Source organism: Podarcis filfolensis (assembly GCF_964270895.1).
Source record: "Podarcis filfolensis genome assembly, chromosome: 8".
In the NCBI taxonomy this organism is placed as follows: Eukaryota; Metazoa; Chordata; class Lepidosauria; order Squamata; family Lacertidae; genus Podarcis; species Podarcis filfolensis.
Genome location: NC_139611.1, coordinates 81909942 through 81970889, shown reverse-complemented (window position 1 = coordinate 81970889; position 60948 = coordinate 81909942). Strand labels below are relative to the sequence as shown.

The 60948-nt window shown below is 52.0% G+C and overlaps 2 protein-coding genes and 1 long non-coding RNA gene across 4 annotated transcripts; 1 reads left to right on the top strand and 2 right to left on the bottom strand.

Annotated features, from left to right (window-relative positions):
- The first annotated feature begins 1201 nt into the window (after positions 1-1201).
- NOP53 (NOP53 ribosome biogenesis factor) lies at positions 1202-24017 on the top strand. Its single transcript, XM_083627524.1, has 13 exons — positions 1202-1477; positions 4662-4726; positions 4910-4994; positions 6123-6325; positions 9005-9075; positions 9160-9255; positions 10296-10400; positions 13449-13646; positions 16480-16655; positions 17491-17557; positions 20857-20933; positions 22560-22616; positions 23938-24017. The coding sequence occupies exons 1-13, from the start codon at positions 1248-1250 to the stop codon at positions 23942-23944; spliced, it is 1437 nt and encodes a 478-aa protein (XP_083483650.1). The 5' UTR covers positions 1202-1247; the 3' UTR covers positions 23945-24017.
- Positions 6092-8998, bottom strand: LOC310769160. The gene is made up of 2 exons (XR_014551463.1): positions 7864-8998; positions 6092-6369 (listed from the first exon to the last, which is right to left on the bottom strand). It is a non-coding gene; the product is annotated as an uncharacterized lncRNA (long non-coding RNA).
- Positions 24018-34660: 10643 nt separating the features above from the next.
- On the bottom strand, positions 34661-50263 carry LOC310768919 (gap junction delta-2 protein-like). Of its 2 annotated transcripts, none has more exons than XM_083627844.1 (3): positions 49800-50263; positions 41275-41731; positions 34661-35660 (listed from the first exon to the last, which is right to left on the bottom strand). In XM_083627844.1, exons 1-3 carry the CDS (start codon positions 49868-49870, stop codon positions 35298-35300), a joined length of 891 nt encoding a protein of 296 aa, XP_083483970.1. In that variant the 5' UTR covers positions 49871-50263; the 3' UTR covers positions 34661-35297. The 2 variants fall into 2 exon arrangements, with proteins under 2 accessions (XP_083483970.1, XP_083483971.1); XM_083627845.1 differs by having other exon boundaries at positions 49804-50251.
- Positions 50264-60948: the final 10685 nt, after the last annotated feature.

Here is a 60948-nt window from a genome sequence, read left to right as displayed (position 1 = left end):
TCAGGGGGAAAGGGCAAGCCCCACTCCCCATCCCAAGTATCTCAGCGCCCTCCCCGCTCAGCCTGCATACATTCCCCGAGTCCAGCGGGGGTAATAAATAAAGAGATGATACGGCAACTCCTATTGCTTAATGGCGGCTGCTGGGATAGCTCATTCAGCAGAACACGAGAGTCTTCTATGTCAGCGTTGTGGGTTCGAGTTCTGCTTTGGGCAAAAGGTTCCTGCATTGGAATCATAGAAGAGTGGGAAGGGACCCGAGGGTCATCTAGTTCACCCCACCCCCGCCATGCAAGGGGTTGGGCTGGATAATAATAATAATAATAATAATAATAATAATTTATTATTTATACCCCGCCCATCTGGCTGGGCCTCCCCAGCCACTCTGGGCGGCTTCCATAGAAACCAAAAATACAGTAAAATATCACACGTTAAAAACTTCCCTGAACAGGGCTGCCTTAAGATGTCTTCTGAATGTCAGGTAGTTGTTTATCGCTTTGACATCTGCTGGAAGGGCGTTCCACAGGGCGGGCGCCACTACCAAGAAGGCCCCCTGCCTGGTTCCCTGTAGCTTTGCTTCTCGCAATGAGGGAACCGCCAGAAGGCCCTCAGCGCTGGACCTCAGCGTCTGGGCTGGATGATGGGGGTGGAGACGCTCCTTCAGGTATACTGGGCCGAGGCCGTTTAGGGCTTTAAAGGTCAACACCAGCACTTTGAATTGTGCTCGGAAACGTCCTGGGAGCCAATGTAGGTCTTTCAAGACTGGTGTTATATGGTCTTGGCGGCTGCTCCCAGTCACCAGTCTAGCTGCCACATTCTGGATTAGTTGCAGTTTCCAGGTCACCTTCAAAGGTAGCCCCACACAGAGCGCATTGCAGTAGTCCAAGCGGGAGATAACCAGAGCATGCACCACTCTGGTGAGACAGGCTGCGGGCAGGGAGGGTCTCAGCCTGCGTACCAGATGGAGCTGGTAAACACCTGCCCTGGACACGGACCCCCGTGGCTCCGTACAACTCTGCAATTCATTGATGATGATGATGATGATGATGATGGCAGGACGGCGCCTTTAAAATTAACACCGGAAGTTGACCTCACCTGTCCCTCTCCACTCCCCGCCCTCTCTCTCCCTATGGCGGGTGCCTCTCCCAAAATGGCCACCGGAAGTTGACTGCTCTCACTTCCTGTTTCGCGCAGAAGGAAAGCGACGCCGGCGCCCTGCCCACTCGACTCGCTCTTTCTCGTGGCGCAAGATGGCGGCGGCGGCTCCTCTTGGTGCTGCTTCTCCGCCTGCCGCGGCGGCCTTCCTGGGCTTCGGCCCCAACTCGCGCGACCCGGGCCGGCTCCCTTCGCGGCGGGCGGGGGGCCTGGGCGCCAGGAACCGCAAGAAGGGCTGGAAGCGGTGGCGGGGGCCGGAAGCCAAGCTCGGCCGGGACCTGGGAGACTGGCTGGAGGAGAAGGCGGCCGACCTGAGGCAGCTGGGGTGAGCCTGGCACCGGACACCCTCGGCGGGGGCGCGGGGGGCCGTCGAAGCGTGGAGCCTCCAGGTTCAGGGGCAGCCTATATCATCCCCCAGGAGGGGGGGCTCACCATACCCGGCGGGGGCGAGCCTGGTTTGCCTCTGAGGGGGCCTCTGGCCATGATCCAGCAGGGCTGGAATGGGATGACAAACAGCTCCCTGCTGGGTCAGGACCCAAACAGCCCCCTGCTAGGTCAGGACCCAGAGGCCCAGGACCCAAACAGCCCCCTGCTGGGTCAGGACCCAAAGGCCCAGGACCCAAACAGCCCCCTGCTGGGTCAGGACCCAAACAGCCCCCTGCTGGGTCAGGACCCAAAGGCCCAGGACCCAAACAGCCCCCTGCTGGGTCAGGACCCAAAGGCCCAGGACCCAAACAGCCCCCTGCTGGGTCAGGACCCAAAGGCCCAGGACCCAAACAGCCCCCTGCTGGGTCAGGACCCAGAGGCCCAGGACCCAAACAGCCCCCTGCTGGGTCAGGACCCAAAGGCCCAGGACCCAAATAGCCCCCTGCTGGGTCAGGACCCAAAGGCCCAGGACCCAAACAGCTCCCTGCTGGGTCAGGACCCAAACAGCCCCCTGCTAGGTCAGGACCCAGAGGCCCAGGACCCAAACAGCCCCCTGCTGGCTCAGGACCCAAAGGCCCAGGACCCAAACAGTCCCCTGCTGGCTCAGGACCCAGAGGCCCAGGACCCAAACAGCCCCCTGCTGGGTCAGGACCCAAAGGCCCAGGACCCAAACAGTCCCCTGCTGGCTCAGGACCCAGAGGCCCAGGACCCAAACAGCCCCCTGCTGGCTCAGGACCCAGAGGCCCAGGACCCAAACAGTCCCCTGCTGGGTCAGGACCCAAAGGCCCAGGACCCAAACAGCCCCCTGCTGGCTCAGGACCCAGAGGCCCAGGACCCAAACAGTCCCCTGCTGGCTCAGGACCCAGAGGCCCAGGACCCAAACAGCCCCCTGCTGGCTCAGGACCCAAAGGCCCAGGACCCAAACAGCCCCCTGCTAGGTCAGGACCCAGAGGCCCAGGACCCAAACAGCCCCCTGCTGGCTCAGGACCCAAAGGCCCAGGACCCAAACAGTCCCCTGCTGGCTCAGGACCCAGAGGCCCAGGACCCAAACAGCCCCCTGCTGGGTCAGGACCCAAAGGCCCAGGACCCAAACAGCCCCCTGCTGGGTCAGGACCCAAACAGCCCCCTGCTGGGTCAGGACCCAAAGGCCCAGGACCCAAACAGCCCCCTGCTGGGTCAGGACCCAAAGGCCCAGGACCCAAACAGCCCCCTGCTGGGTCAGGACCCAAAGGCCCAGGACCCAAACAGCCCCCTGCTGGGTCAGGACCCAGAGGCCCAGGACCCAAACAGCCCCCTGCTGGGTCAGGACCCAAAGGCCCAGGACCCAAACAGCCCCCTGCTGGGTCAGGACCCAAAGGCCCAGGACCCAAACAGCCCCCTGCTGGGTCAGGACCCAGAGGCCCAGGACCCAAACAGCCCCCTGCTGGGTCAGGACCCTTGCCCAGCAGCAGCCTGTTCTCACGGGGGACAGCCAGATAGATAGATGCCCACAAGCTCTTCTTCTCTGGCGATCCCTTGTAGCCGAGTAAGATTGTCTTCCATGAACATGGTCTTAACAGTGAGTCTGTAATTGACTGTGGAGGCCAATTCTGGATCCAGACGTCATTCCATAGTGGGGATATAGGTTTCCGGATAGGAGTCGATCAAGCATGCCTTCCTTCCTCTTAGCACGTTTCTCCCTTGCATCCTGAGTCCGCGTGTCTTCAAAGAAGTGTGCATGCACATGAAAGCTCATACCAATAACTAACTTAGTTGGTCTCTAAGGTGCTACTGGAAGGAATTTTTTATATATATATTTTGTTTCAAAGCCCACAACACCTTTGGTAAAGGCTGTTCTCCAACTGGAGCGCTCGCAGGCCAGTGTTTCCCAGCTGTCGGTCTTTATACTACATTTTTTAGATTTGCCTTGAGACAGTCTCTAAACCTCTTTTGTTGACCGCCAAGAAAATTCCGAATGTAAAAATGGAAAGCACAATGCTGGTGGAACCCTTCCCACTGGTGATTCCCAGGCTTTGGTATTCAGCGGATCAATGGAGGGAAGACTTGGTTGTCAGAGCTACTGATAGCCTTGTGCTCCTTAGTTTCCAGCCAAGTTGGCTTTTGCATTGCTCTCCTATACTATTTTAGATGTGTGGTTTATATACTTATGAATGTGTGTTTACCTTGTGCAATTATCAACATTTATTCTATGTTTGAGACCTTAGAATTCCTATAACTGCCCATTCCTCCGTCTTATGGCAGTGAATTCTGCTGATTAGCTTTTTTAAAAATCAGTTTTATATACTGCCTTATCATGAAATCTCAGCTATGTGTTGTGTGATGCCACCTATCAGGCTTCATTGGATCGACCCCATTAGGGTTCTAGTATTACAAGAGTTAGCGGAAACAACCTCTCTATCCACATTTCCCATGTGTGGTTTCATGCACCTTTCTTGTGCCTGCTTGCCTTTCTTTGTAGAGAAATGGAGAGGTTGAAGTTGAAATAAGCAGAGGGGTGCTGAAGGACCGATAGTTCTGGGAGGAGTCAGTTGCAGAAGTGCGGGGAGATAATTACTAGGGAGTACACAATGATGCACCCACAGTTATGGGGCACTGGTGTGCAGCAGACATTATGGGCTGGACCCCTCAAGGAAGCCAAACCTTTGAAAGGAGATGTTTTGATGGTGCAAATAGCCAGTGTGGGTGCAGATCTTGAGGTCATTGTGGAGTGGCCTGAGATTTGGATTGGCAGTGTTTATTATTGCATTGTTTTAATATATATGCCACCTAAGAAGCTCAATGTAATGTATGTGGTTCTCCTCCTCCTCCTCCCCCCCATATTTTATACTCACAGCAACAACCCTGTGACGTAGGTTAGGATGAGAGATGGTGACTGACCCAAGGTTACCCATTGGTCTTCATGACTTGAGTGGAGATTCAAACCCTGACCTCCCAGGTCCTAGTCCATCACTAAACACTATACCACACTGTCTCTCAGTGTTGTTACAGTGCAGGAGCAGAACGGTAGCTGTTGGCTGGATATCTGAGGCCTGGAGAATAGTCCTGCCGTAGTGGTCCAAATTTATTTTTTCCCTTCTCCCCAGGGGACCTGTGTCAGAGAAACCCAATGAAACCCTCTTCTTCGTAGACACTGGCGTTCAAGAAAAAGGTAAGAGGCTGCAGCAAACAAGAAGAGTCAATACCAGAGAAATTGGAGCCTGGATCAAAAGTGTTCCCATTGAGTGCAGTATAAGCCGCCTCCTGGACTTGCGACTCCTGCTCTCAGCTTGCTTCACTGTGCTGTTTGTTGATTGTGCCTGTGATGAATCCTTGGCTTGCATTTTCCTTCCAGGCCGAAAACAGAAGTGTGGCAAAGAGAAGCCATTGAGGATCGACTTGATCCTGCAGCCGGATTCCAAAGTGCCTCCACCCAAAGAGTAAGTCTTCTTCTGGGTTGTGCAGAAGAGACTGTAGGAAACCCGTTGCCTGTCTGGTGCTCTTGATACCCCCCATCTGAGCCTTTGAGCTTTAGGGAGACAATTAGAGGCAAGAGAGGGAGGGTGCAGCCAGGCAGGCTAAGTTGTAAGTTTGGGAACGCCAGCGCTAACTTGCGTAACACCCAGCAGGCTGCCCTTCTCACAGTCTCTTTACACAACTTGGTTCACTGAACTACATTGGAGCCTTTTTCTTACTCTACATATGACCACATTGCAAGCACTCCTCCAGGAGACTCTAGAAATAGAAATTCACAGTAATAATTTCCTTCCATTTTGTTGCCTGTCAGATTCTCAGGGAAGTGTGAGTGTTTCTCTCCTACTTTTTCACCTTTTCAGTATGGGGAAATTTTCAGTATTTCTCCTTCCCACAAAGTTTAGTTCAGCCACTCTTTCATCATATGACTTAGACTCTCTAGGATGCACACCTTGCAGCTTTGTGGCTTCCTTTCTAGCTGGTCAATGTCCTCCTTTGAACTGCCATTCTCTTTAGGTAGCTTGCCTCCCCAACATCCCATGGGCTTCAGAGGAGGCGGCCCTGTTCTTGCTGCCCTGAGATTAAAGGTGCTGCTGCTACAGTATCGGGAAGTAAAGTGAGGGAGCGACCAGAGGGTTTTTCCGAGTTGCTATGTATGATTCAGGAAGTGGGGAAAAGGACTGGTTCAGGTCCTCTCAATAAGAAGCTGCCTTGTGCAGTATCAGACAGTATTTATCCATTTACCTCATAATTGTCAGCATTGGCTGACGGATGCTCGGCTGACGACAGTCCTGCTTGACCAGGGGTAGGCAACCTAAGGCCCGGGGGCCGGATGCGGCCCAATCGCCTTCTCAATCCTGCCTGCGGACGGTCCGGGAATCAGCGTGTTTTTACATGAGTAGAATGTGTGCTTTTATTTAAAATGCATCTCTGGGTTATTTGCGGGGCATAGGAATTCCTTCTCCACCCCCCCCCCCAAAAAAAAAATTATAGTCTGGCCCACCACATGGTTTGAGGGACGGTGGACCGGCCCACGGCTGGAAAAGGTTGCTGACCCCTGTGCTTGACCAAGAACTTGTCTTTATTCTCCTTAGCATCCTCACCCACCAGGTTCCCAACGGCAAGAAACTAAAGAGGAAGCAGCGGCTTTGGGAGAAGTTGACTGAGAAAGGGGTGGTGCCACGGAAAGAGCGCCTCCTTCAGGAGAGGTTGCAGAAGCCCCCGGCGGTGAAAGCTGCAGAAGCAGGCAGCGGCATCGATCCTTCCAGGACGTTCTATGACATGTGGTCAGACTCAAGTAAGTCGAGACGGCAGTCAGGTGCAATAATTCTATCCCTAGCTCTAGAAAGAGAGAGGAGTCTTGTGTGTTACAGTTAGGTGGGTGGGACTTGAGAGTTTCACTGCTGCCACCCCATCCCCCCTTTATAAACAGGTGTGGTGGAGTAGAGGTTACATCCTTTTGGAAGGTCCAGCAGGTGAGCATAAGCTCATGCTTTGGTTATAAGCCAGCAGTTAGCAAGCCAGTTTTCATGGGGTATTGGGCCTGAATGGGGTTCCAGGTCTTCTGAAGGGTAAAAGGTAAATAACCCCAGGACAGTTAAGTCCAGTCAAAGGCGACTGTGGGGTTGCAGCGCTCATCTCACTTCAAGCCGAGGGAGCTGGCGTTTGTCCACAGGCAGCTTTCCGGGTTATGTGGCCAGCAGGACTAAACCGCTTCTGGTGCAACAGGACACCATGAGTGCACGGAAATACTGTTTACCTTCCTGCCGCAGCGGTACCTATTTATCTACTTGCACTGGTGTGCTTTTGAACTGCTATGTTGGCAGAAACCGGGACAGAACAATGGGAGCTCACTCCATCACATGAATTTGTATTGCCAACCTTCTGATTAGCAAGCTCAAGAAGCTCAGTGGTTTAGATCACGGTACCACCCATATTTTGAAGGTCATTCTATGTGGCCCAGCTTCTCACGTAAAACATCACCTAAGCTATTGGCCAGTTCCTTTGCGTGCAGCATTTGCATGAGTATGGAGGGAAGCTCTAATGGCATGTGAGGGTGTTGGTGCCCAGCTAATTCAATAGGATGTTGGTCTGTGTGGACCCCTATATGAATGCAGGCTACTTTCGCCCTCCAGCATCTCAAATACATTTACCCTAGAGACGAAGGACAAAGTTGTGTCACCCTTCCACATATCTAGTTGCGTTGCCATAGCTGACGGGGGCTGAGAACACCCCACAGTAGTTGCTTTTCCTGGAAACATCTGAGAGTCGTGCAAGGAACGGCTGGTGCATTTTGCAGCAGGTTGTCCTCTCACCCGTAGCTCCTTGCTCTTCCGGTCATGTTTTCTGTGGCTCTTCTTCCCTTCTCCGCTTCATGCCTTGCTGTGCCGTGAATGGCATGGGTGAAACCTTCTCGAGGAACCCAGCCACCTAATCTGACACTTCTTGAACCCAACTCCACTTTTCAACAATGCCGTTTTTCAAAAACAAAACAAAACCCACCCTGCCTGCCCTCTCGAGACTTTTGCAACCTGGTTGCTTGTTCAAAGTTATGTTTTGCGGGTAGAAAGTGCCTGGTTTGCAAGGACTGAACAGAAGCTTAAAGGCAGCAATTTGAAATGTCATTTTGTGCTTGATGTGATGCAGACGTGATACCACCTGCTGTGCCATTTATTCACTTCTTACTTGCGCAGGTTGATGTAGGTGTGCCTGTTACCTAGATGGCCATCCTTTGTGGTCTTGGGGTGTGTGTGTGTGAAGTTTGTGTCTCTTCTGCACTGTACATTCCCCGCTCCCCAACACGTGGTTGAATCTCTTTATCTCTAGTAGACGTACCTGTAATCACATGCGTGTATCGGCTTCCTGGTTTTGTCTTCATCCCCTCCGCCTTTTCTACGGTACAAGATGTGTACCTGTTCCAGCTTTTAATCTCTTCAGCTGGGAGGGGAAGGAAGTCAGCGTGGCCTCCAGATTCTATCTAGGTCATGGTCCAGTGTCATGCTAGCTTTCTCCAGGAGAGGTCAGCACTCACACAGCGACATGCTGAAAATGATCATTTTTAGGAACCCAGGGGTGGAATCTCTGCTGCGTCTCTTTTTTCCTTTGCCCCCCCCCCAAATTAAAATAAATCCTGGCTGTTTTAAGAATTTGTGATATCTTAAAAGTTATGAGGGCTTCCGGTAGTTAGAGGAGAGATGCTGAGAGCTATTCGTCTTGAGTTCTCTTTCCAGCTTTGGCTGGGAAGGGCGGGGAGACGGAAGAGAGCACAAGCTGGCCTCTGGGACTCTCTTCTGTGACCCGGAGACTGCAAAGGGCAGCCCGATGGCAGAGAGAATCATCTGCTGGGTTGGCTCCCTAAGCAGACGTACCCAGTTGGCCAGGCTGGCCCTGTGGGATTTCCCCTTGCGGGGAATCCCTCCCACATGCTCTGCATGTTGCTTCCAGCGGGAGTTGCCTGGCGCTTCTGGCTCAGCGAACAAGGTGGTGGGCGGTGATTGGCATTTCTCTCCATCCCGGCTGACACTCATTCAAGCAGGTTGGAGCAGCTACAGTCCTCCCTCGCTCCCCCTCCCCTTTTCTCCCCTGCCTTCAGGTGCCTGTTGTGTTTATCCTTCCCAGCTGCTACTGCCGCTGCCGCCTCCTCTCTTCCTGCCCCCCCTCCACCCCCCCATCTGCTTGCGGTCAAAGGTTCAGGGCTAATCTAAGTGCTTCAGAGGACAAAATGACCTCCCTCCAGGCCACTGTCCGGTTCCCGTGGGTGGCTGGAACGTGACTGCCCGCCCACACTCTCCAGCCAGGTTGGCAACTGTTGCCAAAGCAGAGCAGGCCGGTATGTGTGCTGATGGGGGGAGAATTGAGTGGCTGCAGCCCCAGAGGCTGCATCTCACACCTTGTTCAGAAGAAGCAGAAGCTCAGGCTTTTGCTGGCCTTGTGACATGGCTTTCTTTCTCCTCCCCTCCCTTTTTTGTCTTCACAGACCCGCTGGACAAAGCCCTGGCTGGGAAGGATACCTGGTTCCTAGAGCAGACCAAAAAACAGCCCGTGAAGGTATGTGGGAGCTTCGCTTTTGAGCAGGGGGGGGGTTGCGTGGGGAGCCGGGGGCCACTTCAGCCTCTCTTTCTCTCTCCTTAGCGCCCGGAGCGTCTGCAGAAGCCTCGATCTCAGCTGCCGGCCGTGGAGGTCATTCCCCCAGGAGGGTCGTACAACCCCAGTTTCGAAGCTCACCAGGTATCTGCAAGCCTTTCCATCTGTGGGGATGTGGTTGTGGCACTGCTAGGGATTGGGGAAGGAGCCATGGTTAATGGGAGGAGGCATAGGCAACGGAGGCGCCAGGGGAAAACATCACACTTTTTTGAAGTGGGGGTGGGGTACCGTTTTCAATTCAAGGGCCACATTTCCTCATCAGCAAGCCCCCAGGGGCCACATGCCAGTGGCAGGCGGGACTAGAGTCAGATTTGGACAGCGCAGAAGTTGTGACTCTCAGCTATGTGTAGCAGGCTAGATTCAGGTAGAGGTGTCTATGCATGTACACACGTTATTTTTTATCTGTTGTATTACATTGATAAACCACCTTCACCTTCCAAGGAGCTCGAGGTGGGTTAGGCTAAGGCAGGGGTCAGCAAACTTTTTCAGCAGGGGGCCGGTCCACTGTCCCTCGGACCTTGTGGGGGGCCAGACTATATTCTGAAAAAAAAAATATGAACGAATTTCTGTGGCCTACAAATAGCCCAGAGATGCATTTTAAATAAAAGCACACATTCTACTCATGTAAAAACACACTGGTTCCCTGACCATCCGCAGGCAGGATTGAGAAGGCGATTGGGCCACATCCAGCCCCTGGACCTTAGTTTGCCTACCCATGGGCTAAGAGGTGGTAACTGACACCATGGTCACCCAGCATTAGCTTCATGGCTGAGTGGGGGATTCGAACCCTGGCCTCTCCCAGGTCATAGTCTCAGCACTCTAACCTTTATGCCACACTGGCTCAGCCAGCCAGCCAGGCAAATGAGTGATATCACAGTTTAATAAAACATTGCAGCCAGGAAACAGCACCCAGGGAGGGTGTGGAGCAGGGCTGGCAAGGGACGTGGCTTGAGAAGGATCCTGAGGGCCAGATGGAGAGGGCTGAAGGGCCACATTTGGGCCTGACTTGGAAGAGAGCGTTCCAGGATGAGTGAAGCAGTCCCTTACGCATCACAGCAGAGGTCCAATGAGGGATGGCTAGCCCTGTTCCTCGGCTGTTCACGCCGCTCCCTCCCTCTTTGCAGGCCCTCCTCCTCCAAGCCCACGAAGTCGAGCTGAAGAAGCAGAAGGCAGCGGAGCGATTGGAGCGTCAGCTGAAGTTCCCCACAGTGGATGAAGCCCCGACTGAGGTGAGCGTTTGCCCCTGCAGAAGGGAGTTCCACCGCTGAGGCTGTTGGGGAATTGACCTGCGCCTTTGCTGGCATTCTGACCTTGTTCTTGGGAGGACAAAAACAATAGCAGAAGGGGCAGAGGTGCCACCATTGGACCAGAGGATTGTATCAAGTGAAGACTTGGTCAGGATATCCTGGGGCAAGCTTCCCCAACCTGGTGCCCTCCAGATGTTGGACATGGACTCCAGACCATTGGTTAGGGATTATGGGAATTGGAGTCTGAACAGTGACGTCTAGAAGTTGCCAAGTTGTGGAGAGGCTGTCTTGGTTTTTTTCTTGGCTCTCAAGAAAGCAGCAGTGTGTCCTGTTTGTGCAAAGAGTGCAGAGGGCCTTGTCTTGGATAGAGTCAGTCAAGCTCTCCTGTCCATTACCTTCTCCTAAGTCAATCTTTTCCATGTTTGCCAGGGGTGATGGTTACTAAAGCTCATAAAATGACAATGGCTCATCTAGGCCGGGGCTTTTCAAGCTTTCAGTCTCAAGGAAAACTCTTCCCACATTTTCATCCCTGCTCAGTTGCATCTGTGCATTACAGGAGGAGATTTCTGGGATTGGTAGAGGGAGGAGTTTTCAGCACCTGCAGCTGCCCAGTGTGAAAGGAGAGTTTGCAAAAGCTCGCAGAAGCTGTCTTTTCACGGACGCTTACCTGCTGCTGCTATCGATCTTCCAGAGAAGCCCCGGCTAAACTTCCTAGGGACGCAGCGTGAGAATTACAGGTTTAGGTAAACACGTTGACAGTTCAGGTGCTGAATGACAAGGCCACAATTTGTCACTTCCTGGCTTTTTAGTGCTTTTTAGTAGGTGTGATCTGGAGGGGTGAGCTGTGGTGTCACAGCCTGGCAGCAATAAGTCATTGTGCTTATGTAGATGAAAAGTTGCCACTTGGTGGCTCTCAGCCCCTCCTCGCTGAATCCTCTTTTGCTGAGGACCAGGAAAGGGCAATATGGCCGCTTCGCCCGTGGTCAGCAACCCTCTCCCGCTAGAAGCAAGCCAGTTTCCTCACTTGGCCTGAGGAGAGCGTATATTTAGCCTCCTAATAGGCCTTAACCCTACAGCACTGTATCAGTTTAAAGGGATGTGCCGGCCTCTGAGAAGATGTAAATAATCCTGCCCAGAGGTGCCAGGGCCTGGCCCTGAGCAGCAGCAGCAGCCTCCCACCAAACAGCAAAAGCCCCCAAGTCTAGGGAAGGAGCCAGGAACCAGCCTAAGGCTTGGAAGAGCCATGCAAGATCCTGTGTCCTGAGTCTTCCTGTACGTTGAATTTAAATGCAGCTGAGGGCTTTTAAGTGTTACTTTTTGGAGTCAGAGACTCAATATGAATGCATTGGTATGAGGTACGTGCTTTTCCCGTTTTGGGCGCCATGCCATGGCAGTGATCAGCCTTCAACTTAAGCATTGCCAGTGGGGTTTGGGCAAGACTTGCTGGAGAAACCAAGCCAGATCCAAGGTTCTTGTGTTGAAATACAAAGCCCTGGTCAGCGTGGGTCCAGGATAAGGGCCCCAGAGCCCTTATATCCCTGCTCAGTCACTGAAATCCGGAGGAGCATTGTGACTGTATTAACTGCTTAGATAATGGCAATTCTGCTGCAGGGAGGTCAGAGGGACCTTCAGCATCCCAGTAGCCTGGGTTGTATCCAGTGTTAGTCATACTCAAAGTAAACCCATTGAAAGTGGGGGGGGGTTTACTGGATTGTTTTGGTTTTACCATGTATTTCATATTCTCCTTTTGTGTTTTTCTGTTGTGAACTGCCCTGGGATCTTCGGATGAAGGGCGGCATTTAATAAATAATAGAGCAATAATAATTGTTAGCTGTCCTTCCACGTACAGTGGTGCCTCGCAAGACGAAATTAATTCGTTCCGCAAGTTTTTTCTTCTTGTGAGTTTTTCGTCTTGCAAAGCACGGTTCCCCATAGGAATGCATTGAAAATCAATTAATGCGTTCCTATGGAGACCGCTTGCCAGGCTGGCGGTGCGGAGAAGGGCTTTTCTCCCCACCGCAAGCCTTCAGGACAGGTACGGGAACAGAGGGGAAGGCGCGCAGCGCTTCTCCTCTGTTCCCGGGGCTTGCGGTGGGAGGAGGGTTTTTCCTCCCCACCGCCAACATTCAGAACAGCATTCTGAATGTTGGCGGTGGGAAGGAAAACCCTCCTCCCACCGAAAGTCTTCAGGACAGCCATCCGAAGGCTGGCGCGGGGAGAAGGTCTCTCCGCCCCACCGCCAGCCTTCGGAGGAGCCTTCCGAAGGCTGGCGGCGGGAGGAGGTCTCTCCACCCCACTGCCAGCCTTCGGAGGAGGTCCGAGGACAGTGGGGAAGACGCACTGTGCTTCCCCGCTGTCCTGGAGATTTCCCTATGGGCTTTCGTCTTGCGACGGAAGCCCATAGGGAAATTCGTCTTGCGAAGCGCATTGAAAAACGGAAAACCCTTTCGTCTAGCGGGTTTTTCGTCTTGCGAGGCGTTCGTCTTGCAGGGCACCACTGTACAGAGGCCCGATTGGCCTCCACTAGAAGTCAGCCATATAGCATCGCCAGGCCCCTGCAAAGGAACACTCTTCCAGCAAAGATTTTGCTCTCTTTTTGACCTTTAGGTATCTGTTACGAGACATGTTCATGCCAACAGGCCTTTTGTAGCTGCTCAATTTAAATTTTTTAAAATGATTACCTGCCTTGTTCTTTATTTTGTGTTTCAGTGTCGGACACTGATATTTTATGATATGGCTTATGCTTCTATAGGTAAATGAAATAAAACCACACAGGGTGTGCTGAACCCTGTCTGGCTCCTTTCAAATATATCAATGTGCCGGCAGAAGCTATCATGCAGAATGAAATGGGAAAGAGCTTTTTGCCTTTGCAACAGCCTTCTTCTCCCTAAGAGAGTTGGCACATCCTTTGAGGACAATTGATCGAGCGCTATCAGCCGTTGTGAGAACACGCAGCCCAGGCAGGGTGTGCGATGTTTCTCTCCATCCCCAACCCATTCCTAATGATGCAGCTTACCTCCTTGCTTGCAGGAGACGGTGTTCCAGGAGCAGTGCGAGGGCCTCTTGGAGGAGGAGTCGGACGGCGAAGGGCAGCAGGAGAGCCCGCCAGAACCTCAGGAGGGAGAGTCGCAGGCGGACGCCGCTCCCATACCTCATCTGCCCCGAGTGGCGGCAGGAGAAAAGAAAACAGAGCGCCAGCGGAAAAAGGAGAAGGAGGCCAAGCGGAAGGTGGGTTTGCCTTCGGTCTAGTGCAAAACTTACACACAGCCCCAGATTTGTGGTTGCGCCTGAGCCCCTCTCTTATATACTAGAACCATAGAGTTGTAGACTTGGAAGGCTCCCTAGAGTCAGATGGTCCAACCGCCCTCCTTAAACGCAGGAATTGCAGCTAAAGAATCCCATACAGATGGTCGTCCAACCTCTATTTAAATACTGAGGTTCCCCCTTACGTTCTGAGGTAGTCCGTTCTTCCTGATGTTTAGTCAGGATCCCCTTCTCGTCGTTTGAATCCATCGCTTTGGGTCCTACCCCCTGGGGCAGCAGGAGACAAGCTTGCTCCACCTTCCATGTGGCAGCCCGTCGGGTACAGTCGTACCTTGGAAGTCGAACAGAATCTGTTCCGGAAGTGTGTTCGACTTCCAGAACGTTCGGAAGCCAAGGCGCGGCTTCTGATTGGCTGCAGGAAGCTCTGCAACCAATCGGAAGCCCCGTCAGACATTCGGCTTCCAAAAGAGCATTCGCAAACCAGAACAGTCACTTTGGGGTTTGCGGCGTTCGGGAGCCGAAACGTTTGAGAACTAGGCTGTTCAAAAACCAAGGTGCGGCTGTATTTGAAGATGGCCTGTCATGTCAGCCCTCAGTCCTCTGTTAGGCTAGACACAACCAGTCAATGTCTGGTTCCTTGCACCTTCCACCTTGAGTCAAGTTCAGCCAAGTATTCAGGCGTGTTGTTTTTCTAGAGCAGGGTCCCAGCTCCCCATTAGCCCAAGGCAGTGTGGACAATGGTAAGAGGGGATGTGGCCCCAACAGAAGGCCAAGGGACCCCTGTCCCTGTTGTGGAACATGTCTTGGGAAAAATGGTTCGTTGGTTGAAAAACTTAAAAATTTCGTATGTAGAATATCAAGCGGGGGGGGGGGAGATTCCAGTTGTGGTCCCCCCTCCACCCCCAAATTATGCACCTGGGTCTTTGAGTGACGTTTTCTTGGTCATATCTGGGTCGTTGCCTTTGGGGCCACGAGTTGATTTGCACCAGGGCTTTGGCCTGGGAATTTCAGTACTGTAGTGGGTTAAAGGAGGATGCGCCTCTTTCCCTCATATTCACAAGAATAAATGCTTTATTCTCAATGTTCATTATTAAAGAAATTAACACTTCTTTGTAAGACCTTGTCCGAAAGACTAGTATTAGCCTTCCCCAGCTCCTACATGGGACCGAAAAGATAAAGTTGCCTTTGGTCAACCTCTAGTCTCAGACTGCATGCCATACACTTGAAACACACATGTGATGTTTTGCAAAGGATCTTGGGAACTGAGCCACGTGCAGAGGCGGCATTTTAACTGGGGGCACCTTCCCTCCCAGCTCAGACTCTCTTCAGCACTATGCAACAATAACTATTGTCATTGTTGTTACTGTTACTATTACAGTGGTACCTCGGGTTGAGAACTTAATTATTTCTGGAGGTCCGTTCTTAACCTGAAACTGTTCTTAACCTGACGTACCACTTTAGCTAATGGGGCCTCCCGCTGCCGCCGCACGATTTCTGTTCTCATCCTGAAGCAAAGTTCTTAACCCGAGGTACTATTTCTGGGTTAGCGGAGTCTGTAACCTGAAGCGTCTGTAATCTGAGGTACTACTGTGTTTCTATACCATCCTTCATCTGAGGATCGCAGGGGGGTTTACAATATAAAAACACAAAAATGCACAGCACAGCAACAAACAGTAACAATAGCACACACTCCCCAGTTTAAAAGGTCATAGATTAAACTAATTGGCCAAAGCCTAATTACAGCTGAGTTACCATAGCCTCCCCTGCCTATGAGATGTGGGTGTGGGCTGTTTCTCTGTTGTCTTGTCTCTGGAAGTGAAGCTCACTATAAGCAAAGCCACAAAAAGGGCTCATGGTTGCATGGGGCATGCCAGGTTCCCACAAGGCCTCTGGTTAACAGGGCTGTCCGTGCGCACCTCGGTCCTGCTGGAGCACAGAAAACCTACAAAACAGAATAGCCAGAGAATTTGGCTTCCTCAGCACCTCCCTTTCCTGCAAAAATTAAACACGACATTTCTGGCCCCGGTGGTTATGTGCTTGAAAGAATCTTGACATTTCTTTACTGAAGTCTCAGAAACCAGTGGGAAGTAGCTTGATAAAAAGCAGGGGGGGGGGGGTTCTCGCATGCATAGCTGCTTCCTCCTCTTAAGCTGCTAAAAAAAAAAAAAAAAAATTCAAAATAAGAGGAGCCAAACCTCCATAGCACATGTAGACTGTACGATCTAGCTTTTCCTCAAGGCAAAGTTTGGTGCAAAACGATAGTTGTTCTAGTGCAGGGGTGCACAGACCAGTCGCCCTGTGAGTGCATAAAATGCCCTTTTGTTTTGTTTCTGTGTGTGTGTGTGTGTGTGTGTGTGTTTCTACACACGCCCGTCCTCCTTCCTGTGCAGGCACCTAAGCCTCTGCCAGGGCTTGCTCCCTGAGCTGCCCTTGAGAAACCGTGGCAATCGGGGCTGCCTTCTGGGCCGCCTGCCAGAGCAAGCCTGATTATCCTCTCTACCGATGCTGCTGCGGCTCGCGAACATGCGGCCATCTGGCCGAGCCTGGCGCCTGCCATCTGCTCCCTGCAGGAGCTACGCGGGAGCAGGGAGGACGCCAGCTCTCGGGGATGACCACCTCTCTGCTAGAGAGAGAGAGAGAGAGAGATACAGCGATCCTGCGCTGGCAAGAGGGAAGGGGTTTGCCCTGGACTACAGAGCGCACCGTGGACAGCAAGGGGCAAAAGCGAGGAGGGAAGCCATTCTCTCCAGAGCTTCTGGCCTCATCCTCTCTCTCTCTTTTCCCCCTCTGCACACAGAAAGCCCGGGAAGCGCTTGAGAAGGCGGCCCGGCTCCGGCGGCAGGAAGTCTTCCAGCTGCGTGCCATCCGGCTGCAGGTGAAGCGGAGGGAGGCGGAGCTGCTTCGCCGGAAACGAGAGCGGGAGGCCAAGCGCAAGGCGGAAGAAAACAAGCCCAAGAGGCTGGGCAAGCTCAAGTAAGATCCTGTTGAGGGGGACGCAAGGCTGGGAGGAGGAGCTTGGCTAAGAGACGCCACGGATAATGACCCCATTCTCTCCACCCCTGCCAGGAAGGGAGCTCCGAAGCAGAAGGCCCGGTCCTTGTCTCACACTTCGCAGCAGGGCTAGAAACTCAAGATACATTAGCTAGGTGCCAAATGGCTCCTTAAAGCAGGGTTTAAGGAATGTCTTGTTGCCATTTTGGGGCAGGGCTGCAAGTCTTGTTTTTCAAAGGGTGGACTGACTGCGATCGATTCTCGGTTAAACATCTGGCTAGTTCAGAGGACCACCTTGAGCTCGGTGGAGAGCTTTGAGAACTTTAAAGGAGAAAAGTCACTTGACCCAGGGACAGTCCACATATACAGTGGTACCTCTGGTTAAGAACTTAATTCGTTCTGGAGGTCCGTTCTTAACCTGAAGCACCGCTTTAGCTAATGGGGCCTCCCGCTGCCACCGTGCGGTTTCTGTTCTCATCCTGAAGCAAAGTTCTTAACCCTGAGGTACTTTTTCTGGGTTAGCGGAGTCTGTAACCTGAAGCATCTGTAACCTGAGGTACCACTGTATATTGGCCCATTCCGACCTCTCTTTCTGTACGGTGACTGCCCCTGCTCAGAAAAAGCGTTTTCGTACCCAGAAATTCATCCTGAGTGTGCAGATAAATTATAACGGATAGAATTCGACATGATGGGGTATTAGTGTGTGAAAACGGGCATCTTCTCTCAGTCGCAAGCAGCCAGGTGCAGAATGTGCCTGGTGAATTTTGAACACGGCTTCTCAGCAACCCCCCTTTTGTTTCCCCCTCTTGCGTGGCAGGTATGAAGATCCTGACCTGGACGTGCAGCTGAGCACTGAGCTGGCAGAGTCCTTGAGGACGTTGAAGGTGAGCATTTGCAGGGCGGGCAAGAGGCTGTATTCAGCTTCCCCATCAAGCGTTCCCTTGGTCCCGTTGCTCCCCCCCCCCATTTCTCTGCCGCCTCTTTGTTCTCTCTGTGCCGCCTTCTTGGGGGTTGGCACAACCCTCGCTGCCCGCTTTCAAGCCAGCCCTTTTCAGAACGCAGCTTTCTAATTAGGCCGCCCACTCCGAAGATGGGCAGTCCGGCCTTGCTGGCGTTTGGAGGGGCTGCCGAGCGGAGTTAAGAGAGCCGCTTTGGAGTTGAGGGTGGTCCGTTCCTCTCCGGGGCCTCTTCTGCTGTGCCCCCCCCCCACCTGCCCGCCCGTGCTGGCATTCTTCCTTCCCTTGGTGTCCGATGATGAAACCCATCCTTGCGCTCGGAGAATTTGCAGCAATTGCTTGCTGGGAATGTGAAGTTCCCCAGGGGCTCCCTGGCCCTACCGAGCAGGTGAGGACTGGGGAGCTGAGGCACAGTTCTGCCATGTCTGGGTACTGCACGACCAACAGACTTAGAAAACAGCCTCTCTAAAGGTGTCTGCTCAGAGTTGCTTACTGCCAGCGTTTGTGTCCCCTCTCTGGACCAGCTTGGGTCAGGGAGACCCACAAATTCATCCCAGTATGTTGAGCTCTCAAACTCATCTCCCCTCTGCACAATTTGGACCAGTGGTTCCCCAAACATTTTTTGGGCCACATCCCCAGTGGCTCCTATAAAAAAGGCATTTTTGCAGCATAGCGGTTTGCACAGCCTACTAAGGAATTGCAGGCATGGAATTGTCGAGTTGGAAGGGGACCCCAAGGGTCATCCAGTCCAGCCCCCTGCAATGCAGGGGTCTCAACTAAGTCATACACAACAGGGGGCCATCTTACATGGGTAGGCAAACTAAGGCCCGGGGGCCGGATCCAGCCCAGTCGCCTTCTAAATCCGGCCCGCAGATGGTCCAGGAATCAGCATGTTTTTACATGAGTAGAATGTGTGCTTTTATTTAAAATGCATCTCTGGGTTATTTGTGGGGCATAGGAATTCGTTCATTTTTATTTTTATTTTTCAAAATATAGTCCAGCCCCCCCCCCACAAGGTCTGAAAGACAGTGGACCGGCCCCCCTGCTGAAAAAGTTTGTTGACCCCTGAAATCTCTGCTCAAACAAAAGAATAATATTCAAAACAGTATCAGTTAATTGCACATTTATTCAAAATCCAGTTAGAACTATTTAGTTTGATTATTTCTGCAAAACTGCTGAACTTGACCCTGTGGTGCCATTTTTTTCAAGGTCACTTACACCACCTGCCGCCGCCCCCCTTGCCCCTTAGTGCCCCCCCCAGGGGCCAGCAGAGCCCACTAAGGGGACACCTGCTCTGGACAGTGCTGACTTCCTCTTCCTGTCGGGTGTGACCTTCACCTTCCTCCATCAGCTGACTACCACAGAGGGAGGCGGTGCTGCGTAGACATCCCAGGATGTTCTTCAGCATCAAAATTAACATGATAGATGGGTCTTTCTGCATATGACTATCTGAGATGCCACAGAGGGATTTCATGTCAGTAGAGAGGCTGAGCTTCTGGCTTCTGTGGCCAGTAGCCCGAGTGAGAGGCCTGTTCTGCCTGTGTGTTGACTCCCCTTTCTCTTGAAAAAACCTGATCGGCTGAAGTAGCCACCTATTGCCATGCACGGTAGCAGGGTGTTCCAGAGGTCTGTGGGGTGAAGAATTAACTTCCTTTGGCATTTGCCTTGCCTTCGTTGCCTCTTAGTCGTGGGGAGCAACCCCATCAGAGGGCTTGTCTGCATGCCCCTATTTCACAGTGTCCTTTCAGCATCCCTGCGATTGGCGAGCTAGTTTGGGATTGCGGCTTCTCCAGTGCCAGCCAATGAGCTTCGAGGCTGAGAAAGCTTTGGAGGTGGGCCTCCCCCCTCCCCGAATGCTCCGTTCCCTCCCTCCCAGCTCCTCACACCTTCCCCCTCACAGGCAAGACTCCCAGAGTTCATGCAAAACACCTCCATCCCAGGGAGCAGGAAGGCACCTAATGAGTGTACGTGAGGAGTTGATGTTGTGCGAAGAGTTGCGCTCCCGACACCTGCAGTGTCTCTGCTGGAGGTGTTGGTGCAAAGAGGGGAGGGCTTTGTACAGCTGTTTCTCTCTCCCCCCCCCCTTTTCTTCACTGTAAAGAACACTGCTGAGACTCCAACTTTCTGGTGCAAAAGGGAAACTCTCCAGCCGACTGTGCTGTGGGAAATGGTTATGATTTCCAGGAGACCTGGCGTGGGGAATCTCTGGCTCTCTGGATAATACACCAGGGCCAACTCTCAGCCCCAGCGATCAGGGCTGGGGAAGATGGGAGTTTGAGCCCAAGAACATCTGTAGACCCACAGATACCTCTGTGTTTGACTGGCAAACTTGAATGTTTGTGGATTCGGGTTTTTTTAATCCCCAACTGTGTGTTTAATTTTGGGTTGCGTGTAAGAGAAGGTGGGGTATTTTGATCAGGGCAAACAAACCTTCACGGTTTCGACATTGGCAGTAGATTTTGGGGGAAAGAGGTGTTCTGAATCGCAGGCCCAAAGCGGGGCTTGTGTGAATCGTTGGGCGCAGGGATATCAAGGACGTCAAAAACACGAGTGATCTGTTCTAGTGCTTTATTAAAGGAAGGTGCAGACTTAGAGGAAATTGGCCTGCCAGTTCTCCTAGCCTTTGCAAAAGCAGGACAGATACCATAGCAGGGAGACGGTTTGTCCGTGCCCAAGCAAACAGTCACAAATTCTTTATACATAAAGCAGCAAACGTCACTCTGGCCCGGACCTCCCATCGCTTCACCTGCCAAGATGACTGCATAGGTGGCAAATACCCAGGCATTACCCCTTTCTGGTCTCAGAGCTCAGCACCCCAAGCCCATAGATAAGGATAGCATCAGAGCAAGTGAATTTAAATATATATGAGCTCATTGCTGCAACAACTACCAATTCATTGTGGGGTTATCTTGACTACCAAGATGGTTCACTAAAGGAACAATTCGCCTTTAGTTCAGCATGTGAGGGCATCCAGGCACAGTTACCTCTCTTTGCCATCTCCCCCTTCTCTGACAACCTGGATGTTGTGCCGTGAGAACCAGTGAATCCAGGTGTTGGCTGAATTTCCCCAAAGAGTAGCCTGATCAAGACTGCATGGCACATAAATGGGTACTTGACCAGGAAGGCTCTCCTGCCACAAGCCCCAGACTCTTGGGATACCACAGGTCTCCTTGTGCTTAACATGAACCCAGATCTGTCACGAGTTCTGTTTCTGCTTCTTCCTCCAGCCCGAAGGCAGTATCCTGAAGGACCGGTTCAAGAGCCTACAAAAACGGAACCTCCTAGAGCCCAGAGAACGTGCAAAGTGAGTGGGTTGGCAGGGGTGACTCTTCAGGGTGACTCTTCACCGTTAACACAAGGAGCCCGCTTGATTAATGTTTCTTAACTGGAAGAAGGCAAGCCAGAGTCAGCAACTCCTGCAGAGAGATGGGGGTCAGCCTCCTCTGGTTGGTTCTTTAGGCCGCAGGGAGTCTTTGACTGGAAATACTTTCTGGGCAGCCATCAGTCCAGGGATGCTGTGGTCGCATCCTGCATTGCACATCCAGCATGGAGCAGGAGGGGAGGGAATGAGATGACCTTCCCACTCTGTAATCCTGAGTCTCTTGTTACTTCCTCCAAGCGGTTTAGCAGTTCTCTGATGCCACAATGGCGCGCCCAGATTCAGGTATTAATGCAGTAAATTGCCCCCAGGGGGTGGGTAACTCCCTACACCTGTTGCCGGCTGTGGCCTCTTTAAACTATGGGATATCTGTGGGATTATCCACACTTGCTTAAACCTTTGATAAGATTTGCACGTTCCAGAGAGGAAGCTGAGATTTCAGTGAGTTGAGAGAATTGGCAAGATCAGAGGGTCTCCTCTTGCTCCTCTCATTCATACAATATAAGCAGCAGCAGGAGAATGCTGGTGTCTGTCTCTCTTCCTCCATAGAACTGTGCCCCCCCCCAGCAAAGATTCTTTCTTATTCATTCATTCAATTTATACACCGCCCTGTACCCGGTGGGACACGAGTGGCGTTGTGGGTTAAACCACAGAGCCTAGGACTTGCTGTTCAGAAGGTCGGCGGTTCGAATCCCCGCGACGGGGTGAGCTCCCGTTGCTTGGTCCCTGCTCCTGCCAACCTAGCAGTTTGAAAGCACGTCAAAGTGCAAGTAGATAAATAGGCACCACTCCGGTGGGAAGGTAAACGCCGTTTCTGTGCGCTGCTCTGGTTTGCCAGAAGCGGCTTCGTCATGCTGGCCACATGACCCAGAAACTGTACGCCGGCTCCCTCGGCCAGTAAAGCGAGATGAGCGTCGCAACCCCAGAGTTGGCCACGACTGGACCTAATGGTCAGGGGTCCCTTTACCTTTTTATACCCGGAGATCTCAGGGCCGTTAAGTCGTTGTGAAAACCCTGGGAGTTCTATGTGGATGTGGAATGGCCTTTTCCAACTCCATGTCCACCAGCTTGGCTCGCGGCAGATGGGGGGGGTTGTAATCCAAAACGTTGGAAGGCAACCACTTGCAGAGAGGGCGGGTGAGGCTGATGTGTAGACCCTTTTGGCCGGTTCGCAAATGTGTGTCCAGCACTTGGATTTCTGTGCATGAAGTGGCAAATCGGAGAGCCTTTGATTCCACTTCACAGCAGCTCAAAACACCGTGTTGTTGTTTGAAGGTGTTGCTTCACATCTTTAAGCGGTGAGTCACAAAGTGCAATAGTCGCAGCTCTCCTGAGGACTTTGGGGGAAAACGTAATCTCTAAGCCTTGGTGCGGGAGGGAGGGAAAGAAACCTTTCAAGGGAGGTGGTGTGTGGCCTTTGGAGAGGAGATGTCTCTGCAGCCATGGCGGCTTGCCTCCCAGGTCCGGTGCTTGCCTCTGGGCTGGTGTATTTAGTAGTTCCTCTCACTGAGGACTGTAAAGTCCCTAAACCTCTTGTGTCTTCCTTGCCAGGTTCAAGAGGAAATACCGGGTGAAGTACGTCGAAAAGCGCGCCTTCCGGGAGATCACGTAAGTGGTGGCAGCGCTTTGCCCGATAGTGGCAGGCTAACCAGTCGCTCTTGCCCCCTGCCCCTCTAATCTTGCTTCACTGTCCTTTTATATATTACTTACTTACTTATAGAGAAATGCGCAGCCTGCCCGGCTCAGATGCATCGTTACTCAGGTTGACAACAGCTAAAATCGCAGCAGCAGCATCGCACAGCCCAGACAGGCATAGCGAATAGAAACGCCGTCTTCAGATAAAAACATCTACTGGCCAAGGTGAAAGCCTGCCAGAATAATAACAGCAAGAAGAAAATACCTTTGCCAACTGGGGCAAGACAGCCAAAGCAGGGGTCACATTTTTTTAAAAGATGGGAGCGGGGAATCCTTGCAGTATTAAGCAAAGCAGTTCGCACATAAGAGGGAAATGTGCCCTTGTGTGCTAGCTTTCTCTCTGCGTGGAGTCATTTCCATATGGGGATGCTCGTGAGTGGCACCCCCACCTCTAGTTGTGGGGTGGTTCGGTCCATTCTGCTGCCGCCACCTCCTTGCTGCCTCATACTGTGGCCTGTCTCAGGTTTAGAGTCTGCTAGCCATGGGAGAGGAGGCCTGAGGGTCCCAGGGTGAAGATGCAAGGAATCCTTAACAGGCATTTGAGTCTATTTGGGGGATCAGGCTGTTCTTCTGGGAGTGGGGTTGGGGCTCCATCTCCTAGAAGCCCTTGGATCTCTGGCGAGCATATGAACACCATTTCCTTAGCCTCTGAAGCCACGGGGCAATTGACAGTGCAGTCCTTTCCAGGAGGCAGGGTGCACAATGCTTCTGGTGGTCTGTGGTTAGGGCCAAGCTGATCTTCCCCTCACTGCTATTATGTGTGCCTCCCCCCCCCCCCGGAATCCTGGGAACTGCGGTTTGCTACAGGTGCTGGGAACTGTAGCTCTGTGCTACTACAGTTCCCATAATTTTGGGCCGGGGAAAGGATGTGCTTCAAGTGCATGGTGTGTACACAGCCCAAAGCAAGTCTCATCTTAATAATATAATAATAAAAAAAATTTATTTATATCCCGCCCTCCCCAGCCAAAGCCGGGCTCAGAGCGGCTAACAACAATAAAATAATACAGCATTCTAAAATCAATTCATTATCTTTGCTTGGTTCTTGTCCTCAGTGGCCTTTCTCTCGGACCCAGTTCAGCTGGTTTTAGCATCTCCCAGCTAGGCCCCTCTCTGCCTCCCAAGCTTACGCTGTTGCCTCTTCTTTTGAGAGAGATCCAGTCGTCCACACCTGGTTTTGCTTCTGACTCCCCTTAATTCATTACTGTTCTCTCTTTTCTCCCTCCCCATTCTGCAGGTTATAGAACACGGATTACGCCAGAGCATCCCAGCAACTCACCGTTTCCCCAATCTTTCATTAAAATTCCATAAACCGCACTCAGATTGTGTACCTATTCTCTCTCTCCTTCCTCTCCCCGATCGCCCCATTTGTCTTGAGTGTGCAGACATAGGATGTCACCCTTCTTCAGTTGGGAAGGGGCCCAATCAGTCACCTTAAGTCTATTACTGGTTCACAAACAGGCAAACCTTACTACGTCTGTACGCTTTCTGCTCTTTAAAAAAATGGAAAAGGGAAACTTTGCCCTGCAAAAAGTTCCCCTGCGTCCCATTTTCATCAGGCGCTTCCAACAGCCACGTGCTGACTCTGCACAACTTGTGCCTGCTTTTTGCCCAGTTTTGCAAGAGGAAGCGAGTGGACACTTGCCACTCACACTGCAAGTCCTACCCGGCTGTTGCCCCCTTTTCCCTGGTATCTGAAGTTTTCACAAAGCACTGCACACAGCAGGGACCCCTCAGTGGCTGCCAAGCTTCAGAAACGCAGGTGATTGAAGCAGTCTATAAATACAAACTTCAGCAGCTGCACAAAGTCCTTTGTGGGCTTATTTGAGTCGTGTTTGCTGAGCAGACCCATTGAAATCAATTAATTCAGCCTGGTTATACTCCGTGTGCCCGCTCTGAGTATCCCTATTTTGGGGTATCGCCCTTTGTCTTTAGAACTGGGAAGCAGCAATGGGCATGTCCATCTCTACCTCTGTCCGTCAGATCTCTGTCCCTCCTTGAGCCTGCTTGAGGTGGCCAACTAAGCTTTGAAATCTCTGCAGCTACACTCGGCCAATAGGAAACGAGGAGCTGGCTCCACCCTTCGCTGCTACCAGTGATGGGTACCAGTCGGGGGGGGGCAAGCCAGGGCTCATCACAACCAGCTGCCTTTTGAGCCTCTTCTCCCACCGCCAACCTTGTTTCGGGAGTTTTACCTTGACGCTGAAACCCCTAAATATCTCCTGCTGTGTGGTGTCCCGTCACCGGTTCCTCCTTAACTTCATTCCGGCGGCATCCTTTTCAAACAGTAAAACTGTCGGCTTGTGCATCCCCTCCGGCCTGGAGGAAAGAAGATTAAGAACACTCCCACTTCCTAGGAGAAGAAGCTCTCGGGGATTTGTCTGGCTGGGCTTTCATTACCTCCGGAGCTCTCCTCCACCCTCTCCATCCTTTGTTGATCTCTCTTCCCCACCTGCTGCCAGGATGCTGACAGCTTGCAGGTGGGAGAGAGTCCCCTCTCCCGTTTCCTCTCTCCTGAGCGATTTGACGCCAATCTATCGATGTTGCAGAAATATGGGTCACCTGTGTGCCTTTGGGGAAGGTAGCAGCCTGTCCAGTTCCTTGCCAGCTGCCGGCAGTGGTGGCTTGGGAGTGCACCTTGGTTGTCTGAACCGGCTGTCGCCGTGGGGTCTGGCTTTTTTGTATGTGCCTGTGTGAGAGAGAGCACCACTGGCATTTCATGCGCCCGGCTGAACAACATCTGGCTCCTTTTTGTCTCCGCTCGGCCCAATCGCCTCTCTCTCTCTCTTCCCACGGCCCTTTCTTCCAGGCCTCGCATCTCTCCCTTTTAACTAAAGGCAACGTTGCTTTCCCCCCTCTCACTCCCTTTTCCCAGTGCACCTGTGACCTAGTTTGGCACTAATGCCGTTGCGCACCGCCTGTGACCTACTGCCCTGCAGTGATCACCTGTGCCCGCACACCTGCTATTCCTGTTAGCTGCCGGTTCCCAGCTCCTCAGCGCTGTGTGCCGTGTCTTGCACAGGTTACCAGGATGGCAAAGTGGAAAAGGCCAAAATGGGGGAAGGGATGATGAGTAGCGTTGCGCACTGCTATACTCTTCTTTTCCACTGCGCATGTGAGATTCTCCTTTGTTGTGAAAGGCCAGTCTTCCTGTGAGGTGATGCGCACCTTTTTTCCCCCCCTGAAGTGAAATGGAAGCTGCACTTCACTCAGCCAACATGAAAAGCAAACTGATTTCAAGCATATAAAGTTCAGACCGATTTACAGGAAAACAGATCAGACCAGTGACCCACCACAGAGCACAAGTCCAACCCCCTGCACCACTGGAATCTGCCCAGCGTGCGACTCAGACCCATGGCATTTAGATTTCGAGTCTCATGCTCTGCTCTTGTCCAACGTTCTTTTCTCACAGTGGCCAGCTTGAAGCCTATGGGGTGGGGAGGCTGAAAGTGTGACCTGAGTTTAACAGGACTCCTCTGTGGTTTTCAGTATCTGATACAGTGGTACCTCTGGTTGCAAAAATAGAAGGGGAAGAAATGGAGGCAGTGAAAGATTTTACTTTCTTGGGCTCCATGATCACTGCAGATGGTGACAGCAGCCAGGAAATTAAAAGACGCCTGCTTCTTGGGAGAAAAGCAATGACAAACCTAGACAGCATCTTAAAAAGCAGAGACATCACCTTGCCAACAAAGGTCTGTATAGTTAAAGCTATGGTTTGCCCAGTAGTGATGTATGGAAGTGAGAGCTGGACCATAAAGAAGGCTGATCGCTGAAGAATTGGTGCTTTTGAATTATGGTGCTGGAGGAGACTCTTGAGAGTCCCATGGACTGCAAGAAGAACAAACCTATCCGGGATCCGTTCCGGAAGCCCGTTCCCAACATGAAAGGAATACAACCCGCAGCGGCGCATCTGTGCACGCACAGGTTGTGATTCACTGCTTCTGCACATGTGCGTGACGTCATTTTGTGTGTGTGCGCAAGCGGAGAAATCCAGAAGTAACCCTTTCCGGTACTTCCGGGTCACTGCGGGACGCAACCTGAAAAAACGTAACATGAAGCAAACCTAACATGAGGTATGACTATTCAAGTAGGACATAACCACCAGAGTTGGTAGCCAATGATAGCTTCATTCTCCATTTCCACTGCAATGGCTACTGTTTTAACCATGTGTTGTGCAAAAGTCCTGTGTCTCTGCCTAAGTGCTTATTCTGGAGGACAAGAGAATTATGAATGGACGGATCCCGTCACACCAGGTGCAGGCATACAGCAGAAGGTGCTTCCTAGTGGAGGATGTTGGGAAGGAGGCATCAGAACGGCATCATTCAGAGCTGCAGCAGAAAGAGATTTCATGCGTGTTTTTGGTTCACAGTAGTCTCAGGCCATACAGTTTAGGATCGCAGTTTTGAATGAGGCTTCCCTGCTGAGAGCTGGCACCCGATTTATTGGCTTTGAGGCAGTGGCAAAGGTGCAATAAAAAGTAGGATCTTTCCCTCTACAGAAAGTGGGAGTGTTTGCTGTCTCCTGATGACAAGCGCAAAGAGGCTACTTGGATAGTTTCATAGTACGGAAAGGTGTTCCTTGCTTAAAAACTTTACAATAACGCTGTAAAGTCAGCCATTGTTTTCCCTGCATATTCCACAGAGGTGAGAGTGAGTGTAAATAAAGCAGGTTTGAGCCACTGCTGGCATGCCTTCGGGTGCCCGGTTCAGAGCTGCTTCCTTGCACAGGTGATCTTGCCTTTGGCACAGCACCTGCCCACCAACAGCTTTGCAAGGTAACCTTGCTGACAGCCAGGTCTTGGCCTAGAGGAACAAGCGGCAGAAATTTGAGGGAGGGAGAAGAGCCATACAGGATAGCAGAGAGGAAACTGGTTCTCCAGAGGTTGGGCTTCACCTCCCGCCATCCCCAGTCCTTGTCCCTGCTTGTCTCTCATTACTTGGACGAACGTTGGGTTTTCGGTTGTTTTGAACAACTGATTTCCTGCCGAGTAGCCCCAAGAGACTCTCAAAGCGGCTTACAAAATACTTGCACGGTAGCAAACGCATTCGAGTATAGGAGCAGGAACAGAAATAACACGGCGTCCACGTGGTGTCAGGATTATCCAGGCGGCAGTTGCTTTCCCCACCCGCTTGGTCTTCCCTGCTTAGGATCTTTGAGACAAAGGAGCGGGGCTGAGCAGCCAAGAACCCATTCAGCCCATGATGGAGGCATATTTGATTCAGGGAAGGTCTGGAGCGTGGAAGAGTTGGGAATGTGTCTCGTCTGAAACCCTGGAGAGATTCTACCAGACAAAGTACCAGGGAGAAGTCCTGTGCCAAATCTGGAAGCTTCTTTGCAAGAGTCAGACCACTAAGATAACTTCTCCCTGGTATAAGAGCATCTGAGGAGCCTTGGCTGGGTCCGGCCAGTATTCCATTTAGCTCAGCACACTGACTTGACCCGAGTGGTACATGCTCTGTAGTTATCTCCCACTTAGACTACTACAATGTGCTCTACGTGGGGCTACCTTTGAAGGTGACTCGGAAACTACAACTACAGTGGTACCTCGGGTTACATACGCTTCAGGTTACATACGCTTCAGGTTACAGACTCCGCTAACCCAGAAATAGTGCTTCAGGTTAAGAACTTTGCTTCAGGATAAGAACAGAAATCGTGCTCCGGCAGCGCAGGAGCAGGAGGCCCCATTAGCTAAAGTGGTGCTTCAGGTTAAGAACAGTTTCAGGTTAAGAACTGACCTTCGCAACGAATTAAGTATTTAATCCGAGGTACCACTGTAATCCAGAATGCGGCAGCTAGACTGGTGACAGAGCAGCTGCCGGGACCATATAACACCGGTCCTGAAAGACTTACATTGGCTCCCAGTACATTTCTGAGCACAATTCAAAGTGTTGGTGCTGACCTTTCAAGCCTTAAACAGCCTCGGCCCAGTATACCTGAAGGAGCGTCTCCACCCCCATCGTTCAGCCCGGACACTGAGGTCCAGCGCCAAGGGCCTTCTGTGAAGATACAGGGAACCAGGCAGAGGGCCTTCTCAGTGGTGGCGCCCTCTCTGTGGAACTTTAGATGTCAAGGAAATAAACAACTAACAGGGAATTTTTTAATGTGTGACATTTTAATGTATTTTTAATCTTTGTTGGAAGCTGCCCAGAGTGGCTGGGGAAACCCAGCCAGATGGGCAGGGTACAAATAATTGTTGTTGTTGTTGTTATAGCTGATGTTTAGAAGACATCTGAAGGCAGCCCTCTTTATGGAAGTGTTTAATGTCTGATGTACCGTGCGTTCTTTTATCCTCTCTTGGAAACCTCCCAGAAAAGCTGCGGCAACCCAGTGAGATCGGCTGGGTACAAGTAACAAATTATCATTGTCGTCATCATCCGAGTGCAAGAGCCCTCTCTCCCAATTTCAGCTCCCCGCAAATGATATTCTGATGCATATTGTCAGCAGCGGTGGAGGCAGAATTCAACCATCATGGCTAGTGGCCATTACAGACCTAGCGGCAGCAGTAGAACTTTGCAAAGCTAAGCATGGTCTAGTACGGTTTCAAATTGAGGGGGGGGGAACCTTGTGTTGAGATTCCTTGGGTTGGACTAGAGGACCTTTGGCGGTCCCTTCCAACTTGGTGATAGCCTTGCCCTCCTCTGTCTGTTTAAGAAAAGTGTTCCGCGGCGGTAAGGGTTCCTCTGCCGTCGTGCAGAGCGCTTCCTCCGCCAGCCCAGCCGCAGCCTCGCCCAGCTGGGGATTACAACGCAGGGTTTCTAGGTCAGACCATGTTACATCGGGCGGAAATTTCTTGGGAGGGATCCGGACTCCGCTTGGAAGGAAGGGAGGATTTCAGTGTCCTCTTCCCCAGATGTCTGCAAGGCTGGTAACAAGCTGTTCTTCCCACCCCTCCCTCTTTGTGGAGCAGCGAAAGCTCTGAAGGAGGCAGGTGTTGCGGGAGAAAGGAGGGGGAGGCGAGTCAGGAGAGAGGGGGTGCATGCTAGGATCCTGTGTTTCTCCCACCCCACCCCCCCAGACACACACATCTGATCCCTTTCACTGCAATGGCTGTCCCCCCCTTTCATTCTTTCCCTCCCTCCCAGGTCCCTGGAGAACGTGCTGCATGTTCAAGGCTCAGCGGCACATTAACTGGCTGCCATACATAATTCACACCGGATTGCCACAAAGCCAGCCTCCCTCCCTCCCCGTTCCCAGCTAGCATCTGGGAGTAAAAATAGCAACAAAGCCCAGCTAAGAATAGCATCCAAGCCCACCCAGCTCCCGTGCCCCAGGAGTGGGGAAATGGCAGTACACGGGAGTGGGGTACCGACGCATCCGTCTCCCATCCCAGTGCCTCTTTTCCCAGGTCAAGGATGGGGTAACCCTCTCTTGTCTTCCCCAGCCAGGATAAACCAAGGCTTCTCACCCCAGTGGCTGTTGGGAGGCAGCAACACTTCTGAACGCCAATTGCGGGAAAATGCAGGAGGGGAAAGAGCTCAGGTTTCCCACACACATCTGGCTGGGTGAGATGTGCCACTGGTCATATCCAACGGACTCGTCTTTTGTGAGGGATGATGGGAGTTGTAGTCAAGCAAATCTTTCGATGGCTGCAAGTTCTCCATCCTTGAACTAGGTCAGGGTTTCCCAAACTTGGGTCTCCCGGTGTTGTTGGACTACAACTCCCATCATCCCTAGCTAGCAGGGGTGATGGGAATTGCAGTCCAAAAACAGCCGGAGACCCAAGTTTGGGAAGCCCTGAACGGTGGAGACCAAACCACAAGCACAGCTCATATGTTCTCCTAAGTCTAATAGGTTCCTGAGGTGCGAAACCTGTGTCTAGACTCTGCCAGTTCAGGCTTGGTGCAGGGAGAGCTCCCATAATGGAACAATCTTCCATATAAATAGGCATACCCCTGCATATAGAAAGCTAGCATGCCATGGAGAAAGCTGACCTAGAACTCTTCCAGGCATTCTAGTTGTATGTGTGCAGGGATTTCTATTTTGGTTTGGAGGATCTCTAGCTTCACTCTGAAGCAATTCAACCCGGTCATTTTTTAACTACTGAAAACTAGGCTTAAGGGTGACCAGCTGTGGTAGCAGATGGCTTTCATGTGCCCTTTGTAGCTGGGTAGAAAAATTTGGAGGGTGCACCATAGTTGTGGATGTTGGTTCTAGGTCGGGTGAGGTGGAATCAAAACTTAGCATATGTTTGCTAAGACTCTGGAGCACTGCGTTTGTGTCAGGACTAGAATGCGTTATTGTGATAAGATGCACAAGTCACTCTTTCGATGATACAGATTTAGCAGGAACGATAAGGTAGCTCCGTCTAGATTTCTCCGCAATTTTCTGTTTTAGGATGAAATAACGTGGGTTAAACCACAGAGCCTAGGACTTGCCGATCAGAAGGTCGGCGGTTCGAATCCCCGCGATGGGGTGAGCTCCCGTTGCTCGGTCCCAGCTCCTGCCAACCTAGCAGTTCAAAAGCACATCAAAGTGCAAGTAGATAAATAGGTACCGCTCCAGTGGGAAGGTGAACGGAGTTTCCGTGTGCTGCTCTGGTTCGCCAGAAGCGGCTTAGTCATGCTGGCCACATGACCCAGAAACTGTACGCCGGCTCCCTCGGCCAATAAAGCGAGATGAGCGCCGCAACCCCAGAGTCGGCCACGACTGGACCTAATGGTCAGGGGTCCCTTTACCTTTACCTAATATGCATTAGGGGGGTGAGAGGAAGAGTTTTGACCAGTTGAAAACCACCAGTGAAGAAGTCTCTGCAGCTGGCATTGCCTTTCCACGGGGCTTCAGGATACAGCCTCTTCCTCTCTTTTCTGCAAGCATTAAGATGCTTGGGGAGACATGCTACCCAAAGCAAGAGCCAAACATCATTGGCTGGGCCACAGGTTCTTGCATCGTCCCTGCTGTGTCAAAAGTGACCCTGGTGGTCCCAGCTCTCATCTTCCTCGCTCCCCATTGTTTTGTGGAACGGGGTACAAAAGTGCTGGGCTCCTCAGATGGTAGCCAGCTTCCTAACCGGCTCTGTTCTTGTGCCTTGAGCAGCAGCAGCCTGACAAAGAGAAATTAAACCAGCTGCTAAAGCTTTTTCCAGCTTCAGGCGATGCTTCCTTGCCACCAGCCTTTGTTTTCCGCGCACAAGGTGGCTGTTTACAGGCCCAGGGCTGCTTCAAAAAGTTGGCATCCCTCTGCCCTCTCCACACCTGTCTCCTTCCCCTTTCTCTAACCAGGGAACCACTTTTTCTTACTCTCTTATCTTCCTAGTGAATGGGAGGAGGATCGGCGGCAAAGCAGGGATGACACGTTGGCAGCTGTTAGAGCCCCGCCAGGCACAGGGCACTATTAATAGAGACATACATATGAATGAGATCTCACCTCATTCCCAGTGCAAATGAGCAGGCAAGGGGCAGGGAGAAGGCAAGGCATCTGCTCCTCTGGCCACCTCCATTCGACTCAGTCGAAAGCCTGCACAGACGAGGGTGGCCAGAGGCAAGAGAGCGCCAGGGCTGCCCTGGCAGATGTGCAGGAGAGGCAATTCCTGGAGCCCTGTGATGCTCTGCTCCCATGCCAATCCCCCCACAGCTGCAGGGATCCTCTTTCTCTCTGTCCCCCCTCTTGTGAATGCTTTGGTGATTTGCTTAGGGAGCACTGACTCGAGAGGTCCCTCTTGTGACCTTACCTAAGGTTAGCCCTGCCAGCAATGTCCTGACCACTGCAGAGAGCAGGCGTGAGAATAGAACAGCTGGAAGAGATCTGGAAAGGACTAAGGATGTCAGCTGAGCAAGGGGGGCAGACACAGCAAAGAAACAACTGGTCAGATTTATCGTCTTTTTCGCTCTATAAGACCACAAGACGCACCTAGTTTTTGGAGGAGGAAAACAAGAAGAAAAATATTCTGAATCTCAGAAGCCAGAACAGCAAGAGGGATCGCTGCACAGTGAAAGCAGCAATCCCTCTTGCTGTTCTGGCTTCTGTGATAGCTGCGCAGCCTGCATTTGCTCCATAAGACGCACACACATTTCCCCTTACTTTTTAGGAGGGAAAAAGTGAGTTAGAGCAAAAAATACGGTATTTTTTTTCAAAACCGGCAAGCAGATTCCCTGCTCCAGGTTGGGATTAAAGCGGGGGGGGGCAGAAGGTAGGGAAAGATGCTCTATTATATATAACCACCTCAGAGGGAAGGAAACGAGTTCAACATTTTGCAGGCAGGAGATCCGAGAGGCATTCCTCAGCATCCCCAGGTAGAGAGACTCCTTGCCTGAAACCCTGGCGTTCGTTCTGGCAGTGCTGAGCGAGATACCCTGACTCTGTGTCTTCACATCGGAGAGGGAGTTTCAGGATCAAAGGGCAAACATGGGTTGTGCCTGAGAGCCACCCCCAATTTCAACGCTGTGACCCACCTCGGGCAGACGGAAACATCCAGTTCTCCACTCTAGTAAGCTCCTTGTCTCTCTCTTTTTTGCCTGAACTCCTTTGCTCATCTGGTTGGGACACCAAAGAGGCTTAGATGGGGTTTAGGCTCTCTAAGTGCACCGCAGGGGGCAGAGGGGGGTCTGGGCGGAGGGGCTGCGCAAGAGCCGCTTAGGGGATGGGGACAACGGGAGGCCGGCGGTAGCAGGGATGGGGATTAGTAAACGAAGAGAAGGTTCCGTCTTTCCCCTTGCTCTCGGGAAGCAGGAGGGGAACTCAGGAAACGCAACATCCATCCTCCCCATAGCCTGTGGGGCAGGAAGGGACTCTGGTTCTCCCCGATCGCCTCGCAGGCCTCTTTTGCACCACGAGATCTTGGGCCTTCGCTCAGGCTAAGCCAGATGGTGCCCGGTTAACCCCCTTCTCCGCTTTAGACCTATTAGAGAGCAGATTAAGGGATGAGAGGCCGCTGCAGCTGACCGGGCTGGGAGGGGTCTGTGTACATGTGCGGGGAAGGAGAGGGGGAGCCTCGCTTTGCTCTGCGTCTTGGGCCCAGGCAGTCAGAGACAAAACCACCACCCCCCACGCCGCTGCCGTCCACAGCAGGGTGGCCTTGGGAAAGATGCTCCAGAGGTGCCCACAGTCAGAGTGATGGAGGCAGGAGTTGGCAGTAGCTAGGACAAGGCGCCTGCTGTAGATTTGAGCAGGCTTTTTCCAACTCCGTTTTAACAGCAGCCTGACCTGCAGAAATCAAGCCAGTGCAAATTCATTTCTCGTGGCGAGACAGCGGAGGGAAACTTGCATCTACAGTGGTACCTCGGGTTAAGTACTTAATTCGTTCCGGAGGTTACTTGTTGGAGTCAGACTCAATATGAATGCGTTGGTATGAGGTACGTGCTTTTCCCGTTTTGGGTGCCATGCCTTGGCAGTGATCAGCCTTCAGCTTAAGCATTGCCAGTGGGGTTTGGGCAAGGCTTGCTGGAGAAACCAAGCCAGATCCAATGTTCTTGTGTTGAAATACAAAGCCCTGGTCAGTGTGGCTCCAGGATAAGGGCCCCAGAGCACTTGTATCCCTGCTCAGTCACTGAAATCCAGAGGAGCATTGTGACTGCTCAGTGGTACCTCTGGTTACTTAATTCGTTCTGGAGGTCCGTTCTTAACCTGAAACTGTTCTTAACCTGAAGCACCACTTTAGCTAATGGGGCCTCCTGCTGCCGCCGCACGATTTCTGTTCTCATCCTGAAGCAAAGTTCTTAAACCGAGGTAAAATTTCTGGGTTAACAGAGTCTGTAACCTGAAGCTATGTAACCCGAGGTACCACTGTACTTCGCTTCCACATGCCTGATTGCTCTTGAAAGCCCGGAAGAAGGTCAATTGAAAAACAAACAAAACTGCGGGGCCGCCCCACATGCCGCGGCTGGGACAGAATGGTGATCTGATCTTCTCCCCATACCCTTGGGATTTATGGAGCACGCACAGACATCAACCTGGCCCTTCCACCCTCCCAACACCATCACCACCGATTCCCCCAGCACCAACAGTGAGGCTGCCAGGAAAAACAATGAAGAAAATGGGGTTCTTTTTATTGCATACCTTATCTTTTTTATATAAAATCACATTTGCTCGTTCACTATTTACATCACGGCAGATGAGAGAGAGAGAGATCCGGTCGTGCATGAGGGGAAAGCCCCTCTCTCTGTCTTTCTGTTGTTGCTTCCTTTAAAAAATACACGCACGCAAGCAACGTCCCCCCCCCCCCAAGCCTCCCCCCCCCCACCGCCGATTCATGCGTTTTCATCACCTGTCCGTAAAAAGGAGTCGTAGGCACAAGTTTCTGCAAACCGCACCGTTTTGCTTGCACCATTAGTTAAGTGTAGAGAAGAGAAAATATTTGACGGGAGCCGGCGCATAGGAGGAAGGGGCACCAAGCCTCTTCCTCCGTTTCCCTCCCCCTTGCTCCTGCCCCATGGCTCCTGAGGGGCTGGGTTTCCCCAATCAGCCCTTAAAGCGAACGTGAGGCCCCGTCCTCTGAAAGCGAGGAGGGCGTTTTGTTTTTGAAAGCACCCACTGAATATTGCATGGTTAACCTGGGAGGTATTGTGGTCAGGCTAGCAGGTGGCGTTTTCTCCTTGCTGCGTTGGCGACGTCAGACCCGCCGAGGCCCCGATCCCCGCCCCAACCAAACCGGATCAGGAGCGCTCAGACATAGGCGGACTCGCTCGACTGCGTCCGTCCGAGTGTAGGCACTTGGGCCAGCGAGGAGAGGTCCTTCTTGCGCACCTCGCAGATGGATTTCCGCCTGGCCTGCACCCCTCGGATGGCGGTCTTGATCTTGCGCCAGCCGAGGTGGTTGAGCTCGGCCAGGTTGAGGAGGACGCAGATCCCGCTCACGGCAAACATGAAGACGAGGAAGACGGTCTTCTCCGTGGGCCGCGACACGTAGCACTCCACCTCCTTGACGCACGGGTAGCGGTCGCACTCGAAAATGGCCGGCACGTTGAAGCCGTACAAGAAGTACTGTCCCGCCAGGAAGCCAATCTCCAAGGCATTGCGGAAAACCACCTAAAGCAGCGGGAGGGGAACAGGGTCAGGGGTTGGCAGAGAGCAGCCTCTACCTCCAGATGCTACTGAACTACAACTCCCATCATCCCTCACCACTGGCTGCCCTGGCAGAGGACGATGGGAACCAGAGGCCCAGCAACATCCGGGGAGCCACAGGTTCCCTTTCCTCTATATAGTGGTACCTCGGGTTAAGTACTTAATTTGTTCCAGAGATCCGTTCTTAACCTGAAGCACCACTTAAGCTAATGGGGCCTCCTGCTGCTGCCACCGCGCCGCTGCACGATTTCTGTTCTCATCCTGAAGCAAAGTTTTTAACCCAAGGTAATATTTCTGGCTTAGCGGAGTCTGTAACCTGAAGCGTATGTAACCCGAGGTACCACTGTAGGCCCTTTGGCGATTATCCTCACACTCATTTTTTTGTTAATAATGACTCAGTGGCTTGTACAGTGGTACCTCGGGTTAAGTACTTAATTCGTTCCGGAGGTCCGTTCTTAACCTGAAGCACCACTTTAGCTAATAGGGCCTCCTGCTGCCGCCGCCAGAGCCCGATTTCTGTTCTTATCCTGAAGCAAAGTTCTTAACCTGAAGCACTATTTCTGGGTTAGCAGAGTGTGTAACCTGAAGCATATGTAACCCGAGGTACCACTGTAATTGCTCGATGCAAATCAGCAAGGGCCCGAAGCGGACAGAGTAAGGAACCTCCAAACTTTCCCCGTGGTATCTGTGCTGACCTTTCCTGCGATCTTAGCTTTCTGTCTCCTCCAGGTCCTCTTGGGAGAGATCATCCTTGGGATCTATATGTGCTGAGAGCCAAGGAGCGACCATGGCGCCCTTGGATCTTCAGCTTAGTAGTTAGCTAGACCTGGAGAACCCTTCCCTACCCAAATATGCACTACTTCTTGAATTTTCCATACCAAGTGTCTTTCTTTGTGAGAGCAACAAGGCAAGGCTGGTCCCGCAGCAAGGACCCGCAAGGGCTTGGCTTCCAGCTGTGTGATAACTTTGCATCATCAGCAATATTGTTCCTCAATTGCTGCCAGGGTCCCCATTGTTTGGCTTTTTACCTTTTTGCACTCACCTGCTGCCTCATGTTTGGTGGAAGGTGTTAGCTCCTTTGTTCAAACTACAGTCAATAAAGAGTGAGAGGCGGAACGAGGAAGGGAGAAAAAGCAAGTCAGGCAAGTTGGGTGGCTGCGAGCTGGAAGGGAGGTGACTAAGAAGCCTACACCACAGAGCAGATCTTCCCACGCTGCTTCCCCCCCCAGGCAAACCCTAGTCTGAAGAGGATTAAGCCCAACAGCTCCATTGCAAGGGGGAGCAGTCAAGGGCATACACTTTGGCGCCAATGAAACTTAGGAGGCCTGAACTGCATACAGGTGTCACCAGGTGGAATCAGTACACCTAGGGTCCCAGGCTTGGTTGTGAATCGTCTGCTAGATGATGGGAGTTGTAGCCCAACAACAACTGGAGATCTGAGTTTGAGAAACAGAGCCCTAGAGGGCACGGAGCAGGGTTGGGGGCCCAAGGCCCTAAAATGAAAACAGATGTCCTTTTAAGCCCATTAGCAGAATTTGGATTATTGAATGAACCAGCGGCTTCAGCTGGAGCTGACCTTGGTCCTGCAGCCTTCCTGTTTTCCGCTCCTGATTTTGACTTGGTCTTCTCCGCTGCCTTCTTTTAATATATCTGTCTGGCTGTCTGCAGTGGGGGACCCTCTCCCCACACACCTGCCCCAAATCCAGAGAACGCCCCACCCAGATCCAGATCCAAATCAATGTAGGGCGGGGCTAATCCTTACTTTAAAAACCAGAGTTTCTCAAAATTGGGGTGTCCTTCTGTTTTCGAACTACAGTTCCCATCATCCTTGACCTCTGGTCCTGCTAGCTAGGGATTATGGGAATTATAGTCCAAAAACAGCAGGAGACCCAAGTTTGAGAAACTCTGGTTTTTAGACCCTAATTTAAAAGACAATTAGGGGCGTTGTATTACCTTTCTTGCTCCCAGCAGGGAAGGCACTTGCGGGACACTAATAATAATAATTATTATTATTATTACTATTTATTTATTATTTATATCCCGCCCATCTGGCTGAGTTTCCCCAGCCACTCTGGGTGGCTCCCAATCGAGTGTGAAAAACAATACAACATTAAATATTAAAAACTTCCCTAAACAGGGCTGCCTTTGCATAAGATATCTGCTTATTTCCTTGACATTTGACGGGAGGGCGTTCCACAGGGCGGGCGCCACTACCAAGAAGGCCCTTTGTCTGGTTCCCTGTTACCCCCCTTCTCGCAGTGAGGGAACCGCCAGACGGCCCTCGGCGCTGGACCTCAGTGTCCGGGCAGAACGATGGGGGTGGAGACGCTCCTTCAGGTATACAGGACCGAGGCCGCTAAATGACAATCCCAGTGTGAAAAGCTCAAGTTCATCAGTTTTGTTGAGTTGGTTAATTAGACGAAATCTAATTGGATTCTGAATAAATGGACAACTGACCGTTGCCGTTCTGAATTTCATTACGTTGTTGTCTTCCTCAGCGAGTTGTGCACACCGCTGTCGTGAATGGTGCTTTTTATAGGGCAAGGGGCATGGGAGATGAGGTTAGGGAACCAAGCGGGTGGCAGGGCCCCCCCTCCACAAAAAAGCTTGGGAACCACTGCACTGGTACGTTCCCTGCTGGGCACCCCACCCCCTGGCACCCCAACTCACAAAGATTTGAGGCTGCTTCCACCCAGTTGGGCTGCAGCCTGAATCCACACCCTGGCCGAATCCGCCTGAATCATGCGGTGTGAGCTCTTAGCTCTATCCTTCTGCTACCCAGACCCCACCCCACCCCAGAGAATCCAAACTGGTCATTGACAGGCCCCACCGGAGCCGGACAGCATGGGAGCTGTCTGGGGCTCAGGAAAGACACATGGAAGAAGTGTCTTGTGGTGCTTGGAGATTGGTTGGATTTCTCCGGGTGGTGCTGGCACAGCCTGAAGCCTCAGCGCCACTCCTGCCTGCTGCCAACGCTGCCTCCCTTCTACGCTCGTTCTTGCCCCACGCGTCTATAAATAAAACAGATGGTCACCGTGTTGCCGCCAGACCCTCGTGCCCTTTTCTCTCGCGTAGGCTGCTGGGAAGGAAGATCAGGACAATGCTTAGAGTCCGGGCTGCACATTCTCTGCGCTTAGGAAAAGGATCTGCGTTCTGCAACCCGAATGCCGAAGTTTTCCTCTCTTCTTGTTCCTTTTGCATAAGGCTATATATATTTCTGCTGTTTCCAAGGAAGGGGGGGGAACCCCTTTGTCCCCCAATCCCTGGCTCACCCTTGGACAATTAGAAACCCTGCTCGTCACACCCAGCCAGATAGGCGGGGTATAAATATTACAATTATTAAATTACTATTAAAGGTAAAGGGACCCCTGACCGTTAGGTCCAGTCATGACCGACTCTGGGGTTGTGGCACTCATCTCGCTTAATTGGCCGAGGGAGCCAGCGTACAGCTTCTGGGTCATGTGGCCAGCATGACTAAGTCGCTTCTGGCGAAGCAGTGCAGCGCACGGAAACACCGTTTACCTTCCTGCCGGAGCTGTACCTATTTATCTACTTGCACTTTGATGTGCTTTCGAACAGCTAGGTTGGCAGGAGCAGAGACCGAGCAATGGGAGCTCATCCCATCGTGGGATTCAAACCACCGACCTTCTGATCGGCAAGTCCTAGGCTCTGTGGTTTAACCCACAGCGCTACCCACGTCCCAAATTACTATTATCTTCCGCCTAAAGTTGGAGCCAGGCAGTTTGCCCACATGCCTCAAAGCCTGTCTTCTCATAGAATTGTAGAGCTGCTAGGAAAGACAAGGGTCATCTAGTCCCACCCCTTACAATGCAGGAATCGCAGCTAAATAATCCCCAATGTATGGCCACCAGCCTCTGTTTAGAAACCTACACGAAGCTGAGTCCGCCACCTTCTGAGGGCGTCTGTTCCGCTGTCAAACGGCTCTAACCGTTAGACAGTTCTACCATCAGGAAGTACTTCTTCATGTGGAGCATAGTTAAACTATGGAACTCACTGCCACCAGAGGCAGCGATGGCCACCAACCCGGATGGCTCCAAAAGAGGACCAGACAAATTAATGGAGGAGAGGGATACCAGTGGCCTCCAGTTTTGCCCTCGCAGCCGGAGGCGGTAATGTCTCTGAACAGCTGGGGACCACCAGAGGGGAGGGCTGCTGTTGCATCTGGCTGGCCACTGCAAGAACAAGACGCTGGACCAAACAGACCACAGTGTGATGGCCTGAGATTCGGACTCAGAGGCTGAACCTGAGGAATCCCAGCCTGCACAGGAGTCCCCGCCTCCAGAACCAGCTGAGCCGGGGCTGGGGCCTGAGCCTGAAGGGTCCTCACCTGTGCTGTATCCTCAGGTGCAGGCACCAGCTGAGTCTGCTCTGGCTCCTGAGCTGATGGAGGACCCATTGCCTGCAGGTGCTCCACTCTCAGCCCCGTCAGAGGAAGCTGAGGTTGCCTCTGGGTCCGGTAACGCTCCAGCCTCTCCGGAGCTGCAGAGGCTCAGGGCAGAGAGGCGGAGGGAACTAAGTTCCCGCAGGAGGAGTGCTCGCCTCCAGGCCAGGAGATGTGAGTCACCTGTGGATCGGGGCAGCCCTATGCCTCGGGGTAGATAAAAGCCAGCCAGCCCCAGTCCCAAGTTGCGGGAGCAACATTGTTGGTTGCTAGTTCCTGACTGAACCCTGTCCTGCTCTTCTGCCAGAGTACCTGATCCCACCCGACTCCCCGCCTTGGACCCAGCTACAGCTTTGACGGACAGCCTCCATACCGCACCATTGACCTCGGACTGGACTCGGACCTCGCCTCTCGATTAGCCCCGGGACCAGCACACACAGGCTCCTCCGATGTCGTTCTGTCTGCCAGAATGTTCCAGTCTTTGCCAAGCGGGTGGGGGCCCTTGACCTATGAGGCCCACGAGGCCCCATCAGCACGGTGTTCCTCCAACGAGGGCTCCGGGTTGGTGAAAGCTGCGCTACAGCCACGCAACACCCAGCCGGGAGTGGGGGGGGGATGAATGCACCTCAAAGCAATGGTCGTAGAATCATCAAGTTGGAAGGGGCCCGAAGATCATCCAGTCCAACCCGCTGCAACTCTGTCCCTTACGGGGATCGAACCCACGACCTTGGTGTTATCAGCACCACGCTCTAACCAACTGAGCTACCCTGGTGGGTCATGCCCGATGGATGACATCTAGAGCCAGCCGGAGGCAAGGGACAAGACGGTGCCCCTCTCCACACCTTGACAGGTGAATATTGTTTTAACGCTGGGGGCCGTCTCTGCTATTGCACTAGACTGGCGCAGGGGGGTGGGGTGGCACACAGAATTCTGCCTGCCAGCTAAGGGGACAGACGGCTGGGCACATTTTGCTGGATTGTGCGAGGCTATGATGCAACAACCTAGAATAGCATTGGCCTCACTTGCCACCGCACCACGCCACGGGCTCATGCACGACTCCTCCCTGCAACCTCTCTGTCTTTTCGTGAGCTGTTGAGCGAGTCCCCGGCCCCCCCATCTTAGGGAGGGGTTGGGCATGCAGCAAGCAAAGGGGAGCCCTCTAGCGCCCCGACTGACCTGGATTATGTAGAAGCGGGAGATGCCCTCCTGTCGCTTGACCTTGGAGCTCTTGGGGGGCCGCATGGGGGCGCTGGGGATCTCCTTCACCTCCAGGCAATCGGGTTCCTCCTTGGAGGAGCCGTCCGGGTTCTGCACCAGGATGCCATTGACGTTCTTCACCTTCCTGCCGTCCTTCTCCAGCAGCGGGTAGAGGAAGGAGTAGCGGCGGTCCCTCTGCTTGGCCGACTGGTGCACTGAGTAGGTGATGAAGCAGAGGCTGGGCGTGCAGACCAGGATGATCTGGAACACCCAGTAGCGGATGTGCGAGATGGGGAAGGCCTTGTCGTAGCATGCCTGGTTGCACCCGGGCTGCAGGGTATTGCACATGAACATCGTCTGCTCGTCCTCATAAACCGTCTCTCCCACAATGGCCACAATCAGGATGCGGAAGATCACCACCACTGTCAGCAGGATCCTGGTGGGACGGCAGGAGAGGAGAGCAGAGGGAGATATTAAGGGAGACTGCGGACGGCCACTGTGACCACATAACACAGGCCCTAAAATATCTACGGAGGAGGAGCCTTGACTGGATCTGGCCAGTATTCCATTTAGCTCAGCACACTGACTTGCCCCGAGTGGTACGTGCTCTGTAGTTATCTCCCGCTTAGACTACTGCAATGTGCTCTACGTGGGGCTACCTTTCAAACTAATCCAGAATGCGGCAGCTAGACTGGTGACAGAGCGGCCGCTGGGACCATATAACACCGGTCCTGAAAGACTTACATTGACTCCCAGTACGTTTCTGAGCACAATTCAAAGTGTTGGTGCTGAACTTCACAGCCCTAAACAGCCTCAAAGGCCCAGTATAGCTTGAAGGAGCATCGTTCAGCCCGGACACCAAGGTCCAGCTCCAAGGATCTTTTGGCTGTTCCCTCATTGTGAGAAGCGAGGTTACAGGGAACCAGGCAGAGGGCCTTCTCGGTAGTGGCCCCCGCCCTGTGGAATGCCCTCCCATCAGATGTCAAGGAAATAAACAACTATCTGACTTTTAGAAGACACACACACACAAAATGCTTGAAGGAGAGCCTCTGGGATTGTAGCTGCATAAGTGCCACACTTCTCAAGAACATGGCACACACACACACCCCAATACAGTCATACCGTGGATCCTGAACACCTTGCGAGTCAAATGTTTTGGCTCCCAAATGCTGCAAACCCAGAAGTGAGTGTTCCTGTTTGTGAAGGTTCTTTGGAACCCGAACATCTGGTGGGGCTTCCGATTGGCTGCAGTAGAAGCCGTGCTTTGGTTTCTGAATGTTTTGGAAGTCGAACAGACTTCTGGAACAGATTCCGTTTGACATCCGAGGTACCACTGGATAGATAGATAGATGCAGATAGATAGATAGTGGGAGCCATGGTTTAACCTCACAGGGCTATAATTCCCAGCACCCTTTAACAAACTACATTTCCCAGGATTCTTTGGGGAAAGTCTTAAATTTATGGAGCCAGGGAGTTGGGGCTTCCTCGGAGCACCTCTTGGGAAACAGCTGAGATGCTGGACGAAAGCAGAAGGGCTTCCAAGAGCCCCAATCCACTGCAAGTTAAGAGGAATCGCCAGTGTGGTGTAGTGGTTAAGAGCGGTGGACTCGTAATCTGGTGAACCGGGTTCGCTTCCCCGCTCCTCCACATGCAGCTTCTGGGTGACCTTGGGCCAGTCACACTTCTCTGAAGTCTCTCAACCCCACTCACCTCACAGAGTGTTTGTTGTGGGGGAGGAAGGGAAAGGAGAATGTTAGCCACTTTGAGACTCCTTCGGGTAGTGATAAGGCTCCAATATTTTGGCCACCTCATGAGAAGACTCCCTGGAAAAGACCCTGATGTTGGGAAAGATGGAGGGCACAAGGAGAAGGGGACGGCAGAGGACGAGATCGTTGGATAGTGTTCTCAAAGCTACAAACATGAGTCTGACCAAACTGTGGGAGGCAGTGGAAGACAGGAGTGCCTGGCGTGTTCTGGTCCAGGGGGTCATGAAGAGTCGGACACGACTAAACGACTAAACAACAACAACAACAGGGTAGTGATAAAGCGGGATATCAAATCCAAACTCCTCTTCTTCTTCTTCTTCCTCGGCAAATGAATTATGATTTCATTGCACAGGCAGAGAAAACTGAAAGCAACATTGCGGTGCAGTCTAATACCCATTTACCTGAGAGCCAGCGGGGCTTAACTTTTAAGTGGACGTATATAGGACTGCACTGTCAGGTATGCACGCAGTAGAGACAGTTTGAGAGAGTATATACACAGGGGAGCTTCAAGGGCACGAGGGAGACTTGGGTTTCTGCAGCGACGCAAAATCTAGCAAGTGAGTCAATTTGCGCACTTCAGGGGAGGGGAGGAGGGGGAGAACAGAAGTTGCTTTTCGCCAACTCCGCAGTTCCCATCAGAGCTGCAATATCGAGGAGGGGGAGAAGGGAGGGTGAAATTAAACCTAAGGACAGGACGCAGAGTTTTTTGCCAGTAGCACTGGTAAGGAAGATGAATGAGAAAACGCTGGCATTTGGCACAGAGAATGATCGGAGAGCAAAAGCAAAATGCAGAGAGGGAGATTACATTCTGAGAGGGTAGGAAGGTGGATCAGAGACTGTTCGGGCAGCCCAGGTAGCTGGATTTTGTGGCTCGCAGTCAGGCAGGAGCAGAGCGATGCTCACAGTTCAGACCGCCTGTCCAGAGGATCATAAGAATAGTAGAATTGGAAGGGATGTTGTTGTTGTTGTTTAGTTGTTTAGTCATGTCCGACTCTTCGTGACCCCATGGACCAGAGCACGCCAGGCACTCCTGTCTTCCACTGCCTCCCGCAGTTTGGTCAGACTCATGCTGGTAGCTTCGAGAACACTGTCCCACCATCTCGTCCTCTGTCGTCCCCTTCTCCTTGCGCCCTCCATCTTTCCCAACATCAGGGTCTTTTCCAGGGAGTCTTCTCTTCTCATGAGGTGGCCAAAGTATTGGAGCCTCAGCTTCAGGATCTGTCCTTCCAGTGAGCACTCAGGGCTGATTTCCTTCAGAATGGAGAGGTTTGATCTTCTTGCAGTCCATGGGACTCTCAAGAGTCTCCTCCAGCACCATAATTCAAAAGCATCAATTCTTCGGCGATCAGCCTTCTTTATGGTCCAGCTCTCACTTCCATACATCACTACTGGGAAAACCATGGCTTTAACTATACGGACCTTTGTTGTGCAAAGCATATGAAAGGAGGTCCCTGCCCCAAGGAGCTTCCAATTTAGAGCAATTTCCAGAAAGGAGCTTCTGACTAAACATCAGGAAAAACTTTCTGTCAGTAAGAGTTGTTTGACCGTGGAACGGTCTGCCCCAGGAGGTTTGGACTCTCCTTGGAGGTTTTTAAGCAGAGGTTGGATGGCCATCTGCCATGGATGCTTTAGCTGAGATTCCTGCATTTCAGGGGGTTGGACTAGATGACCCTCGGGGTCCCTTCCAACTCTACAATTCTATGATTCACAGGTTCGTACCCTTTTCCAAAGGATACTCCCTTGGATCTTGCAGTTCCACTGCTAGGCAAAGCTAAGTTGCTGCAACATTGGCATCAGGATGAAGGTGCAGTTACGTCCATGGAAAAGTTTGCCTTCTCCCATTTACAAATACAATATAAAATACACAAATAAAATGTGACAACACGGATTTCATCCATTCATTCAAACATTTGTCCTACTGGGTTTCAGGGTGGTGTAGGATCCATCTGTATCGTTGCTCAGTGAGAGAGCAGCTGCTTTGGATGCAGAAGGGTCCAGGTTCATTCTCCAGATAGGAGAAGACTCTGGCCTAAAAGCCTGGAGAGCAACTGCCAGTCAGTGTAGACAGTATTGAGTTAGATGGGCCCAGTGGCCTGACTCAGTCTAAGGCAGCTTTCAATGTTCCTGTGTAATGCAGTCAAGCACAATGATTAAAAATAATACTAAGCCTTGGACCATTTAAACTGCCTGGGCGAACCGTGCAATTGTAGGCAAGTCTCTTTTGGGAGCCCTTTGTATCCCATGAAGCTGCATGCACAAGAACAGCACTGTTCCTGTCTGATATTTACATCCGAGAAAGGGTTCTGCCCCAGAAGCTATTTCCTGTGCCAGCATGCCTCTGAGCACATGCAAAGTGTCTCTGTCTCAAGACCGCGTAGTTCTACCAATTCTTGTCCATTTAGCAAAACCAGCAGTATGACTTACAGGCAAGATGGAGGTCCAATCTCTCTCCTTCTTTCAGAAATGGTGCACCCTTGCTTCTAAGATTTAAGCCTTGGGTAATTTGTGTCTCTCTAAGAATGGGAAGGGGAGATCTTCATAGGTTAGGAATGGAAACGGCAGGAGGTGCACAAATGTTGAGGCGCATAGCCTAGGCTGGCAAGGTCCAAACACATCTCGGTCCGCTGTGTTTAAGGACACAGGATTCTGTGTTTGTTTCCCTTTTCCACCTATCTACTCCTATTTCTAGTTTTCATTTCGCACTGGGAATTTGTTGCATGGGCTGGATCCTGCGCGTATGTCTGAGTCCTGGCTCGTGTGTGCTAACAATCTGAAGTTTTGATTGAAAGACCTCTTGGTCTGAACTGAGGAAGGAAAGGGAAAAACTCAGTTTGGGGCACACCCAGCCACATCTTTTTTGTCATTTAGCCTTCTCAGCTTGGTTGTCTTATGAAGGCAAAGTCTGGCAGGAGTAAGGTAAAGGTAAAGGGACCACTGACCATTAGGTCCAGTCGTGGCCGACTCTGGGGTTGTGGCGCTCATCTCGCTTTACTGGCCAAGGGAGCCGGCGTACAGCTTCCAGGTCATGTGGCCAGCATGACTAAGCCGCTTCTGGCGAACCAGAGCAGTGCACGGAAACGCCTTTTACCTTCCCGCCGGAGCGGTACCTATTTATCTACTTGCACTTGTCGTGCTTTCTAACTGCTAGGTTGGCAGGAGCAGGGACCGAGCAACGGGAGCTCACCCCGTCGCAGGGATTCGAACCGCCGACCTTCTGATTGGCAAGTCCTAGGCTCTGTGGTTTAACCCACAGCGCCACCCAGTTTGCTAAAATGCCCCCCTATACAGAGAGAGAGAGAGAGAGAGAGAGAGAGAGAGAGAGAATGAGAGAGAATGAGTTTGATGGGCCAGGGTTCCCACAGATAGCCATTATATTGTTGTTGTTTTTCCACCAACCTGGCACCCTCCAGATGTTTGGGACTACAAATCCCATCAGCCCCAGCCGGTGCCAAAAGCTGTAGTCCAAAATATCTGAATGGTACCAGGTCCACAAGGGCGGCTAAAATTATCAAAAAGCAAACCTTGGTCAAGCCCCGCTCACATGGCGCTGATAGCGCCAAGGCTGCAGGTTCGCTCCCTGTAAGGGACAGCTGCATATTCCTGCATTGCAGGGGGTTGAGCTAGATTATCTTTCCGGGTCCCTTCAGACTCTGTGATGCCATGATTCATCAGTCACAACAAAAATATTTGCAAAGGAAGCTGCTGAGCAACAACATACTAAAAAAGTTCAAATGGATTTGTTTGAGAGGTAAGGTTTTCTTTTCCGCTAGTGTTGAATGAGCTCAGCAAAGGTAGAAAGACGGCGTTGTCGCCACTGACTGCTGTAGCGAACAGAGGCTCATTGCACTCGTCTTGTGTTTATTTGGGCTTTGCACAGAAAGGTCACAGGCAGGACCTCTCATACTTTGCGGCCTTCTGACCCCGCCATTGACATTTCTTCCCCTTCTCCTCCATATAGGTATTATAGACCACTTTTTCAGAAAGATGGGTTTGCAGGCACCACTTCAAGATGGGAAGAGACTGGGTAATGCAGGCCGTTAGGAGGAAGGCTTCATTCCACAGGGAAAGAGCAGAAGATGTGAAAGGACAAAAAGCGGCAGGACATCAAATCTTGGGGTGTGTGAGGAATGAAGAGAGCAAAAGGGAGACAAGAAAATTTAAAACCCAAAGACACCAAAAGCAGAAGTTTAAACTGTATAGGTGGTTGAAGAGACATTCTCTGGGACGTCCCAGTGGCCTCTCCTGCATCGTCTTGGGTTGGTTGCCCTTGGAGACGGGATGCTGAGATGGATGGACCACTTATCTGAGCCAGTCTCCTGGGTGCTGAAGAAAGGATGCTTTGCCCTTTCTTCTTTCACCTCCCTGTTTATGCTTCATCTCAGCACTCCCCACCCCCGCACACCTCCTAATTCCTGTTAATTACATCCTCCATCCACCCACACAGTCCCCACTGCCCACCTGCCTGGCTCTCTCTTCCCCACCTCTCATGATTTACTTATTTTTATTGCATTTATATCCCCCACCTTTTTCCTCCAAGGAGCTCAGGGTGGCCTCCATCCTCTTTAACCCCCACAACAACCCTGTGAGGTAGGCTAGGCTGAGAGGCAGCGACTGGCCCCAAAGGTCACACCCAGTGAGCTCTGTGCAAGTGGGGATTTGAACCCTAGTCTCCCAGGTCCAAGTCCAGCACTCTAACCACGACACCACACTGGCTCTCGGTGTGTAGCCTTGGCTTACAAAGACACTTGAGTGGGCTGAATTTCTGCCCATGCTGCCCTCCAAAAACCATGGGCTGCCTCTCTTGTGAGATGCTCCCCATGCTATTATTTCTGGTGGCACTGCTGCCACCCCCAATAAGAAGGGAGAGAAAGAGTGATGGAAAGAGGGTCAAAGAAGACAGCACTGGAGTGAAGTGGTCAGATTAGGGAGACACAGTGGCTTCATGAGGCCACCCGAAATATCCCTTAAAACACAGGGGGGCAACCTTTGGCCCTCCAGCCCCACCTAGCAGGGGTGACCGGGGGGGGGGTGTAGTCCTGCAGGATCTGGCAGGCCCCCGGAGTTATTGGAAGGAGGTGATTATCAGCCTGCCAGAAACCTGTTGTCTCTCTATTCTTTCACACACGCTTTCTCTCCTTTTTTTCTTTTTTTAGGCCAATCCCCATTTACAGAGTCTGTGTATTGTTTGGTTTCTCAAAAGATAAACCTGTCTGAGGGGTAGCCCTCTGATGAAGCAGCTGCTTTGCTGCGGGTCGCAAACACTCTGCACATGCTCATTGACCTTTTGCTTGCCTTTCTGTCCATCCCCACAGACACCTCTGTGGGTCTGTAGCTCCAGTCACACCTGCCTCTCCCACCCCTCTTTCTGCTGCATCTCCCGCTGCTGTGGAAACTTATAGATTGCAGTCTCCTTGGAGCAGGGACCTGTCTGGGCACCCTGTAAAATACCCACAGGTGTGATGCTGTGCCACATTATGCCTCGGGCAATGCCATGTCTCAGGTCCAACCGCCCTTGGTTCAAGTCGAAAGAACCCACCTGCCCATAATTTTCCTCCCTGGTGGAAAGGGATAAGGCTTCCAGATTTGGCAGACCCCATTCCCATCTGTAGGAACTTCCTCTCTTCTGCACTACAGAAAGCTAGGCTTCCAAGCTGATATATTTTACCCTGGTGTGCGTGTCTGCCCCTTAAGAGTTACTCCACCAGCCTTTCCTAACTCTGCAAGCCGCTCTGGTAACAATTTTAACAATCTTCCAGACGGCTGGCTGGATGATTCTGCTTTAGATGGTATGTTTGGCACAAGCTTTCCAATACAGAGGGGTGCAGAGGGAAAGAATGTCTGCACCTCTGGAAAAGGGCTGTAGCTCAAGGGTTGGACGCCTGTTTGGCATGCAGAAGGTCGTAGGTTCAATCCCCCGGCATCTCCGTGCGTGAAACCCTGGAGAGCCGCTGCCAAAGTGTGTAGGCAATATTGAACTAGATGGACCCGGCTCGGTGCATAGCTCTTTCTGACTTTAATATACATACGGCCCACCCGGCATCTGAGAAAAGCAACTATTAAGTCTGGGGGAAGCCTGTGCGAAGCGGTTCCGGCGCTGCAGGGTTCTTCGGCGACCCGGCGGTGGGGAATCCCTGCGCCACTTGCCCCCGGCAGGACCGCGCGCTGGAAGGGAAGGGGACCCGGCGGCGAGGAAGCGCACAGAGCATCCTTCCGGCTCCGGCAAGCCGCACCAGCTCTCCGGGTTCTCCTTGCAGAAGGGGGAACCTGACGCGGCGCTTCTACCCTCCGCGTAAAAACGCACCAGCCGGACTCTCGCCAAGCCAAGGACTCCTGAAAGGGTCTTCCCAGACCAGATCCCTTCCTCGGAGAAAACGACCCGGGTCCGGCAGGCCCAGCTGGACACCCAGGAAGGCGAAGCAGCAGCAGCAGCAGCAGCAGCAGCAGCTGTGGTTCAACCCCTGCAGCTTCTGTCTTTGCCCCGAGGCCCCTACAATGGCCAGCCGCCCCTGCCGGACATGCCCCCCACCTTGACTGTGCAGAAGCCCCTCCGAGACCCTCCCTCTGGGACTCAGGCGTCCGGGCTCCCAGCCCTAACCAAGCCACCTTCCCAACTTTACGCGCGGGGCAGATCCTGCCGGGTCGTCCGTTCTTCCCTGCGCTCGCTCGCTCTCTCTCCTTGCCCCGCCGGTCTCGCCAAGCGGCTAGTCCTCTTGGCGGCTCGCCCTCTCTCTCTCTCACCTGCCTATCATGGTGGAATGCTGTTGCACCGCAGCCTCCAGCAGCCTTTCCAAAATGGTCCACTCTCCCATCGCTCCAGGCTGCACGGGTCTCCCCGCATCCGAGGGCTCCGCCGAGGGATGGTCGCCGCCGCCGCTGCCGCTGCCGCCCGCCTAGTCCGCCGAGTCCTGCCCGCGATCGCCTTGCTCACAGCCGGCCCGCCGCCGTCGCCATCAGCTGCGCGCAGCGGCGCCCCGCCTGGCGCAGGAGGAGCGGGCTGCGGGGGCATCCGGAGCAGCAGGGCGACGAGGAGGACGCGGAGAGCAAGAGGAGGAAGAGGCCGCCGTCGCCACCGTCTCCCCCGGTGCCCTGCTGCTGCTCATGCTGCCACCGGGAACCGGGGACCGGGGAGCCTCTCTCTCGCTCTCTCTCCGCGGCGCGCCGCGCTCGGCTCCGTCTCCTGGCGCCACCTGGGCGCGCGTGTCAAGGGCGGAGAGGCGGATTAAGCGCCGGGCGGGCGGGCGCGCGGGAGGGAGGGAGGGAGGCAAGCAGGGACGAGGGCGCGCGGAGGGGAGGGAGGGAGGGGTGGTGCGCGCCCCACCACCACCAGGGAGGAGGAAGAAAGTGCCCACCGCCAGGGCTGCGCAAGCAGCAAGTCCCTGGTGAGGTCGGAGCAGGAAGAGGACTCTGCGGGGAGGCGACGCCTGGATCTTGCAGCCCCGGCTCCGGGAAGACCACGCCGGATGCGGGCGCGCGCTGGGGTGGCCCGGCGCCAAGCTGCCGCTCCAGGGGGTCCGGGGAAGGGCGAGCTGGTTAGGGGGGTGGGGGTGTCTCTTGCAGGCTGCTGGGGAGGAACCTCGTGGGTGGAAGGCGATTTGCAGAGGGGGGAGCGGGAGGTGGCTCCTCCGGCCGCAGCCTGGGCTCCCCAGCCGGGGTAACTTCCGGAGCAAGAGAATCGTGGATATTGCGAATCTAGTAAGTAGGGACGGCTCTCTCTCACGAGCTGTATATGCGCGCACGCAGGCGATAGGGTAACCGTATCCAACTTGTGCGTTGGTTACGCACGGTGTAATTTCGAATTTCTCACTGTTCCTCCTGCTATTGCAACTCCATGGCAGTCCAAGGCCCGGGGAGGGGGGGCAACTGCCCTCACGAATCAACCACGGCTGTGTTTTTGTGGTTGCAACCCGCCCTGGGGGCCCCATTGTGAAGGGCAGGTAATAAACTGGAAGCATAATAATGACCAGCCTCCGTTTTAAAAAGAGAGAAAGTTTGCTGTAGCTCAGATGCGAGGCGAAAGGTCCAGGCGCTGAGAACTCCCTCCCTCCGCCCCCCTTTAAATATTTTACTTCGCGCGCACCCCACCCCCAAAGCCTATTCCTGCGGGTGTCCACTACACTATTATGATTAGTGGAGGAATGTTGTGGCGTGCATGCAACGGCACGCGCTGCGATTGCTGCGAGAGCGCGCCCACACGTGCACGCACACCTTGCAGTGTTTCCGCTGCATTCATTGCTGCAGTCTGTTAACACACACAAACGCCAGGGAGATAGACAGACGGAGAGCTCACAGGGTTCTTGCCGGGTGGTTAAGGAAGCGCGTCCCCCCCACCGCCCAGATGACGGGGAGTTGCAGGATTTCTGCACCGGGGGAGGGAGGAGGCGGAAGGCGCGCGCGCGCGCGCGCGCACACACACACACACGTGTTGCAGTATTGAGAGGGCGAGAGAATTGCGGTGTGTCCGAGACACTGCTGTTGCAAGGTCTTCCTCCAGCCCACCCCCACTCCACTCTGTCCACACAGACACCAGGGATTTCGCTTTTGGCCACTCCATGAAACCAGCGTCCCCGCGGCTCCAGGACTCGATCCTGTCCCGATCGCGGTGCGTGGCTCAGTTACAGGAGAGGAGAAAGGGGATTCTGCAGCCACCGTTTTCTCCGTCTCTGTGTGCGCAAGAAACCCCTCCTCTTCTGCCCATTGTGCCAAGGTCCAGGGTCCCTCCTCTGCGGCTACTCATTCTCCTTCCCTTTTATTTTTTTATATTTTATTAGATTTGTTTAGCGCCCTTCATCCAAAGATGACAGCTGGGATATCTCAGTCAGTAGAGTAGGAGACTCTACATCTCAGAGTCCTGGGTTCAAGAGTCCTGGATTCAAGGTCTTTTCCAACTCTGCCATTCCGTGATCACAGGGTGGTTCGCAACATAAAATATTTCCTCCCCTGGATCTGATCCTGGCCCGAAGGCTGTTGCAATGGGCCAAGCCTGACATTCTCCAGGGTTTGATTTGAGCGGAGCTCTAGGACCAGTTTTCTGAGCCCAGAACATCCACCTCTCATGTCAAATCTGGGGTGCCAGAGATTGGTCACACTTTGGTGTGACCAAGCTCCCGAGTTTGGCAGGACAGGGAGCAGGCAAGTAGGAACTGGCTTCTTTCTCAGAGCCTGGGGTCTCTCCAGAGGAAGGAGGTTTTGCTGAGCTCCCACCCCCAAGGTGTCACCAGAGAAAGAGCCATTAATGAATGGTTCCCATTTACTACTCTTGCTGTGAAGGCAAAACCTGTCTTCCGTCCCTGAGATTCTGCCGCAGATTCTTCACTGGCAAGGATCTCTTGCGTAGCAAGGGAAGAGGAACGTGCAAAGTTATTTGGTGCTTTGTACATGCTCCGAAACATAAATACATTGCGACGACTGCCAGACAGGTGGCTCCTAAAGGGAAAGGGAAAGATACCCCTGACCGTTAGGTCCAGTCGCGGACGATTTGGGTTGTGTGCTCATCTCGCTCTATAGGGCGAGGGAGCCAGTGTTTGTCCGCAGACAGCTTCCGGGTCATGTGGCCAGCATGACGAAGCCGCTTCTGGCAAACCAGAGCAGCGCACAGAAACGCCGTTTACCTTCCCGCTGGAGTGGTACCTATTTATCTACTTGCACTTTGACGTGCTTTCGAACTGCTAGGTTGGCAGGAGCAGGGACCGAACAATGGGAGCTCAGGATTTGAACCACCAACCTTCCAATCGGCAAGCCCTAGGCTCAGGGGTTTAGACTACAGCGCCACCTGCATCCCATGTAGGTGGCTCCTAGTGTAATCCAATTATTGTTCTTCCATCGGAAGCTGCAAGTGGAATTGGAATGGACTTTCCACAACCTGAGGAGCATTAAACTTTTTCTGTACATGTGACAGCCCTGGAGATATTTGAAGGCGGCTGTCATAGCTCCTCTCACTCTCCTCTTTTCCAGGCTAAACATACCCAAATTCCTCAACTGTTCCTGATAAGATTCTTTGGAGTAATAGTACTGCTCTATTCTGCCTTGGTCAGACCACACTTGGAGTACTGTTCTGGGCACCACAGTTTTAAAAGGGTGTTGACAAGTTGGAAGGTGGGCAGAGGAGGGCAACCAAGATGATCAAGTGTCTGAAAACCAAGCCTTATGAGGAACAGTTGAAGGAGTTGAATATGTTTATTCTGAAAAAGAGGAGACTGAGAGGACATAGAATAGCCATCTTCAAATATCTCAAGGGATGTCACATGGAAGATGGAGCAAGCTTGTTTTCTCCTGCTCTGGAGGGTAGGACTCGAGCTAATGAATTCAAGTTATAAAAAAGGAGATCTTGCAAATGAGCACAACTTTATATGGCAATAATGACTTTTTCAGACGACCTTCAGCCCAAACATGCATTTGGAAACCCACTTTTTAATTTTGCACCATGCATTTGTGTTGGGGGCCTTCCTGCAGTTGTTGGGCTCCCTCAGCTGCAGGCAGCCTGGCCAGTGGTGAAGGATGATGGGAGTTGTAGTCCAACAACATCTGGAGGGCAGGTGCCAAGAATGCAGTCCTTTTGGCTGGGCAAGAACCATACCCACAGCTCCACCCGGTGGCATAATGGAGAATTGCACATATTCTCATTAGGAGCAGAAATTTCCTGCAAGTTGCATTCCTGGCTCAGCTGTTTTGGGCTTTCAGTCGAGTGCCAAGTTTCTTACCGTCCCACTGACAAATCTTTGCAGCAGCAGGAAAAACCACTGCATTAAATCACTCTGATTGTCCATGTCTGGAGATTTTCTGCCAATAAATTTTCTGTGTGTGTGGTTTTTTTTTCAGAGTCTGTTGGGCAACCGCTAACATCGAATCTCTTTCAGTTATAGGTGGCTGAAAACCGGCAAGACTTTGTTTGACAGAAGTTTTGAATGCAAAGGCTCAGCCCCTGAACATGTGAAACAGCAGGGTGTCTTTGGGCATGTGCAGAGTACATTTCTCTCAGCGCTAAGCAACTACAGGTGGAACGGAGGTACTTCCTGGTGAGGAACGGCTTAATGAAAGAAATATAGGCAGCTCGAGTGAGTAAGTCAAGGCTCATGCTACAGGAAAGACTTCCCCAATGCCACCAACACAATCTTCTAGGTCACACTCATTTTGTGGGTGGGGGAATGTGAGCAGAGTTTTGAAAACGAAACAAAATCCTCTATAAATGTAAATAACATGGGTAGCTTCAGCTGCGGAGACATTGCCATCATTTTGCAGGCTGAAAAACGCTCAGCTGTGAATGCTTGCAAGACCTTAGACATGAACTGTATACAGTGGTACCTCAGGTTAAGTACTTAATTTGTTCCGGAGGTCCGTACTTAACCTGAAACTGTTCTTAACCTGAAGCACCACTTTAGCTAATGGGGCCTCCTGCTGCTGCCACGCCGCCGGAGCCCAATTTCTGTTCTTATCCTGAAGCAAAGTTCTTAACCTGAAGCACTATTTCTGGATTAGCGGAGTGTGTAACCTGAAGCGTATGTAACTCAAGGTACCACTGTACCAGTTCAGATTTACCAAAGGGATCCTTGCTAAGCTGCAAAGTTTGTAATGTGTGTGGATGTGGATGGAACTGAAGGGTTGCTCCTTTCTCCTTTGGATGTGGCATATCCAACCCGTAGAATCGTACAGTTGGAAGGGACCATGAGGGTCATCTAGTCCAACCCCTTGCAATGCAGGGATCTTTCGAACCCACAACCCCGAGATTAAGTGTCTCATGCTCTACCGACTGAGAAGGTCCCCTTCATTGACAATGCTTAGGGAATCACAGTGAGGATACCTCTGGGGCAGCTTCGCTTCCTTAATCTGGGACCCTCCCAATTTTCTCAATTAAAACTCCCATCAGCCCCAGCCAGAGTAACAACAAAGTACCGTATTTTTCGCTCTATAAGACACACTTTTCCCCTCCTAAAAAGTATGGGGAAATGTGTGTGTGTGTGTGTGTGTGTGTGTTATGGAGCGAATCAGGCTGTGCAGCTTTCGCTGAAGCCAGGAGAGCAAGAGGGATCGGTGTGCATGGATCCCTCTCGCTCTCCTGGCTTCAGGGATAGCTGCCCAAAGCCTCTGGTGTGCAGCCGAGCGGTCCTCCCGCTGCACTCTGGAGGCTTCATGTTGCTTTCGCTGAAGCCAGGAGAGCAAGAGGGATCGATCCCTCTTGCTCTCCTGGCTTTGCTTCGCTGGAGAGGCGCTGCGCAGCTTTCCCTCTCTGCGCAGCACCCCTCCAGTGAAGCAGGAGGAGAAATGGAAGGGGCTCCGAGATTTTTTCCCCCCTGTTCTCTAAAACTAGGTGCGTCTTATGGAGCAAAAAATACGGTATCTGAAGGGCACCAGTTTGGGGAAGGCTGCCTGGCGGGGGGGGGGTCATTTTCACTAGGAATGTAATGAAAGCGTTTGCCAGTATGTACTGACATTACGGAACAGAAAACAGCTAAGATTGCCAACTTTGTTACAGACTCTGCTCCTCTGCCTTTCGCTGCACCCTGATTTGCACAACTTAAGCCGTTTAAGCCTTCTGCCCCTGCATTTTCACTTTATATCCAAAAAGGCTTCGCCTGCTAAATTTGTGCATGAAAGGCTGCCGCTGTTAAAATCAGAAGAGGAGGAGGGCTGAGAAGAAAGTTGGCAGGCCTAACGGCAGAAGAGAGAGCCAACTTTTAAATTAAAGTTTGCAATCCAGCCAATGTCGGGTTTTGGATGTTTGAGTTTCAGGCGCAGGGTGTGCAAACACTGGTTGAAAACAACTTCCAGATTGGGCATCAGTCTCACCCCCAAAGTTGCTGCCAGGCCTGTAAAGGTCTGGGTTGATTCCTGTCAATCTTGGGTGCTCCCTACATTTAAAGCCTCTCTTGCTTCCCTCCCATATTCCTGGGAATTGTAGTTCTGTGAGGGTGGGTGTAAACTAAAGTTCCTGAGATTATTTGGGGGAGGCCATGGGTCTGCAGAGTCACAAGACCAGAGCTGGTCCTTAGAGCTGGATCCGTGCAATCTGTGATCCTCAAACCGAGCTGAATGCCACTCCCTGAGATCACCCCAAGGATCATGGGTAGGCAAACTAAGGCCTGGGGGCCGGATCCGGTCCAATCACCTTCTAAATCCGGTCTGGAAATCAGTGTGTAGAATGTGCCCTTTTATTTAAAATGCTTTTCTGGGTTATTTGTGGGGCGTGCCTGGTGTTTTTACATGAGTAGAATGTGTGCTTTAATTTAAAATGCACCTCTGGGTTCTTTGTGGGGCATAGGAATTCATTCATTTTTTCCCCTTCAAAATATAGTCTGGCCCCCCAGAAGGTCTGAGGGACAGTGGACCGGCCCCCTGCTGAAAAAGTTTGCTGACCCCTGATCCACATCGACTGTTTTGTGACTTGCTTGGAACTGATGGAGAGAGCTCAGTGGCGCTCTTCTTAGACCACGACACGGCTGGTGGTTTGTGTGTGTTTGACGCTGCAGCTGTGCTGAAATGGAGCCTTCTCATCTCTGAGGAGAGACCACCTGAATCACCTCTCCGGGTGCTGTTGCCGCCTCAGAGATCCTGGGCGATGTTGCTATGGCGACGGCAAGGTGGCAGCCTGGTTGCCTAGGCCTGATGTGACCCGCTTCTTAGACTCTCATTAGGTGGGCTCTGAGCTCTTTGTCAAGGGAGTTAGCCGGGGCAACGGAGGGGAGATTATATATATTTTATCCATCCTCTCCTTCCTTCCTTCTCCTGAACCTGAATTGCCCTGGATTTCCGAGGGACGGAAAGAGGCTTGGGAGTTTGTGTCAGGGAGGAAGAGAGTGATGGAGACTGGCATTCTTTTCAATTCAAAACAGGCCTTTTATCTTTCCTAATCTGATTGAAGCGGCGGCCTGAGGCATCCCTCACGGCCCTGCAAGGTGAAGGCCTGTCTGGAAGGCCCCCAAGGCTGAAGAGAGCAAAATGGGGATATACCAGTAGCTATATCAGAGGAAGTGGGAAGGAACCCAGCAGGGGACTGAGGTTGTGTATATATTTAAAGCACACACACAGTGTAAGAATTCTGGGAATGACAGTTCTCTTCTAGGATTAGCTCAGTCGGTAGAGCATAAATAATTTTGTTGTTGTTTAGTTGTTTAGTCGTGTCCGACTCTTTGTGACCCCATGGGCCAGAGCACGCCAGGCACTCCTGTCTTCCACTGCCTCCCGCAGTTTGGTCAAACTCATGCTGGTAGCTTCGAGAACACTGTCCCACCATCTCATCCTCTGTCGTCCCCTTCTCCTTGCACCCTCCATCTTTCCCAACATCAGGGTCTTTACCAGGGAGTCTTCTCTTCTCATGAGGTGGCCAAAGTAGTGGAGTCTCAGCTTCAGGATCTGTCCTTCCAGTGAGCACTCAGGGCTGATTTCCTTCAGAATGGAGAGGTTTGATCTTCTTGCAGTCCATGGCAGTGGCGTAGCGTGGGGGGTGCAGGGGGGGCCAGCCGCACCGGGCGCAACATCTGGGGGTTAGGGCAAATCCACGGGTTAGGGAGCGCAAATCCACGGGTTAGGGGGCGCAAATTACTTGCCTTGCCCCGGGTGCTGACAACCCACGCTACGCCACTGGTCCATGGGACTCTCAAGAGTCTCCTCCAGCACCATAATTCAAAAGCATCAATTCTTCGGCGATCAGCCTTCTTTATGGTCCAGCTCTCACTTCCATACATCACTACTGGGAAAACCATAGCTTTTACTATACGGACCTTTGTTGGCAAGGTGATGTCTCTGCTTTTTAAGATGCTGTCTAGGTTTGTCCTTGCTTTTCTCCCAAGAAGCAGGCGTCTTTTAATTTCGTGGCTGCTGTCACCATCTGCAGTGATCATGGAGCCCAAGAAAGTAAAATCTCTCACTGCCTCCGTTTCTTCTCCTTCTATTTGCCAGGATATCCCGCCCACCCCAGCCGAAGCCGGGCTCAGAGCAGCTAACAACAGTAAAGTAATACAGCATTCTAAAATCAATTCATTCTAAAATCAGTTCAAATGAAATCAATGGCAACCATTGCGCTAGAGTTCTGTGAGGTTTACCAAAGGAGGGGGTCAGACCGGGCTTGGCCAAAGGCCTGGTGGAACAGCTCTGTCTTGCAGGCCCTGCGGAAAGGTGTCAAGTCCTGCATGAGACTCTTAATCCTTGAGTCATGGGTTCGAGTCCCACATGGGGTAAAAGATCCCTGCATGGCAGGGGCTTGGACTAGATGACTCTCGGCCCCCTCCAACTGTACCATTCTATGATTTTTTTGAGGGGGCCTGCTTTAACTGTATGGTGTCTCTGCAGCCTCACACCCTAATCCTGTCCCCCCCCCTTTTCTGGGAGTGGTGTGGTGTTGAGTCTCATTGAATTGAAAGTAAATTTCTTTGTGGAAATCATAAATCAGACTGCAGATCTGCAGCGTACCACTATTATTATTGTTATCGTTATTTAAAAATTATATATCACCCTTCATCAACAGATCTCGGCAGTTCCCAGCCCTAATAATAATAATAATAATAATATTAATAATATCTCCCGCTTGGCCTACTGCAATGCGCTCTACGTGAGGCTACCTTTGAAGGTGACTCGGAAACTACAACTAATCCAAAATGCGGCAGCTAGACTGGTGACTGGGGGCGGCCGCCGAGACCATATAACACCGGTCTTGAAAGACCTACATTAGCTCCCAGTACGTTTCTGAGCACAATTCAAAGTGTTGGTGTTGACCTTTAAAGCCCTAAATGGCCTCAGCCCAGTATACTTGAAGGTCCAGTATACATTGAGGTCCAGCGCCAAGGGCCTTCTGGTGGTTCCCTCACTGCGAGAAGCAAAGCTACAGGGAACCAGGCAGAGGGCCTTCTCGGTAGTGGCGCCCGCCCTGTGGAACGCCCTCCCACCAGATGTCAAAGAGAACAACAACTACCCGACATTCAGAAGACATCTTAAGGCAGCCCTGTTCAGGGAAGTTTTTAATGTGCGATATTTTAGTGTATTTTTGGTTTCTGTGGAAGCTGCCGAGAGTGGCTGGGGAACAAATAATAAATTATTATTTAATAATAATAATAATAATAATTTATTTATATCCTGCCCTCCCCAGCTGAAGCTGGCCCACAGCGGCTAACAACAATAAAAGTAACACAATGTACATAAAATCCCAATCAATTAATTGAAATGCATTCTAAAATCAACTCATTCTACACAGTAAACCCCACTGAGTTCAGGGTGTATCCCTAAAAGTCTGTTTTGAATCGCAGACAATCAGCCCCAAAGCCAGTCCCATTGAAAGAAAAGACCTAACTGTGTCTGATGGTAGATGTTGTCCAAAACAGTTCGGGGAAAACCTCGCTGGAGCGTTATGGAACCCGGGAACTATAGTTCATATAAAATAAGCTTTTGGATTTGCCCAACAACAGCAGAGCTTTCCGGTTGCGTCCGCACAAATAAGTAAGGGTGTTCTGGGCGCATGAAGAGATAGGTTCAAAGGACTTGTGCAGAGCTACGGTTCCCCTTGGCAAACTACAGTTCCCATTATTTGAGCGGGGACGACAACGACAATGTGCTTCGCAGCATTTCCAGAGATGCCAGTCCTTTCTCCAAAGACCTGGTGAAAGAGCTGGGTGGCGCAACCCCGTCTCCTTTTTTTGAGTCATCACTGAAGAACGCGGGCGCTGGGGCGCCTGGTCCACAAGAGCTTTGTTTGCCTAGTGAATGGAGTGTCTTGCCACTGTCTCTGCCAGCTGGCTCTGGGGAGCAGACGGAGGCCGACACGTTTGTTGGCCGCCTGCCTATCACTTTGAGGTGTGCGAGGTCCCTGAATTTTGCAACGGGTCTCTGTTGCGGCCAATACCAAAAGCCTCCTTCAAAGAGGGCTGGTTTTCCAAACACATTTTCTTTTTAAATTTTGTTTATTTGGCTTTTTATAATATTCTTAGCAAACTTAACTAAAAACCAGAAAAAAACCAGAAAAAACCAAAAGGTTCCTCAAACGTTTCTTTTGCCACGTGGTTCGAAATGAATTCCTTTTTACTTGTCTATAACTAAACCTTCATTCTGAGTTGATTTTTCAGCAATAGCTAGAGACCAGATTTGATTATACTGGGAAATCCTTATTTGTAATCCCTCTAAATATTTCTGATCAGGAAAGTGCCGCTTTCTAGATTCGCAAAGCAGACGAATACAAAGGCTAGTTTTAGTTTTTCTTTAAAAGCCAACAATCTGCATCAGAGATCTTGATCTAAGGTCTCCCCGTCGTGGCTCATTTGCCCTCCCGTCATCATAGATGAAGCTGAAAGCTAGTCCCATGATTGAAGTGACTTACATATATTTTAGTCCTCGCCATGCAATGACTCACAGCTTTGCCTGATTCACGTACTGACCTTTGCATCGAGTAAGGCTGCACATAGAATCATAGAGTTGGAAGAAACGACAGTCATATAATAATAATAATAATTAATAATAATAAATTTCTATTTATACCCTGCCCTTCCCAGTTCAAAAACCGGGCTCAGGGCGGCTAACAACAAATTTGAAACACTTTAAAACACTTAATTATAAAAGCAGCATGAAATACAGTATAAAAACATGAATAACAATAAAATTCAAAAATCAATTAGATAATCCCCAGGGCTAGCTGGCTGAACTGGTCCTACCTGGGCCAGCGAGGAGGCCAGGGGAGAATTAGTTGTGGGGTCTCGGAGCGGGTGATCTTCATAAAAAGGGGAGGGGGAAGGAAGAGAAGGAAAATGAAAGATCAGGTTGAATTCAAATTAAAGGCCAGGTGGAATAGCTCTGTCTTACAGGCCCAACGGAAGGAGGTTAAATCTTGCAGAGCCCTAGTCTCATGCGACAGAGCATTCCACCAGGTCGGAGCCATCACTGAGAAGGCCCTGGCCCTGGTGGAGGATAGTCTGAC

What these genes read in the sequence shown, in the direction of transcription:
- LOC310768919 (XM_083627844.1), bottom strand. Translation starts at nt 49,870, where the DNA reads ATGGGAGAGTGGACCATTTTGGAAAGGCTGCTGGAGGCTGCGGTGCAA. An exon ending in CATTCCACCATGATAGGCAG is followed by an intron (nt 41,732 to 49,799) that starts GTGAGAGAGAGA and finishes CCGTCCCACCAG; the next exon opens with GATCCTGCTGACAGTGGTGG. An exon ending in CCCGCTTCTACATAATCCAG is followed by an intron (nt 35,661 to 41,274) that starts GTCAGTCGGGGC and finishes CCGCTGCTTTAG; the next exon opens with GTGGTTTTCCGCAATGCCTT.
- NOP53 (XM_083627524.1), top strand. Translation starts at nt 1,248, where the DNA reads ATGGCGGCGGCGGCTCCTCTTGGTGCTGCTTCTCCGCCTGCCGCGGCG. An exon ending in CACTGGCGTTCAAGAAAAAG is followed by an intron (nt 4,727 to 4,909) that starts GTAAGAGGCTGC and finishes TTTTCCTTCCAG; the next exon opens with GCCGAAAACAGAAGTGTGGC. An exon ending in TGGATGAAGCCCCGACTGAG is followed by an intron (nt 10,401 to 13,448) that starts GTGAGCGTTTGC and finishes CCTTGCTTGCAG; the next exon opens with GAGACGGTGTTCCAGGAGCA.